Here is a 72089-nt window from a genome sequence, read left to right on the forward strand (position 1 = left end):
AAGTGGCACCCCATTGAATGGGGAAAGATTTATTTTTTACCAGCTACACATCTGATAGAGATCTGATATTCAAAATATATAAGACACTCAAGAAACTAGATATCAAGAAAACAAATAATCTAATTAACAATGGTGTTCAGATCTAAGCAGAGAATTCTCAACAGAAGAATCTCAAATGGCAGAGATACATTTAAAGAATTGCTCAACATCCGTAGCCATCAGGGAAATGCAAATCAAAATAACTGGGATTCCATCTTACACCTGTCAGAATGGTAAGATCAAAAACACAAATGACAGCTTACATTGAAGAGAATGTTGAACAAGAGGAACACTCCTCCTCCCCTGTTGTAAGTGCAAACTTGTACAGCCATGTACTGTCAGTTCCTCAGAGAAATGGCAATCAACCTACCATAAGACCCAGCTGTGTTACTCTTGGGCATATACCCAAAGGATGCTCAATCATACCACAAGGATACTTGATCAACTATGTTCATAGAAGCTTTACTCAGATAGCCAGAACCTGGAAACAACCTATATGTTCCTCAATTGAAGAATGGGTAAAGAAAATGTGGTATATTTACACAATGGAGTATTCCTCAGCTGTTAAAAACAATGATATCATTGCAGGCAAATGTATGGAACTAGAAAAGATCATCCTGAGGGAGGTAACCCAGACCCAGAAAGATATATATGGTATGTATTCACTTGTAAGTGGATATTAGCTGTTAAGTAAAAGAACAAAGATATATCCCATAAGTCCAGAGAGGTCAGGTAAAGAAGAGGGGCCTCTGAGTGGGAAATAGAATAGATCTTATAGATGAACTGGGTGAGGGTGGGGACAGCAGTGGTGAGGAGATGGGTGGAGGAGATGGGGTGGAGGGGTGATTGAGAGGTGTCTAGAATTATGGGCATTTGGGGGATGGTGTGTAAACCTAGTATGGTGGAAACTTCTTGGAATGTATGAAAGTGATCCTAATGAGGACTTACAGTAATAGGGGTAGGTGATCTCAACTGGCCATCTCCTGTTGCCAGGAGAGGCTTCCAGGATAGGACTAGGTTGCATTCAATTGGGTTGTTGGCCAAGGGGATCCCATTGAAATTCCCAAACAACCCAGGCTGCTGCTAAGACAAAGGGTTGCTCTCTGCAACTGAAAACTGGGCCCCATTTCTGAGGACAACATCCATACAACTCGTTGAACATGGGCAGGCCAGACTGGTGCCTACAAGGAGCTTTTACACCTACATTCTAGTCTCATTGGTGTGGAAGGGTACTCTACAGGCCACCAAATGTGAAATGTAGACACAAATCCAGCCACAAAACCTCTGACCTGCAATCTGTCCTGCCTGCAATTCATGCTAGGGTAATGGTGGCACAGAACTTGAGGAAGCAGCCAACCAATGTCTGATTTGATTTAAAGCCCATTCCGTGGGAAAGAACTTACATCTGACACGGTTGGGGTAAGTAAGAACCAGAGCTTAGGTAGCTCAGACACCTAGAGTAAAACCAAACATTACTGGTCTTAGAAACAAAAAAAATTGTTAATAAATGACTCCTAATGATATTATGCTATACTCATAGATCAGTGCCTTATGCCGTCATCGTCAGAGAGGCTTTCTCCTGCAGTGGATGGAAAGAGACTCACAGTCAGACATTCCTGAAGAGAGTATCTAAACAAGAGGTCTTCATCAAATCCCTCTTCTCAGAGCTTGGGTATTGTGAGAATTCATTCCACCAATAGCATTGTGGTACGGGCCTTAGGTGTGGCTTCTTGTCTCTTGAAGTAACTCCTTTAAAAGAAGGGGAAGGCACTCGCTCTCTTGTGAGGTGGTTGGAGCTCAGATCCCTGCTTCCATTGACCCCCGGGCAGTGGCTTTGTTGTTATTCCTAAGTGTTCCCTAATAAACCTTTTTATTTGGGCTCTCATGGATTCACATACAATCGCTTATGCTCAGGGAATCCTGTGGAAGAGGAGAAGGAAAGACTACAAGAGCCAGAAGTGATGGAGGACATCAGGTCATTGAAGCAGCAAAGCACAGGGTCTACATGAGTGGCACTAGATTCTCTGAGTATATATTAAAGCTATTAGTTTAGGATTTTTATGGGACTTCTGACAGTGAGAATTAGTGGGTCTCTGACTCTTGTGCCTTCTCTTGGGACATTTTTTTTTACTTCTGGGAGGAGTAGAGGGAGGGGAAACTAGAATATACTGTATGAGAAAAAAAATCTATTATCAACCACAGGGTTGAGAAAATAAAGAAAAAAGAGAGAAGGGGACCATCATTGAGGCAAATCTGCAAAGTATTTCCTCAGAGTCAGCACAAAGAAGCTGTGGTCCAGAGAGGACTGGGCTATACCTTGTGCTGGCAGCCATACTTGGTAATGTGTTAAGAGTCTTTCAGGTGATAAAGGTTTAGAAGGTATTAAGTGGTCATTGAAAGCAGAGGAGGCTTGGCATCATGAGAGGCCAGGTTGTGGTGAGAAGTTGAAGCCTGGCACCGTGTGGCAGGGTTGGAGTCCCTGAAGAGACCTCAGGAGAGACTATTGGTGAAGGTATAACTCAGTTGTAGCAGAGATCTTAGCATTTTAGGGATGCTAGTAACATTGTATGAGTGCTAGGGACAGCAGCAGCTGTGGAATGGAACTGGCCTGAACATAGAGATGAACCGTGTGTGCTGACAATGGTAATAGAGCTGGAGAAATGAAATCCCTTGAAGCCCAGAAGATTGTGAGTTCAAATTGTCTGACAATGAGCTTTACACTGCTGGACTTGAGTTCTGCTTTGATTTGAATCTAGCAGTGCCCAGGTTCTTCCCTCTTAGAATAAGAAACTATGACTCACTATTTTTTTTTTTTTTTAGTTTATTTTATAGGAGCTTACAATCATGAGACTTTGGAATTTCTATGAGGACTTTGAAATTTTAGACAGATTTTGCATATTTTAGAAAGTCATGAATTTTTACAGAGACTGAAATTGTATGGATACTTTGAATATTTTAGAAAGACTTTGGAATTTTAGAGAGGCGCTGATCTTTGAAAGAGACTGGATATTTTAAAGAGACTGAATTTTAAAGTGTCTGGAGTTTTAAAGACTGTGGGACTTTGGAATGTTTTATAATGTGATATTAATGTTTATATGACATTTTTGGAATAAACAAGAAAAGAGAGGTTATAGTTTAACAGTAATGTGTTGATGTGCCAAACTGACAAAGGTCAGTTGTCCTGGTTGGTTTTTCGATGATTTGACATTTTAAAACTTGACACCAGCTATTTGGCGAAAGGAACCTCAGTTGATAAAGTGCCTTGATCACCTAAATGTTCTTCTGTAAAGCATTTTCTTGATTAATGGTTGATGTGGGTGGTCCCAGTCCATGGGAAGAAAGAAGGTACCACTCCTGGCCAGGTGGTTAAGTAGACTAAGCAAGCCCCGAGGTACAGGACAGTAAGCAGAACTCTGCCATGGTCTCTGCTTCAGTTCCAGCCTCCAGGATCCTCACTGCTTAAGCTTCTGCCCTGACTTCCCACATTGATAGACTGTTATCTAGAAGTGAATGATAAACTAAACTTTTTTCTCCCCAAACTGCTTTAGGTCATGGGGTTTTATCACAGAAATAGGAACCTTAACCAAGATGGATCCTCTGGGTACAGGCATAAGACAGTGGGAGATAAGTTGGGGGTGGTAGGGAGTTAGTATCTATTTGTGTGGACTTTGACTAAGAGAAAGGGCTAACCACTGAATGTGGGGGTGAGAACACCATGATAGAGATGTTTAGAAAGAAAGAAGATCTAGAATGTGATGTGAAGAGGAAATAGACATAAGAGCCTAGCTAGGCACAGTGGGCTGCACACCTGTAGTATCAACTACGCAGGAAGCTGAGGCAGGAGGATCACTGGAGTTCAGGAGTTATCAGCTATGGTATTTTGTGCATTATACGGTGATGTTTAGGGTTTAGGGGATCACCAGTTTCCTTAAGAATGGCTGAACTGTCCCAGGTCAAAAATCAAAGCATGTTAGGGGTTATTTGAAAGGGCTTTGGCACAACAAGGAACATATCTAGGATGCTAACATATGGCTAGGCAGATTTAAAAATAGGTAACTAAGAAGAAGAGGAGTAGGAGGAAGAGAAGGAGGAAGAGGGAGAGAAGGAAGAGAAGGAGGAGGAGAAGAAGAACTTGGACATGCTACAGGAACAGTCCACTAGAAGATACTTCGCTATCCAGTCTAATTTAGGTCTCCACTCCGGAGGCCAAAACTTTAACTTTCTGCATGATGGAGAAATTGAAATACAGGGCCCTGGAGAAACTGAGACTATAGGGAGCACTTGGACTTTTGGACTAGCATCTAATTGCTGAATGTAGCCCTTAGGAGATTGTTTTGTGTCTGAGACATTTTAGAAGGACATTTTGTAGACCTTAGGGCTGGTTGATGTGAGTGATCAAAGTGGAAGGAGTCAAAGATGGTGGTAAAGCTTAGAGGTTTAGTGACTAAAGAAATCTTGATGGCCTTTTGAAGGCAAAGATAAAAGGAGGTGAAGGATCTTAAGGGACAGTAATACTGATTTTGAATATAATCAGGTTGGGCATCAATGTAGGAATGGATTTTATTACTGGGTACCTTCAGAATTGAGAGAAACTTTAATGTTTTCTTAAAATATGCAACAAGGAAGATGTTTCATGATATAATGACACCTAGAGATCAGTAGGGGACTTGTTGCCTTTGTTTTCTTGTCAGAAGTCAGATAGGACCCAACTTGTTTTAGTGCTCAGCTTGTGAGATATTTCCCTTTATGACATGCCAAAGCAGAATAGTATCCTCCTATTTTACAGAGACAGCAAAGGAAGTTGAGCTATTTCCTCCAGGCCTGACAGACACATTGCCTATAATGGAGCCAAGATAACTGTACTGACCTACAGACTAACTTAGTCCAGCAGTAAAATATTATAGCAGTAGTTAGATCTATAATAATAGTAATGGGGCTCTTGGCACTTCCTCATAGGAGGAAACAGGTGATCCCAAGACCCTCTCCTGAGATTTCATCTACCATTCTCATCTGTTTTCCCATCTGCATATGGTCTTGACTAAGGGTGACACTTCATCCATAAAGCTTTTGATAGATTGTCACTCATTCTGGATCAGGGCCTTTTAATGATATAGCTGAGATTTTGAGTCACTCAATCTCCTGTAAGAAATCTCTATTAGTTCATTGGTTCACCAATATGGGCTTAGATGAAATCATGTCTTTAGTTTGTCGATGTCCTATCTGGTGTTTGGAGGCATCTCCTTAGGAAAAGTGACACAGAAGTCTTGCCTGGAATCAGGAATGTGCTTGTGAATAGGCAGGTACAATAGACCTTTAAATACTCTCTAACTTGAATAAAATTGGGGTGACAGTGTCTAATTAGAAAGACAGTACTTCCTTTGAGGTGGGTTAAATGGGCAGATAAGTTTTACTTCTATGAAAAAAAAAAGTTAATAAGCAGATACAAGGGTTTTATTTTTAAGATTTTTAACAAGTTTTATTTAAATTAGAAACAATCTTATTTGACATACCAATACCAGTTCCTTTTCCTTCCCATCTTCTGATGCCCCCCACTAACCTCCCATACTATCCCCTATTCACTCCCCATGGAGGGTGAGGCATTCCATGAGCGATCATCAAAGTCTGTCAAGTCATTTGAGTCAGGGCCTAGGACCTCCCCTGGTATCTAAGCTAAGAGAGTATCCCACCATAAGTAATGGGCTTCCGAAGTCCATTCATGCACTAGGGATAATTACTAATTCCACTGCCAGAGGCCCTATAGACTGCCCAGGCCTCCAGCTGACACCCATGTTAAGGGGGTCTGGGTTGTTCCTATACTAGTTCCCCAGCAGTCAGACTGGGGTCTATGAGCTCCCACTTTCTTGGGTGAGCTATTTCTGAGTTTCCCCAGCCTGGTCTTGGCCCCTTTGCTCATCATTCCTCCCTCTTTACAGCTGCATTCCAGGAGTTCAGCTCAGTGCTTAGCTGTGGGTGTTTGGTTCTGTTTCCACCAGTTACTGGGTGAAGGCTCTAGGATGGCATTTAAAGTAGTCATCAATCTCATTATAGGGGAAGGGCATTTAAGTTAGCCTCTCCACTATTGCTTACATTCTTAGTTGTTAGCGTTTCCACTATTGCTTAGATTCTTAGTTTGGGTTATCCTTGTAGATCTCTGGACATTTCCCTGGTGCCAGATTTCTCGTTAAGCCCATAATGGCTCCCTCTATCAAGGTATCTCTTTCCTTGCTCTCCTTCTCTGTTCTTCCCCCAACTCCACCTTCCTGCTCCCTCATGTTCTTCTCCCCCTCCCTTTTCCCCTTTCCCTTCTCCTACCTCCTTCTCCCCTCCCCCCATGCTCCCAATTTTTTCAGGAGCTCCTGTCCTTTTCTCCTTCTTTGGGGGACCATTTATGTCTCTTTTAGGATCTTCCTTGTTTTCTAGCTTCTCTGGAGGTGTGGCTTGTACACTAGTAGGCTGGTAATCCTTTGCTCTATGTCTAATATTCATATATGAGTGGTACATATAGGCATTTAACCTGCATGCATGTATTTGAAACATATATATGCAGGCCCAGTAGGGGCCAGATGACAATGTTGGATACCCTGGAACTGGAGTAACAGATCATTGTGAACCATGATATGGGTACTTGGGACCAAACCTGGATCCTCTAGAAGAGCTCTTAACTGCAGAGTCATCTCTCCAGCCTCCAGATACAAGTTATTTATTATTGTTTTCTCAAAAGGTTCTCATGGGAACTTTGGACACATAACATACCTAAATTAGCTGTCATCAGGGAAAAGTGGGGTTTGAGAGCAAAGTGAGACTTTGGTTCAGTATACAGTAACCACTGTAGATTGACCTCATTTACACTACACAGGAAAGGGAAGTGTTGATAATGAATAGGTACTAGATACACCAACTTAGATTTCTTCATGGTAAATGGCCAGTGACCATTAATTTAATATATATGGAAACTTGTAACTTCCATTATATTGGTAAATTGTCATGTCCTGTTTGAAATCACCAAGAAGTCGGCACTTGAAATGGGGGCTGCCACCCTCCATTTCCAAACCAAGGTATGTTTGTTTCAAAGTGTCCCCCCAAAGTTCCTTGTTAAGGTATGTGCTGCCCCTTCCTAACACTGTGGCTGGGAGGAGATATCAATAATAAAGTCCCAAAGTAAAAGCATTGTGTTCTTGAAAACAGCTAAAAGGTGAACCATCTCCAACAGAGGTCACTATTGTTTTATACCATGAATTGACAGTGAGTGTGAGAAGCCCGAAGTCCATCTACGGGAAGCTTATTCATGGAGAGAGAGTTCCATCAATCAGGAACTCCATCTGACTCCCTCAGCTTCTCCATTTGGTTTTTGTAGGATGTTGCCAGTGCCCAATTTGATAATGTTATCTTTATGTGCTACTCTTCCTTTACTTGGAAGCCTCATCTGAGGGAACATTTGTTCTGCCTGGGGCTCTTTCTATTGGGAGCTCCTGCTGACTGCCTCAATGGGGTTTTTCCAACAAATTTCTGCTGGACATTTCTACTCCTGGATTTGGTGATGTTACTTTTTGTTTGTCTCTCATTTTGCCTACTCCAGTTGTCTCTACTGGATGTTTTACAAACCCATTTAATGCTGTTTTGCTAACTATCCAATGCTTGCTTAATTAGTCTTTTGCATGTTATACACTTCATAAATTCACTTATTCTAAACTTAGAATATAGCTGCCCCAGATCATTCTCTGGGATGACAAAGAACAAAATTGCTTAGGGATCTATTTGAAAATCAGTTTGGATACCGTAGATTTGAAGTAGGGTGTGCAAATCTACATTTTAACCAGCTCCTCGGTAATGGTTCATAAACCATACATCAGCTACCATTGTCTTGGGTGAACACCCAAAAGTAGACTGTCCTACTGGTTGGAACACTGGTTGGAATTATTGAACCCCCACCCCCAGAAAAGCCTAGAGGATCTGGGAGGAGTTAAAGTTGCCCTGTAGGTTGGAACTCTAGAAAAGGGTTGTAATTTCAGATATTCATTTTTATGAAAGTAAACACAATTCAGTCCATATGTAAAAGATAAGAGTTGTTCTTCTCAGAGATTCAGAACTAAGCACTGAGCATAACTCCTGGAATTCAGTTGTAGAGGGGGAGTAGTGATGAGCAAAGGGGTCAAGACCAAGCTGAAGAAACCCACAGAAACAGCTGACCTGAGCAAGTGGGAGCTCATGGACCCCAGTCAGATTGCTGGGGAACAAGCATAGGACAGAACCAGGTCCCCTGAACATGGTTGTCAGTTGGGGGCTTGAGCAGTCTATGGGGCCTCTGACAGTGGAACCAGTATTTATCCCTAGTGGGCTTTGGGAGCCCATTCCCTATGGAGGAATACACTCTCAGCCTAGACACATAGGGGAGGGCCTAGGTCCTGCCCCAAATGATGTGACAGACTTTGAAGATCCTCCATGATGAGAGGTGGGATTGGGAGTGGTTGGGGGGAATGGGAGGACAGGAGGGAGAGGGAACTGGGATTGGTATGTAAAATAACATGGTTTTTAATTTAAATAAAATTAATTTAAAAAGAGTTGTGCTTCTGTATTGTTTCCTTGAGAAATGATCCCATATTTCTTGTATTAGAAACCATCACTTATCAGTGTTGAGTCTAATGAATAAGCTTGGTGTATTACAGCATAGTTTTGTACAGATTTGCCTTTCCACTAGCAAAAGGGACTGATGAAACTGCCTACTTCATCTACATCATCTCCAAGCCCATTAGTTTCCATTTTTCCAAACTCTGATGACTAAATGAAGCATAAATTGTGACACTTTCCTTTAACTTCCTCATTTGTAAAATTAGGGGCTATATATGGCATTCTCTGGGGTGTCTTCCAATGCTAATAATCCATGCTTCTAAGAGAGTATTAAATTGTCTATATTACAATCAGTAGATTAGTAAAGTTTTCTTTTCTGACATGGTAGGTAGAATGCTCACAAAGATTTCAAACTTTGAAATAGGAAATATCACTTGGGCTTTGGATGAAACTAAAGTGGAACAACCTTACATTCAGTTTAGCATTTTATTGCCTGGATATCCCAAAAGTTTTTAGATGAACTATCTTCCCATATAATCCATGAAACCCAGAGACTTCAAGCATTATGTTAGGCACAGTTATGATAGGGAAGTGTTGACACTTCCATAAAGCATTTACAACTTAATTGTGGACTGTGCACACTACATATCAAGAAGGTGGGGTACACAGCTGTGAACGTGGGAGGTGAAAGAACATCCTTTCTTTCATAGGCCCACCTTCTGGAACCTTTCCACGGTGACCAGTGTGTTTTTTAAGAAATTTGCTGACCTGGAATTTGCTCTGTAGACCAGGATGGCCTCTAACTCACGGAAATCTGCCTGCCTCTGGAAAGCAAAGGAATAGAATTTGGCTGGGCCTCATTAATATTACACCCACTGTGACCATCATTTCTTGCTTGTCAGCTTCCTTGCATTAGCCCATTTTCTGTTACCAAGAACAAAGATTTATAAGGAAAATCTATTTTTTTCCCCAGTTCTGGAGGGTCAAGATCAATGGGCAAAGGCTAGTGATCTCTTTTGTCTGTTTTTGCTTGCTTATTTTATTTTGAGACATAGTAACACTTGTAGCCCTGGCTGGCCTGAAACTCACTAAGTATCCAACGCTGGACTTAAATTTTCAGTGAGCTTCATGTCTCTGACTTCCAAGTGTTGATATTATAGGCATTCTTGTGCTACCAGAGCCAGGATGGCTTTCTTGATGGCAGTGCAGTGCATCACATGACAAGAGACAGGTGCAGTGTGTGTGTGTGTGTGTGTGTGTGTGTGTGTGTGTGTTCTTTTTGGCTTCAATTTAAATTTGATTTTACTTTTAATATGTTCCTATAGACTTATATTATACATAAAGCACCCTATTTCCAATCACGCCCTACCTTTACTTGCCCCTCTCTCCTTCCTTTAGTTTCCCTTGTATCCTTAGACAGTTTCACTTCTACTTTCATTTTAAATATGCACACATGATTTTGTGTGCTACATAAAACTAGAAACCACAAATGAATGTATGGTATTGGGCTTTCTTACTTCTTTCCCTCTTTCTGTAAAGCCATCAAGATTTAATCATGCGGGCCTTATTTAATCTACATCATCTGAAGGCCCCACCCCTAAATATCATATTTGGATTAAATATGATCCTCTTTTTAGCTGACAACAGGGACTGAAGCTCAAGATATGAAGCCCTAGGAGATTCTCAAACCATATGCAGCTATAGATATTGCTTAATATTTTAAATAGTTCAAAGGACACGATCCCTGTGTGGCACACACACATTTCATGTAAGTGGGTTGGTGACAATCGGAGAAAGGATTAGCCCTCTGAGCATTGGACCTGTAAAAATGAATGAAACAATTAATGAACTCAATGTCAAATAGCCTTTGGAAATACTACTTTATAATCTGCTTTTCTTCACAATCAGCCATTGACTAGACGGAAAGAAAAAAGAGTAGAACCCACAACAGGAAATGTGTTAACTATTTTGAATCTGTTAGCTAGATTTCCTCACTTCAATTCATAAAGATTCCCCCCATCACCCCCCCACACACACTTAAGTTGCATTTTTTCATTTTTATTAGCATGCTTTTTCATTAGCATATACTCATTGTAAAAGTTAATAGGAGACATTCTCATACATATTTGCCTTTTCCTTTTAATATATTTTTATTAACTTGTTGACAATTTGACATAACAAGTTTTGATCACTTTCATTCCTCTCTCTCAACTCCCCCAATATCTGCCCCCTCCCACCAAGACAAGTCTGTGTCCTTTTTAAAAAATAAAGCCCATAAAATCCATTTTATGCTGCCTAAATATTCTTAGGTGTATAGCCTGTCATTGGACCATAGCAGGGGCTATACTTATAGAGAAAACTGACTATCACTCTTCCAGTAGGTCATAATTGCCAATATTTCTTTGGCTAGGGGTGGGACTTCATGCCCACTTCCACCTTCATGTTTTGGTCTTGTTTAAGTCATAAATTTTAAGAGCTCATCTCTCCTGTGTTACATATGATAATTCCAGAAAGCAGAGGTCCTTAAATTTTAGCATCTAAGTCTTAAGGAGAGCAGTAGCAGTTTGGAATAATTGTCACAATTATAATGGCATCTACTCTTCTTTCCTGCAGTTCTACATTTGAGACTTTTCCCTACAGAAACACTTTCACATGTATGAAATTGCAAACATAGTATGTTTATTATTTATCATGTCATTGTTGATGATAAACTATTAGAAAAATCCAAATAGTTCTCAAACGAGAGTGGGTAAATAAATGAGGCTATACTTCATAAATGTATAAAGAAGAGGAAGCATTAACTATATATATATATATATATAGTTACACTGCAGTAACTATATAAAGAAACTAGTAACCACACAATGATCACCAACTGTAGGGTTTGGGGATGGATGCTGAGTATTATAAGGACAAGGGACAGTAATAGTTAAGTAACTTTGCACTGGGTACTATTTTCCATGGTTTTTTTTTCTGAACCATGAGACAAAGGTTAGGAGATATCAGAGTAAACTGGTGTCCTCTGTCATGAAAGGACCATTGCACTCACAAATTCATAGCAGCAGTGGTTGCCTATACAAGACCCACATAAGACTAAGACAGTCAACATTCTAGCATGGATGGAGATGTTCCCAAGCTCCCACATTTAACTGAAGAACTATGGATACTTGATGGTTTCTGGGGAAGGGTGTCGATTTTCTTTAAGAGTGTAGTTCTTGATAGGCTAACCATGTTCTACCAGATGGTTCAGAAGTATATGAACAGCACAAATTTATAGTCATGGAGTTATTTAAATTAAGAAGAGGAGGAGGATAAAGAGGGAGAAGACAACATGAAATTGTGGGTGCACAGGGAGGTAGGAATAAGCCTGGGAAGAATTGTGGGGGAGTAAAGGATGAATAAGATCAAAACACATTATGTGAAATTCTCAAAGAATTCATAGAACCTGCTTATATAGATACAGACAAATAAAATCTAAGGAAGTCAAGGAAGAAGGCTCTGTTGATCAAAACTCAGATTCATCCACCATAGAAAAATATAAAAGTAAGTAGGAAAAACTTCCTGATTTTCTACTCTTTGTATGTTGCCATCCAGTGTCTGTCACCATTGTACATTGCACTAGTAGTGATTCAGACAGAATGTTGGATGAAGGGGAAAATTCTTTTATTTGTGCAAAGATAGTTTGCATTCCATTTACATGTGAATTTAGATGAAAATTCTTTCATATAACAAGTATTTTCATAACACATCAATATCCCAGTGTATATTTTATGTTTTATGGATCTATGATCACAAAGCCTCTCCCTACATTCCCATAATGCATGAAGTAGTTTATATATGAAAAGCCTAACATTAAAAAATGTATTAAAAATTTCCATATACTTATTTTTTATTGATTCTTTGGGAATTTCACATCATGCACCTTGACCTGTAACCTGGCATAGTGTGTTAAATAAACCCTTCCACCTCAAAATAAATAAATAAATTTAAAAATGAAAAAGTAAAATATGTTTTAATTGTAATAAATTGTAATAAAACTTGTTATTGAGAATTATCTAGAGTGCCTGTTTTTCAATGCAGAATGTTCCATCTTAATAAAATATTAAGAATTCTGCATTTTGTAGCAAATCAGCCTTATTGATTCCGATGTAGGTCTGAGGAACCAACAGTTTAAAGGACAGGGCTGGTGAGATGGCTCAGCAATTAAAAGCTGCCTGCCACTAAGCCTGAAAACCAAGTTTGATCCCCAGGATCCACATGGCAGAAGGAACTGCCTCCCACAAGTGGTCTCTGATTTTCTACATGTGTGCCCTGGTGTACATATCCCCATAAATTAATAGTAATAATAGTAGTTATTACTAATAATAAAAGGGACACAGAGCCACAGACTGCAGTCACACAACTACTACTTTATTCAGTATATGATGCATGCATCTGTCCAGTTCATAATTATGCTTTATTGTGGCCAGAAATTAAAGCAACTACTCATCTTTGACCACTTCTACAGTGGGTTTGAGTTACTGTCACAGAGAGCACACAAAATGGGATAGTAGCTTTGGAAGCATTTCAATCACAGAGCATACCTTGTACAGAGTGAGTTTCATGACAACACACTTACACCCATGGCAAAGGTCAAAGGATTTGAGTCAGTCATGTTCATAGTGTGAATTTCTTCTACATAATTCATTAATCCAAAGACTCTAGACAAAACCAAGCTATGACATTATTTACACTGAGTACCACACCTGGAACTCGTTCTGAGTTATTTAACACAAAGTTTATTTCTCAATGTAATAAATATTTATGGATAATATTAACAAGTACAATTATAATTTACAAAATATGTGGCTAGTATTTAAAACAAAACATGACACCAAAGAAGCTTGTGCCATGTAGTTGCACAACTCACTGGAGTATATCATCTCAAACCCTGTTGTCTCAAATGCAAGAGGTCATACACAAATCAGTAAAGCTCAGCTTACAGAACAAATGTTTTTAGGGAAAGCAATTTTACTTTTACATTGTCATAGTCGGTAGCTAAGGCCAATGCAAAGAAAACTTTGAATACACAAGAGGCCCAAATTATACAATGTGTCTTAAATACTGAGGTCCTGAGTTATACCAAACATTTCAAGCTTCTCTGGAAGTTAATGAAGTCTTGAATGTATGGAGTTTTATCGTCCATTAAAATGATTCTCTTAAGAAACCATAAAATTATGAGAGTCTCTCCATGGAGTGAATTTTGAATTTGGGGAAATACAAATCTTATCTCCTAGAAATGTATGAACTCAAGGAGGGCAGAGGCAGTGAGATCTGGAATTCTAACAGGACATCCAGACTGCTGATTCCTTGTTTGGGTTCCTGGCCAAGTGCCTTAGTCCAGGACATATTTTTTTTTTTTCTATAAGAGGTCATTCCAGGAAACTATCCATTGCCATATCTTATTTATTTAGTAAGAACAAGGGGGTGAGGATGAGTGGGTGGCTCTGCCTCTTTCCTGATAACCTTTCTCCAATGAATCCTGAGTCAGAGAAGGCTTGATTGTTAGGACTTGGGTCCTCTTATCTGACTTTGTCCATTGATGGATTATTTGGAGTTTTTTTTTGGGGGGGCTGTTGTTTTGAGATAAAGTGTTACTATGCAGCCCTGGCTGTCTTGGAACTTTCAGCAATTCTTGTGCCTCAGTGCCTTGAGTGCTGGTATGTGTTCCCAAACAGCCTGTTCAGTAGGTCTTTCAGTTAGTCACAAAACCATGTGACTTAGTGGGTGCTTGCAACTAATATGTATCTCTGGGTTGGGATAAGTGTACAAGCTAAGGGACTTCCCTGATCCACCAGTTTGTACTGCATCCCGGCCTAGGCCTTCAATGAGTCCTTTACCTGATCTTCTATCGCTGGGTCAGGCCTTTGGACAACATCTAGAGTAGCAACAGGGCTTTGTATTAAGTCCTATTAGAATCATTTCTCACACAATCTGGATTTGGGAAGTAATGCTGTGTGAAGGTGTAGAATCAACAGAGATTCTGGTCTATATTTATATTCTGCCACTTGACTCTTCCAAGTAATCTTAGGATTGTTAAGTAATACTCTTGAATCATGGTTTCATATGCCCAGGATAGCAGTTCACATTTGAATGTTTGCTGACACAAAATCACTTGAGTCCTAGCACTTTCAAAGCCACAGGAATCTACTCAGGTTTTGGATAAATGATATTCATGTCATGTCCATTGCTTTTCCCAAGCATCTTATTCTGTGTCTTTGCCTTCAACTTCCTTATAACATGAGATGATACTCCCACTTCCATGCAGATATCAATAACCCCATTAACTCCCTCGAACCAAGGTAAGGAGACTCTGTGGGTACCAAAATTTCTTGGAAACTGGGGAAGAAATGATTGCCATTTTCACAGGATGAACCACAAGAATAAAGCATGGTGAATTAAGATCAGAGCAAAATGAAATCAAATTAAATTGTGGTGGATGAAATAGCCTTTTCCTTTCGTAGGTCAAATGTGGTTTGATTTTGACGGCTCATGTTTCAGTCCCATGGTTCCATAGACCTTTTAATTCAGTGCTGGATGATCACAAGTAAGTGAATTTAATACTTCTAAATTCCCATACTAAAGGATGTAAATGGGATTTTTGGTCAGTGGGAAAGGCATTGGTTTTATGAGGTAATGAGTGTGAGAATACTTTATAGACCATGAACATGAGGTAAATGCAATATTCTTTTGAATTAATCATGGACCATAATTGTCTAACTCAAGGATCCTGCATTGTATACATGTGCAACCTTAAAAATTTAAGAAAATGTTTCAACTCCATTAAGTGCATTTCTAATATGAGGTTTCATAAATGGAAAGTTTGTTCTTAATGTGCTTTTTGTTGACTGCTCTAGATATATGTTCTCCTGGAGCATATGCTTGGTCCTCCTTTATCTAACAAAGGATGTCTTTGAAGGCCCAAATTGTAATATTTTAAAACTTCTTTTTATTACCTTTGTTTATGTTGAGGGTGTGGAGGGCATGCATGTAGCTTGGTGCATGTGTGGAGGTCAGAAGACAAGTTGCAGGATAGCTCTCGCCTTCAAACACATAGGTTCTGGGGATGGAATTCAGCGTGTCTGGCTCAGCACCTTTAGCAGTTGAGCTATCTCACTGTCCTTGAAGGCCAAAGTTATAGTAAGAGTGGGGCAGTGTTAAAGTGGCTATGTCTGTGTGCTATGGGAGGGGTGTGGCTGGGAGAAGTAATAATCCAGACATAGACACAGAAGGAAGGAGCGTTTAGGGTGGTGCGGTTTCACTGAATAGCATGTGTGGACATGCACACAGAGAGACTGAGTGAGAGAAATTGGTCCCATAAAAATAAAGCATACTTGCTTCCTTTCAGCTGTTAGTTCATTCTTGAAAATGGGACCAAAGTTAGAGGGATTTTGGTAAAATATGCTCTGTTCCTTCTTGAACTCCAGGGCTAATTCTAATCTATTCTCTCACAACCACTCCCTCCTAGTGTGGATGTTAAGAGATCTGATGGCAAGACAGTGTTTATCTCCCCCTTTTTACCATGATTGGGGGTACACTGTTCATTCAATCCTCATACTGTCTGGACCTCAGGGCAATTGTTCCTATCTGAATTCTGGAGAAAATGACCTAGCCACCTTTTAGCCCACAGATGAGGATGCCATTCAACACGTCATTCTCCAAACAAAGATAATCCTTTTACTAGAAGCCATCTGACACATGATGAGGCTCGGAAACCAATAACCAACTGCTCCTCTTGGCAGAAACATGAACTTTATAACTCAAGTTCTCCCACATCTCACAGTCACTTTCATTTACTTCTGTTCAGTGTGCACTTTCCTAACAAGATGAAGCTGCTTCATCTGGAGCGGCTTCTGAATAGTTTCCCCATGGGCTCTCCATCCTCTATGCCGAAGAACCAAATTATTAGTGGGGCAAAGAGACTTTGATAATGAGGCAGAAAGCTAGATTCAGTGGGGAAGGGAGAGCAGCCAGAAGAAGTGGGTTGAGCCATGCACGTTTATGGGGAATCATAAAATCATCAGCAGGGAGGGGCCTTTTCTGCACTAACCAGGGAGGATCATCTTGCTGTAGAATATCACTCCCAATGGCAGCTGTACCTTCCCTGCTAGCAGCAGCCCTTGGTGGGGAGACTGCTTTGTTTATTGCTTAATCTATCACTGTTGAGCTGTCTGCCTTGGGGAGGCTCAATTTAAGATAGATTGAAAGGTAGTATCTGTCAATTGAATAAACACAGATGGTTTTCCACAGCAAAAATTGATTTTTTTTTCCTTCACCAAAGACATAAGTGCTAAACGTGATTATCTTTGGAAGCCAGGCATGAAATGGCTGGGCTCCAGCTCCCGTGTATTCTGCCCTGGCAAGAAGGGACGTTACATGGATCTCAGGTTTCTCATATGATTTTAGGTTTTTTATTTTAAAATAAAACTTAAATTTAGTTAGAGAAGAGAAGGAGAAATTAAGTCTTTCCTCATCAGAAGATCTAGTTCAACCCATTATTTAATTCACTCTGTTTTATCACTTTGGGTCACCAGCTGCCAAAAACTCCCTCCAACTCTTTCATTTACAAGTCACAAGGAAGTAACAAGATTTGCCTTTGGACACAAAGCAATGCCCAGACCTTGATCCTCTCACTGTTTGTCTAGTGGCTAGTAAAGAGACACACTGTCTGTGCCCTGATGTTAACTGAAGGAGACAGGAGGATGTATCTTGTTCCAGAAATGTCTCTGGGAGCAGGTATATCCAAGATGCTAAAACTACTACCCCAAATTCCATATACCAGAATTCTTGACATCCCAGAATGCTGTCTATGTTAGCAACTATGTAGGCATGGATCCAGTTATGCTCCAGGGTTTTGAATGGCTGAGGCAAAAGAGTAAGTTGTGACACAGTATTTCCAGAGAACAGGTGTGTGAAAGCCAAAGAAGTGTAAAGAGCAAGAGATCCCTTTGAATAGTGAGAAGACTGAGCCACATGTTTTCTTACATATTTTCAGCTCTAATGCTGAAACAGTGCAAACTCATGAACCTTTATTGATGTGAGTGAGGCCAAGGAGTCCCTAGGTAGCAGAACAGCCTAGCTTCTTTCATCCCACCCATGTATACGGGAGCATGGAAGAATGGGTGAGGGTGTCTCTAATGACTCATGGTTGTAAGAGAAGCCGAAGTGTACTAATTAAAGAGATGGCCCACACATGTGCTTTTAAGACAGACTTGGAGGAGATGAAGAGACTCAGAGAATCATAGAAATAGAAGGGACTTAGCTCTGTCTTGCTTTAAACATGAAAAGGAACCTAGAGGCAGAAAAACTGATAGACAAAGTCATATAGCTAGGGGTGGAGTTGGGATAGCAAGACATCTTGGTTCTTTTACCTCCACTGTCTGTCTTGCTTTTCAAGCAGTGCAATGTAATTAAGGACTACCAGAAAAGCTTGTGTTTATAATACATAAAAGCCCAGAGAAAATGGGAATGAAAAGATTTTGTTCCAGCTGGTACAATTGTAAGCACAAATCCTTACACTGTCTTGGTTCTAATGCCTAAAGCTCCACAGTCACCCAGTACTTCCCTGCATCAAACAACAGAAAGGTTTTTATATGTGCTATGTGCTTGCTGTTTATATCTCACCCAGGCAGAGAAAGCTTGAACTAAAATTGCCTTAGGATGTAAGGGATACACATTAGGATACTCTTGTACAACTTAGACCTAGAGTCAAGTGAGTTTGCATATTCACAGTATGTCAGAATTGGCCCATCTTTAAGTTCTGAAGAATTCAAAGCAGAATTTCTCAAGTAATATGGTCCAAACTTTAGAGTCCTCTCTATGCATTTAGATAGATGGAGCTGCTGGTCCAGTCTTTTTCTATATGTGAAATATTTCATACACATTCTTTTTAAATAGAAACATATATGGTACCTTTTTGGTTGGTTCAGAAATTTAAGCTTTCTATGACTTTTTTATATACATGTTCAGACATAAGGTCATGCTACTAAAATTATATTAATTTCTTTCACACACTTTAGGGGAACTATACATCCAGTATATACATGATTTTATTTATCTACAGTTATGATCTTTCTCATATTGAAACTACTGCTTCACCGTAGCAAGGACAATTAGACCTAAGTAAATGCATTTGATTCAAAATATGCATACCAAGAATAAACACCATCATTTATACATTTATACATAGCTGTTGCTTTGATAAAATGATCATTTTTTTCCTCACAAAAGGATTTCTCCTCCATGGCAGAATGACACTACAATGATCCAAATTGGGCTAATGACAATCAGAATTTTTATGAAATGAGAAGTCAGAGCATAAGCTGTTACTCTACATCCATACATGGATCTATGTGTTTGCTTGTATTTTGCCTTAACATTTTATATTGGGTGTTTCTCCTGTGTCCTCAGCAACATATTTTTAAAAGTCAATATTTAGAGGTTTGTTTTATATTACACTGGCTTCCCAATGTTATAAATGAAGTCCATTCCTCACACATGGGACTCTTTTTTAGAGTTGGCTTCTCATTTTAGGAATGTAAATTAAAGTTGTCCCTTAGTTTACATATTATAGATATTTCTGGAAAAAAAGAGTCAAGCCGTGTTTTGAAAGCAATCAGCTTCTGTTTAAATAAAATCTTTCACAGAGTAGATATCCAATGTGTGGTTTCTTAGCTCTCTTTGTTCATACAATTTCTATGACTTAATTGGCCATGCTTGCATAGCAGGGCTTGGTGCTTTGAATAATAATTTCCAATTTGTTCCTTCTTTTTTAAAGGAAGATTTGATCTCCATCAGAAGAAGCCCTCCCAAACTGAAATGAAAAAATGAAGCCAGCACTTTGAGATACAATAGTTACTGATGCATTTGCACATCTCTCCTACCCATCTGTATCTCTCAGCCTCCTGAAGGGTCTTTGGAAAGTACAGAGATAACAACCAATTACAGGGCTCCTGGCCATCCATAAAACAAAACCTGGAGTCCCTTAGGAGGCAAGGTTGAGAGGTTAGTCTAGACATACCCCTCATGACAGATGTTTCCATTGATGAGACTGAAGGTGGCTGAGGGGTTGGTGCTTTTGAAGGAGGTCATGCAGGTGGTACTTCTCCCAGTGCTGTGGGAGCGGTTCAGTAGGCCAGGCTGGCAGCAGAGGAGCTGAGTGTTGAACTGCTTCCTGAAGCTCTTGCTTAGCAGATAGAGGGCAAAGGGGTTCACACAGGAGTTGGTGAAGGCCAGGAGGCGGGCACAGATGCTGGTGACAAAGTGGAGCATGGAGGTGTCCACCTCAGAGTAGTGGTAGGAACGGTACAGGTAGATGACATGATTGGGAAGCCAACAGAAGGCAAAAAGTCCCACAAACACCAGTACTGTCTTGGCAAGCCGCTTCCGGGATTCGATCTGAGCAGAGAGAGAGGTAGAGGGGGTGCAGTGTTAGAGGGAATGAAGACAAACACGGACAGGGAAATGGATGAAGGGGCAGAGCCACAGAAAGAGTTTAATTGGAGGAAGATGAAGATAATGTGTGTGGGGGGATGTGGAGGGGGGAGAAGGAAACTGAATCAGAAACACAGATTGACAAGGAAGGAAGCAGAAACCCATGAGGTAAAATGTTAGGACATGCTGCTGAGAACAGATCTTTAAACAAAGTTGATTACATGCTTGAGTGGATCGCACAATGAAATTCTAGTAAGTGCCCTCTTTCTCCTCCAGAGAGCACTGGGGCAGTTTATCAGCCATTCTACTTCATGCCTTTCTTTGCTCTACAGTTAATTATTTCTTATCCCCTCTGATGCTCAAAACAGCAGCTAGCTTTATTCTTCCTCATTGGCCAAGCCAAGATAAGTCTGTATTATTATTTTTTAATCTCTAGCTATTTCTGGATAGCACTGTGAGGATGGTGATTACACAAAGCAGAGTGAATATCTCCTTTTCCATTTAACTCCCTTTGTGACTTCAAGGGGGACTTCTTTCTCATTAAACAATCTGGGGTACAGTGGGTATTTGCTTACTAAAAGGCCTTTCGAATAGGCAGCCGGTGTTCTGAGAACAGCCATTTTTCCTTGTTAGGAAAAGAACTTTGAAAGAGGAACCCTCCAAAGAAATCAGCTATTCACTTCTAAGGAGTTGGGGGTCTTTTAGTATACCATTAAATATATCAGAGATCTGCATTTGGGCTAGGAAGCGAAAAGAAGTGACTGAGGCCAGAGTGGTGTCTTGACCCGGGTTCAGTTCCAAGCACCCACATGGTGCATCACAACCATATATAAGTTTCTTCCAATGGATACCAGTCACACTCATAGTGCACGCACGTTTTAGGCTAACACTCATATACATAAAATTTAAGTACATAAATCTAAAAAAATTAAAAATACTGACAAAGAAAGGAAACCCAGAGCCCTTAGTTTCTACTTGTTGTCCCTCTAGGATAAAATTTCAGTAGTTTATGGGTGATAAAGGGAGGAGTAAAATATGGGGATAGCCTGCATGCGGGGACATGTAGCTATTACACATGCTCCAATTACACATTTTCCAATAACTTTCCAAATTAGATGGTTATTACAACAATGATAAGAAAATTGAGGCCTCAAGAGGGAAAATCAAATATGGAGTTGAGCCAGACATTCTGTAAAGCTTTCCTTTTTCATTGGTGTGCACTGTGTAGATAGAGATGTGTTTCATGAAGACAGTTTTCAAGCATGCCATCTCATTTGACTTTAGTCACCCATCTTAACCAGATTATCTTTTTCTTCACTCAATCTCCTTTTTCTTCTCCCTCTGCTTTATCTGTGTAGTTACTCTCTTCCTAGTCAAAGAGCATGATTGGAATTAAAAGAAGCATCTATAGAAAGCACTGGAGTCCCTGGAATTATTTTCTTTTTTTCACAGTTCTGGGGAACCAAAACCAGTGCCTTGTACATGCTAGGCAAGTGTCCTATCATGGAAATAACCCAAATCCCTTAAAGAGGCCTCACTCACTTCCTAGAATCTCGAAATCAAAATCAAGTGATGTGTCACTTACACAACCTACTTGTCACTGAGATCCAAAATTAATGCAAGAGGCCAAGTGCGTAAGAAGGACAATGAATCAACAGTAAGCACCCACCTGCTTCTTGACATGTATATTGCCTTCCACAGGAAGATTGTAGGCACTCTGAATCAGATTTCGGGCAATGAAGTAGTAGTAGACAGAGATGATTGACAGTGGGATAATGTAGAAAACAAGAAAGGAAGCCATAGAGTGGATTTTAGGGTGCAAATCATTAGAGTGTGGATAGGGGGCACAACTAATGAAGGTTTGGTTGGTATCTTTCACATGGAAAGGATGGAGGTCAGAAAACACAGCTTCTGGGATGGCCAACAGCATAGAGACGATCCAAATCAAGGCAGCTTTGAGACAGATCTTCATCAGGGCATGCGATGCCTGGATATCCATTGGCCGGACAATGGCTTTGTACCTGGGGCAGCAAAAAGGGAATGGCTCTGTGTAAGTTGTTCAACATCATTATGGATGATATCACAGCCAGGATCAAGATGAGGTAAGTTAGACTGCTGAGGAGCAAAATTTAAGGAGGTACTCACCATTTAGTTCATGAAAATGTTTTCTCTGAATTCTAATGACCCTAAAAGTGAGTGTCTTCTGAAATTTGGCACCCTGAGCATGCCCCTTGCCACATTCTAGCTGGTCTATAATGGATCTCTCCTTTTCTGTGTTTTTAGTCTAGGGGTTTAAACAATTTTCTGTAAATTTTCCAATCTTCTTTGTTTAAATTATTATATAATGCAGTTACATCATTTTATCTCTTCATCTTCCTCCCTTTAAACCCTCCCATGTACCCTGACTTTCTTCTCTCTCTCTCTCTCTCTCTCTCTCTCTCTCTCTCTCTCTCTCTCACACACACACACACACACACACACACACACACACACACAACTAGATATATAATACAATATGCTCAATCCATTTGTATGTATATAATTGTGGTCGGACCATTTCATATTGAATAACCAATTAGGTGACGACTTCCCTGGGGAAAACTATTTTTCCCCCTCTCAACATTTTTACATACCTGGAGTTGTTTGTGTAGACATGGGCTCCCACAAGGTTTCCCCTTTAAAAATTTGCAATAATACATTTCAAAATATGTATACATTATACAAAGGCTTGAGTTAATTAGCATGAGCATTATCTCACATAGTTATCTTGTTTTTATTTCTATGAAACCAATTAAAATTGTCTCTGATTTTCAAGCATATAATACATTGTTAATAACTATAGTCACTGTGCAGTACAATTCACAAAGTCTCTTGATTTTAAGAGTGCTTCTCAGAAAAGATGATGTTCCTTTCAGTTTTCTTAATGAATTGTAGAAACAAATAACAAAGGAAATTGCTACCTGAAAAGATACACAGAGACAAGGAGCTTGTTTTTATTTTATAAAATCTTCATATTGAATATTCACATCCACTTCCAGGAACCTGAAATCATTGAATATTTTTAATATTTCTCTTCTTTCTTTCAAAGAATGGGGAATGAATGGCTATTGACAGTGATGTACCCAGAAGGAGGCCTGTAATTAACAAACTAATCTTTGCTTCACTTTCTTACCCTCTTCTTTCTGCCCTCTCTCCTTACCATTTTACCTGTACTGCTGCTGTCTTCAGTTAAGGACTCTGGGAAGCAGACACAAGCCTGAAGTCCAGGGTACAAAGGTCTATTGGGGTGGATACCTGAGATGAACCAGCTAATGAACACTTTACTCAGATACTGAAGAGTTTCTCTTTCTCTTAAACATCTAACCAGCAAATGTAACTAGTTAATGATTGATACTGAAAAGAAACGATTTTTGCTCTCAAGGAAGTGCTCAGGGCTGCCATGTATTAACTCTGGAGAAGATAAAGGAACAGAGTAGTTCCATCTATTTGCCTTTGAATTTCAAGATGTCATTGTTATTTGCCACTCCATTGTGTATACCATCCTGAGTGAGGTAACCCAGACACAGAAAGAAAAAAGTGGTGTGTACTCACTCATAAGTGGATATTAGACATGGAGCAAAGGATTACCAGCCTATAATCCATAACCCCCAGAGAAGCTAGGAAGCAAGGAGGACCCTAAGAGAAACATACATGGACCACTGAGAAAGGAAAAAGGGAAAGATCTCCTGAGTAAACTAGGAGCATGGAGGAGGGGGAGGGAGGGAGGAGAAAAAGGAGGAGAGAAGGGGATGGGGGAGGAAACATGAGGATCAGGAAGGTGGAGTTGGGGGGAAGAACAGAGAAGGAGAGCAAGGAAAGAGATACCTTGATAGAGGGAGCCGCTACGGGCTTAACGAGAAATCTGGCACCAGGGAAATGTCCAGGGATCCACAAGGATAACCCAAACTAAGAATCTAAGCAATAGTGGAGAGGCTACTTTAAATGCCCTCCCCCTATAATGAGATTGATGACTACCTTAAATGCCATCACAGAGACTATCCAGTAGCTGACAGAAAAAGAAGCAGACATCCACAGCTAAGCACTGAGCCAAACTCCTGGAATAGTTATAGAAAGGGAGGAGTGATGAGCAAAGGGGTCAAGGCCCTCCTGGGGAAACCCACAGAAACAGCTGACCTGTGCAAGTGGAAACTCATGGACTGCAGACTGACAGCTGGGGAACCTACATAAGTGGCCCCCTGAATGTGGATGTCAGTTGTGGAGCTTAGGCAGTCTGTGGGGCCACTGGCAGTGTGACCAATATTTATCCATAATGCATGAATGGGCTTTTGGAGTCCATTCCCTATGAAGGGATACTCTCTCTACCTAGATACAAGAAGGAGGGCCTAAGTCCTGCCCCAAATAATGTGACAGACTTTGATGATCCTCCATGGGAGGCCTCACCCTCTCTGACAAGTAGATGGAGGGTGGGATGGGGAGATGATGAGGGGAATGGGAGAATGGGAGGAAGAAGGAACTGGCATTGGTATATAAAATAAGATTTTTTAAAATTTAAACAGAGTGTATAAACTGTAAGAAAAAAGATAATGAAGCAGACATGAGGGGAAACAGAAACAATGTGGTCCTAAGTCATAGGGTGTCCTTGATTTCTGATCTATAAGCTACTTTTGAACATACAGCATCATGTTGTAATTAGAATATTCTCTCATTGCCTTTCCTCTTGAGTTATTTTAATGTCTTCCATTTAGTGACCAAAAGAGCCTTATATTAAACAGTCAACTACAATGGTCATTTGAAGTTGCCTCCGTATTTATTCCCAGGATCAATTTATATCTTAGTTAGGGTTTCTATCATTGTGAAAAGACATCATGACTAAGGCAACTCTTATAAAGGAAACATTTAATTGAGGTGGCTCACAGTTTCAGAGTTTCAGTCTATTGTTGTCATGATGGGGAGCATGGTGGCATGCAGGCAGATATGGTGTTGGAGTAGTAGCTGAGAGTCTTACATCTTGCAGGCAATATGAAATTGACTAAGACATTGGGAAGTGTCCTGAGCATATTTTGAAGCCCACCCCTACAATAATACACTTTCTCCAGCAAGGCCATACTCACACTAACAAAGCAATATCTCCCAATAATGCCACCCCATATGTGATTATGGGGGCCAATTACTGTCAAACTACCATATTTCCCATATGTCATTTCTAATCCCTTAAAAAAAAAATAAGCTGCCTCATTGTACTCAATGGACAGATATGCAAACACTTAAATCTGCATTAGGTCTTGGCTTCCATCTTTCTCTTCACACTCAGTCCCACAGTCTGTATACATCCAAATCCAGTCCTTTCAAACCCCAATTTAAGTATCACCTTGAATATTTTGCAGACTAATTGATGCCTTAAACACTCCTATTCTTTCTCCCGACTTGTCTGATTTTTTTATAAGGTTATCAGCTTTTGTTATTTTACATTTACTATGCACTGTATTTAATTAATTGTTTTTGGTACTGAGGATTAAACCAAACCAAGACCTTGCTCATGCAATATAGGCAAGCCCTCTATGTAGCATGCATATGTATGTATGTATGTATGTATGTATGTATGTGTGTGTGTATGTATGTATATATGTGTGTATGAATATATGTATATGTATACACATACATACATATATACATATCTTTTCATTTTGAGACAGTCCTTATAAATTGCCTAGGCTTGTCTTGAACATACTCTATAGTGAAGGTAGACCTCCAACTTGCAATTCTCTTGCATCTGCCCTCTTGAGTAATTTGGATTATGGGCTGTATTACCTGGCCCAACAGTAATGTATTGTTTTCTAGATGTTTATGTCTTTTCTAAGTGACTTTTTAATCTGCTTCCTCAAGTCTGAAGATTCTGTCTTCTCTCCATCTCTTTCTATAGCATGCAAAATGCCCCAAGTCCCTTGTTCTACATATGTTTGAAAAGGATCTCAGCAAACACTTGCTATTGGTTGTCAATATATAACTTGCAGGAGAGTCTCTCATTCCCAAGTTCTCAAAGATGGGAGAGAGTGGCTTCACTATTACACACTTATTAGTAATCATTCTTCTGTAGATTGGCAAATTCACACTGCTGATAATACCAGGCTCTATTTCCCACTTCTAAAAACATCTGTGCTTCATTTTCCTTGTGTCAACATTGGAAAGGGCAAAGGACGGTCTTCACAAAATTAATGTTCCAAAGACTCAAACTAGTTGGCTCCTGTGTCCAAGATTAGAAATCTTTGTCCACAGAAAGGCTTGACTTTCACTCAGATGATAACTCAGATGATAGTCTTTTCACTATTTTACTCAAATAGTTCAGCCCTTGTTTGTCTATAATTAACTACTGTAGTCAGTAGGAATTGTTGAACCTCAACTCTTTAAAACTCACAGTATAATTCAAATGTTCACTATACACAGAAGATTGGTCTAGAGGAAAACAAAATGAGCAAATTAATCTCTGAGGTAACTGATATGTTGCCTGAATTAAAATTAGAACCCTACAGGTAAACTTTGACAAACTATAAAACTCTGGATTTATTTTTCCTCAAGAATAACACCTACATTCCCTCTTAAAGAAATCTGAGACTGTTATTAGATGATTGTACGATGCCTATAACCCAGAGCACAGAGAAATGGAATCTTTAAGTGTTTTTTTCCATGTATTTTGATCATGCATTTTCCTCCCCCCAACTCCTCCCAGATCCTCCTCACCTCCCCACATCTCTCTGAGTTATTTCTCAGCAAACAGCTTAGTGGTCCTTGTAGCAGATCCAACTGTTCTCTTTTAAACAAACATGTGACATATTACTGTCATTCTTTTCCAATTTTTCTACAGGTTAATAGACCTAATGCTCTTTTTCATACCATCTTAATATACTCTCGTTTCTTCTGGCTTGTTACATAGACTGTGATCAAAGCAGAATACCCAGGGAAATGGCTGGATGGAAGGAAAGGTTGAGAAAAAAGGAAAAAGACATAAAGGAAGGATACTGGAGAAGAATAGAGAAGGAAGCCGGAAGTAGGAAGAGATGTTATGTAAATGGAGAAGATTGGACTAAACATTAGTCTGACCCTTTAATACAATTCTGTTGTGTTGTGCCCTCACCAATGTATTCACCTGGATTCTGTCAATGTACCTTACGGTTCTAAGGAAGCTAGTATAATAAGAGTGGGTAACTGAAGGGGAATTGAACACTTAAGGAAAAGCACCTAAGTCATTTTTTCTGAGAATTTTCTTTAAGAATAGGCAGGGCTGTCACTCAGAAACTAGTAACTCTCACAGCCAAACACATTCTGCCATGTGACATGCATACCCCACCCCCTGCGCCCTGTGGGGTAGGATAGGCACTAATAGTACAAGGCTGAAGATCCTCAAAAGTTGTAGAGCGGATACAACTGTAGAACAAAGAAAAGTTGGGCATAGAGAGTTGAATTCAATCTCTCTTCCCTATTGCAAATGTATCAAAAAGAATATTTTCATTCACATTAAATGAAGGATGATAAACTATATGGGACACAAGGAGTTACTCAGCTCCAAATACAGGGTAAAAGCATTCCTAATTGTGGTAATTAGGAATACCACTCAGTAAAGAAAAAAAATGGACATGCACCTTCAAGGTATGTATTTTTATTTACAAATAATACATGAATTGTAAGAAAATATTCTAATACTTTTGGTTGTGAGCCTAGCCTTTAATGGCTGAGCCATCTCTCCAGCCCAAGAAAATATTCTAAAATTATTATCCACTACAAAAAATGGAAACTCTTGAGGAAATGTATAATTGTACATCTAAAGTAAGAAATGTATAAGATGAACCTCAAATACACTATGGTTCCAGACAGAAAGGAAGTGCTTGAAGTATGAGAGATTTGTGGTGACGAACATAGAAAACATATTGAAGAGTCTTCATAGCACAATTTAAGCAATAGAATTAGAGCAGTAGCAAAAGACAACTCAGTGGATTTAAAGTTATTCATGAATCTATGCCATTTTTATTATTTTTAATTTTATGTGCATGTGTGTGTCCCTGCTTGCGTTTATGTGCACCATGTACATGCAGGTACCTCTGGAGTCCAGAACAGGGTGTCAGATCCCCTGGAGTTGCGGTTATAGGCAGTTAGGAGCTAACCGACATGAGACCCTACTTGGATCCTCTGTGAAAAGCATAACCTGCTTTGAACTGCTGAGCCATCTTTCCAGCTCTTCTTTTATAATTAAAAAGAAGAAGAAAAATGCCAGCTAATAAATAAATAAATAAATAAATAAATAAAAACCATGTTTAGATATCCATTTGTAACCTTCTATGTAATCATTGATTCAGGTGAAAACAATAAAACCATTGAGGTCAGGGGTTTGGGAGTAATGCGATATTCACACAATGTGCTCACTAAAGATCATTATCTAGTTACAAATGGGAAAATACACATTTATGATAGAAGGATGTGGAAGTTACCCCTTAACATATCAAATGCAAGATAAATTTTTTCTTTAAACAGTGTAGGCACATGACCCAGTACTTATAATAGTCTCAGAGGTCCAGGAAAATGCTTTAACTTTATTTAAAGTTTAGAAAATATGATCGTATTTATTTTGTCATTATACTGATGTTTTCATGAAACTAAACCTTCAATTTGAATTCCTCCTGTTTCAGCCTCTGAAGTAGCTGGACTTAGAGGCATGACTCATCAGATTGAAGACCTATGCAGTCGGTATTTGTGGCCAAAACATTTAATCAGGATCTAAATATGAAGGAAAAAGACAAATGCATATTCTGGCACATTCTAGGAGATGACTGGCTTTGACTTATCAAAAATAGCAATGTCCATTGCAACTATAACTAGATAGTAAGAGCTTACTGCTAAAGATACCACATACTTTGGTTGTATGACATAGAGAAATCAAGTTGTAAATGATCTGGAAATTTCCTCCATGCTGGGCAGCTTTCTAGTGCCAGAAGCTTATACAAAGGACACTTTGAAGCTGGGGGAGGGGGGGTGGAAAGCCTTCAATAGAATTACTCAGGAGTGAATCCTGCATGCAACAATACTAACCTGACAGGCAAGATATGCCCACCTGTGCAATAGTGGAATGGGTGTTAAATAGGTAACCAACATTTTTATTATTGGATCTGAGGCCTGACCCACAGGAAGTATTAGTTCCTAGTACTATAAACCTGGTCAAAGTTTATGGTTGGAAAGGTCATGAATCCTAGAGAACTTACTACTGTTGTTTTGCTAACAACAAAGGTCAAAATACCATATATTTATGTTCAAGCACTGACTTGCTGCTCTTGCAGAGGACCAGGTCTGTTTCCCAAAATCTGTGACTCCAGTTCCAGGAGATCCAGCTCCCTCATCTTCTGGCTTCCATGAGCACTTGGCACACATACAGTACACATGCAAACAAAATACTCATATACATAAAATACATGTTTATGTTTACATTCATAGATTAGTGCTGCTCTCATCCTTAGTCAGAGATGTTTCTTATTTTTTCTTTTTCTTTTTTCTTTTTTAGTGGGTAGCAGGTCATGCAGGGACTCATAACTGGTGAAAGAGCTAGTACTAATAATAAGTAACTGTTGGGTGCTCAGTTCTAAATGTGCCATCTATATCAATAGCTATGCCCAATTCTCAAGGGTCATTTCAGAACAGAAGGTGGAAAGAATATTAGAATCAGACGAACTGAGGGATTTCTGTGAAATATGTCTTCTGGATATGAGATTGCTGTTGCTTTCATGAACTCATAGCAGTGGTGGTGACCTGCACAAGATCAAACCAGTTAACATTCCAGCATGGTTGCCGAAGGAGATAATGAAGCCCCACACTTAGCTGCAGAACTATTGGCTGTTCGTAGCTGCTGGGAGAGGAAGTCATTTTTATTGGGTGTGTGGCCACTGGTAGGTTTTATGCTCATGCATACATGGGAAACACTAATTCAACTTATTTGGGTTAATTTTTGCAAATAAAATGGGCCATGATGTGGGAGAGAGATGTTTTGAGGAGTGCCCAAAGTTCATTGGGAGGAAAGCTAAGGGTGGACACAATCAAGATGCACTGTATACATGTATGGAATTGCCAATTAACAAATACAAAATATTCTTAAAATACCAATGGCAATGTTACTAAAGAAATTGAGACCAAAGAAAATGGAGAGTCCTACTTTGAAGGTGATTAAAGAGGTATAATGCATACAATGCACAAGTGTTTATTTGATTGGAAATTATAAAAAAGAAGCTATAAAATATTTTATGGGACAATAAGAGAAAATGGGTTATGGGTTAAATATTAGATATTGTTAAAAAGTATTGTTAATTTCTCTTAACATGTTAATGATTTTAAGTATACAGAAGAGTATACTGACAGGTCTTATGTCAACTTGGCAAACAAACTGGAGTTATCTGAAAGAAGGGAACCTCAACTGAGAAAATGTCTCCATAATATCCAGCTGTCACCCCTGGTGCACAAAAGGACCTTTTGAACACATCCCCCATGGAGGGATAACTGCCTTAACCTAGAGAGACAGGAGAGAAGCCCTAGTACCTACTTCACATGACCTGTCAGATCTACATGACCCCACATGGATGGTATTCCCCTACATATGGAATTGGGGTGGGGGGATTGGAGGGGAGGGTGCTTGGGGTTCATGTGAGAGGGCAGAGAGGGTAAAAGGGAGGGGAGGAGGGAGGGAGGGAAGGAGGGATGGAGGGAGGGAAGGAACTGGGATCGACATGTAAAATAATAAATTAAAAAAGATCCAGCTGTCACACATTTTCTTAATTAGTGATCAATGAGGGAGGGCCAAGCCCATCATGGGTGGTGCCATCCCTGGGATGCTGGTTCTGGCTTCTATAAAACTGCTGGCTGAGCAAGCCATGGGGAACAAACTAGTAAGAAGCATCCCTCAATGACTCTGCATCAGTCTCTGCTTCTAGGATCTTGCCCTTCCTCAGCTCCTGTTCTGACTTCCTTCAATGATGGACTACAATGTGGAAATGTAAGCCAAATAAACCCTTTCCTTCCCACATTGCTTTTGGTCACAATGTTTTGTCACAGCTGTAGAAACCTTAACTAAGACAAAGAGTATCCTTGTTCTGAGGAAAAACACTCAAATACACAGGGGTTTAAGTTTCAAAGTTCAACACAGAACACAGCATGCAAACTCAAACGCAAATATTACATTCACACATTGTAAGGGAAAAATTGAGGAAATGGATATACATATATATATATATATATATATATATATATATATATATATATATATATAGGCTAGCAGTAGAATAAAAAAGGTGAAATAATATGTGGTGGTTTGAATGAGGATGGCCCCCATAGGCTTGCATATTTTAATGCTTGTTCTACAATTGGAACTGTTTGGGGAGGATTAGGATGTATGGGCTTTTTGAGGAGGTGTGTCACTGGGAGAAAACTTTGAGGTTTCAAAAACCCACGCCATTCCCAATTAGTGTGCCTTCCCTCTTCATATCTCCCTCCTTCTCTCCTGTCTCTGCTGTGGTTATTGTCCTAACATGTAAGCTTGAAGCTACTTTCCCAGCCTCCCTGTTGTCATGCTCCCTGCTGTGATGGTCAAGGACTCACTCTCTGAAACCATAAACCCAGTAATTCTTCTATAAGTTACCTTGGCCATAGTGTTTCTCCTCAGTAATAGAAAAGTAACTAAGACATAATGTCATACATTTTAATTTATGTCATTAAAGGTAAAGGCCTTTGCCATATAAACAACATTATTAAATTATAATTGAAATGTGACAAAATGTATCTTATTGTCTTAGGACCTACACCAAGAGCAAGGGATGTGTCTTCCCAGCTATAGTCACATTGTTCTCTTGGGTTTGTGATTTTTAATATCGTCTACAACCTGTGAGGTTTTGTTGTGTTCTCTTTTGTTTCATAGGGACTATTTTTAAGCCACTTGTTCATTTAGGGAGGCTAGTTTAATTAAAACTAGATTACATACAAATACACATCAGTCCACAGTGACTGACTATGAACTGAGAGATTAGGGAAGAGTGAGGTTGCCACTGTAGGTGGGGGCACTGCTTCTGCTGCCTGATGGGCATCTGGCAATGGAGCGTGTGATGCAGTGGTCAGGGAGTGAGCCTCAGTTTGGAATCTAGTGTTTAATTCATCCTTGCATTTTAATAGAAGCCCATATAAGTAGAAGGATTGATACTTTCCTCTCTTACCCATTAGATAGGTCTCAACTCTCTCTAGGTGAGTGATTTCCACTTTGGGGTCCATTGTTCCATAGGAAATTTTCCAAACGATGTAGCTAAGGTTTTAGTGGAATTCTTAGGAATCTTGAACAGAGATTTTCCTTCTTTTGGAAGAAGCAAGCTTTAAACCTAGGCCAAGCAAGTGACTTTAGGTTTTCCTTAAAGAGATCAAGAAGCAAGTAGTGTATGCAGGTAGAGTCCTTCTACACCCAATACAATCCTACAGTTGTTTATCTAGGGACTTCAGTTTCTTCATCATATCATCTTCCAATAGACACTCTGTATCTCCTGGAGAGAATAGCTGGCTTTGGAGATGAGAGACAGTGTCACTTATTTGTTCCATAGTACAGTGGAAGTCATTGTGCTCACCTTCCACTATAGAAAGAAGGCTATTTTTAAGTGAAGGATTCTTAAATTCCTCCACCGGGGAAAAGGCATTAGGTAGTAATATCTACACATATTTTGTTTCTTCTTCAAAATCCCATTTTGCAGCCACCATGTGGGACTTTCTTTTGTGTGTCTGTGTTACATGTATATCTGTATTTGTGTATGTATTTTTGTTTTGTGTGTGTATGCTTATTGGTGTATGCTGTAGGTGGAGGCCAGAGATAGATGTACGTGTCTTCCTCAATTGTTCTCCAACTTATTTTTTGAGACAGTATCTCTCACTAATTCTGGAGCTCACTGATTTAGAAACTGGCCGAAAGCCCTGCGGCTTCTCTTTTGCTTCCCTAAGTGCTAGAATTACAGGCTCAGGAAACCTTGCTTGGGTTCTTTAATTTGGGTGCTGAGGATGTGACTCAGACTGAGCTGTCTCCCAAGCTCCAAGGGATTTCACTTTTGTGCAGATTACTGAAGACTAAACATCAGTAAAGAATCACCAGCACCACAGTAGCTGAAGCTCAGACATTTGTAGTCTCACTGTCTGTGCTATGTTTTGATTAAATGATCATGGTTTGTCCTCATAGCAACCGTGTAGGGCAGACACCAATATTACAATTCTTTAACAGATGAGCAAACTGAGGTTCAGTAGTTTATCCAAGATTACCAATGTTAAATATTAGCAACAAAGTTTGAGCCTATACATCATCATGGTAGCATCCTAATCTGATGGTGGTTGATCAAAAAACCTGAACTTCCTGATATACTAAATCACACACACACACACACACACACACACACACACACACACACACACACACACACACGAGAGAGAGAGACAGAGAGAGAGAGAGAGAGAGAGAGAGACTCATATGGCCTGAGGCTTAGAGTAAAGTCTAAACTCCCTTCTATATTCAGAGACCCCAAGGTCCAAAAGAATCATCTGAGTGAGACCTTGGAGCTGAGGGCTTAAAAAGAAAAAAGTATTGGAATCAATGAAGAACCAGAAGCCTATAGGCTGGAATGCAGCTGGGATGATGCTAGGAATGTTTCAGACAGAAAGATAGTGATTCTGGGAGATGAGAGTGGGCATGTAGCTCAGTTGTGGAGCACTTGCTCAGTATGTTTGAGGTTTGGGGTAACACAACCCTCTGATTCTAGGATACAAGGGCTACAAAATCTTGGAGGAAAAGTGGGAAGAGAGAGGTAATCAGTTGTTGGACATCTTATATTGCTTTCTCATAAGGAATTGGGCACCAATTGAACCTTGAACCAAAAATGAGTTTCATCAAGATGATCTAATTCCAGAGTTCAATGCTAATCTTATAAGGAAGCCTTTCAGAAGGGATATAAGCAGGCTGAAATATTGCCCTTGCCCTTGGGTTTGTTTAAAATGACAAAGGAAAGCGGTAACCCAGTTTAACTTCAGTAGGTATGCAAGGATCTTGGCACAAGCTGTTCATAGACCATTTTTCAAAAACTTTATGGAGGGAAGAACATATATTTAGATCTCGTTACACCTTTTCAACAGTTTATGAGCCTCAAAGTTGGAAGAACATTTCCAGATCCCATTTGCACACTGAAGTCAGACATAGTAAAAGCACTCTACCTTGTAGCCTAGAAAATGCAGAGAAAATCAAGAGATGAGACAAGCCCCAAAGACGAAGTTCACTCCTCTTCTGGGATAGAATGAATCAGTGATTGGGTCATAGATTGTCTTCAAAGCTGGTCATTCACCCTGAACAGACTCAGAGGTGAAGATCTGAATTAAATAAGGGGAAGTTATCAGAAAGCCCAGGAGAGTGTGAAAAGCGAAACAGAGAAGGGGGAAAGTGAGAGAACCCTCGAGGGCCTTCGGAGCCTGTTGCAGAACTATGCCAACCAAGGGCAGAGTGACAGCAGTTATCCTAGCCCTCTTAGAACCCACTTTGGCTGAAGCATGTCATAGGCTGTTAAATCTGGGATGGCCTCATCCTGCCTCAAAACTTCCTTGGGTACAGTGTCCTTGCTCTGAGAAAGGAAGCCCAAGACTTCTAGGGCACACTAGGGGGATATAGCCACCACCTACAGCAGAAATTCTGTTCCTGGTTCATTTAGTTTATCAAACATATATGTAAACTTTGAAATATAGGAGACAGTGTTTACTTTAAAACATATTTCACATTACTAGAGCTAAAAATAGAATTTCTAAATTACCTTAATAAAGTGCATTACATTTTTTTTCAAAACAAGATGCATTGAAATTCAAAAATACCATCGTGGCATATGACTCACTGTATCAAGTTATGAAAATTCAACAGCAGTATATTTAAATAATCTTTTGTGAGAAGTAGTAAGAAGGTGATTCAGCTCTGGAATTTATTGGCTCCTTCAGCTTAGGTTGACACTGGTGATGTTGGGGAAGTATTATTGTGTAAGGAAGAAGAAGCCTGAGGTGAGAAGAGGGACACAGAGAGGCCTGAGGACCCAAGATGCTACTTTCATCATTAGCAATTTTCAAGATTTTTCTTTTGACTGTTTTGTTATTTAACAAAAACTCACATTGCATATATTGTATGCCTGACACAGTTCTCAATGGGTTTCAAGAATTAACTTAAAAAGAGATAGATTGACACTAAATGATAAAAAGGTCTCTAATTTGAATTTCACTACATAAGAGATGGATAGCTCTTGAAATGTTTTCTGTCATTAAGTTCTAAATCTAACTTTAATGCAGTTATGCCTCCTCATTCAAATGCCTATGGAACTCATGTTTGAAGGAGAAAGAACATACTATTCTATGGAACACTTTTCAATAGTTACCTTAAAAATTCCTATTACAATAGAAGTTTATCAGTACTAGTCAACATTTCTCTTTCCCTCCATTCTTCCTTTCTCCTTCTCTCCTCTGTCTCTCTAGCTCTCTATTCCTTCTTCACCCTCTTGCCTTCTCACCCCTCATTCTTTCTTATAATGCTTACAAGTGAAAGAACTGATAAAGTGGCTACATTTCCCAAGGCCACATAAACAAATGGCAAGGCTAGAATCTGAACACAGGCCATCTGGCTCCTGACTCCAGGCTTATATCACAAGATTTTAAAGGCTCCATTCTCTTCATCTGTGTGGTCTTGGATTCCATCCTCAATCTCTCTCTCTCTCTCTCTCTCTCTCTCTCTCTCTCTCTCTCTCTCTCTCTCTCTCTCTCTCTCTCTCTCTCTCTCTCTCTCTCTCCGAACTCTACAAACCAAATGAGAATCACTGAGTAGTCTTATATGTGATGTTTTGATATAATTGTTCCCAATTACTTTTTTTGGTCTTCTTTACAGGATTAAAATAAGATTTTTGTATCTTTTAATATTAGTTTTTCATGTAAATAATTCATGATATCACACAGATGCCCCTCTAGAAATCAGGCCGTACCCTGCCAATGCCAGCAAGCCTCTGTGGCCACTACATCTTTTCAAGGAAGTTTGGTGATCTCTAGGGCAGAGTCTCTACTTTCTCATGAGCCTCTGCTAGTTAGTGCAAATGAAGAAAAGCACAGTCCCCTGACCCCAACTACTCAGAAAGCAGCATGCCTGATAACACAAGCATATTTTAAGTATCTATTTTTGCAGGATCCTATACTAGGAACTAGCTAATGTGAATGAATCCATAAGCCTGGACACTTAGTAACTTTTTTGCATTCTCCATTCTGGAAATTAAGTATCAGGTTTAGGCTATGAAGATGACTCAGTAATTAAGAGCACATGCTGCTCTTCCAGAAACCTGAGTTTGTGGTGATATTGTGCTTGTACAAATAACTCTTGTCTGGCTGGAGGTCTGTACTGCCTTGACAAGGTTTGCAGTCCCTCTTTTAGGTGTCCTGTTTGTCCAATTTGGACAGTGCACTGTCAGCAGTTAAGGTAAGGGCACTTTCTTGCCCAGTGGCTTACTTTGACCACAAAGAAAGTAAACTTCATGTGGAGTTCCTTGGGTACCATCATCTCACTTCCTGTCTGTCTGTACAGACCTCCAGACCTCTGTAGTTAGCTACTGGCAAGCTCCACCCTCTGATCTTCAGACAAGCTTAATTTGTTCAAATAAGATATGACCACCCCTGAGTTTAGTTCTCAGCACCCATTTGAGGAGGCTCACATCATATGTAACTGCAGACAAGGAAAACAGGAAATACACTTAGTTCAACAGTCCTCTCAAAGTCTTACATGACTTTGCTCTGAACACCTTACACAGTCCATTGCTTCCTGATTCTCTGGCCATTTCAAGTCTTCAAAATTCACTAAGGGATAACTGGAGGAGTGATCTTTCCAGGCCCAGTTCTGTCTTCCTCCTTGCCTTGTTTTTTCATAACTTATTAAACCTGCTCAACGAGCTTGATGAAAAGACCTTGGAGGAAGCAGCACCCTGCACAATGGTGAAACACAAAGAAGGAGGCAAGAAGCACAACGCGTGTTGGAATATAGCACAACTTTGTTTCCAAAAGCCTTTCTTTCTCTGGATTTAAACAGTTCGCTTCAGACAATTGAGGGTGTGCAGGAAGCAATAGCTGGTGGAAAGACCTTAGCTTTGCTCTCAATTTTACTGTTTTCTGATCATGTGCTGTAGAACATGATTTTAAAACATAGGTAATACTGGTTTTTGATGATCTGGAAAGCTAAGGTGCATGCTATGGCAGCAGCCTCAAACCACTACAATACCAGAGAGATGTAGGACTCTGTGTGTGTGTTCCTGTGTGTGACAAGCGGCCAGAAGACATGTTGGGAGTTCCTCTTTAACTGCTGCCCACTTTGCTTTTTTGAGACAGTGCCTCTCACTGATCTGGAGCTCATCATGTAGGCTAGACCAGTCCCAGGCTAGTAAGTCCTAGGATATCTCTGATCTTGTAGAGCTGGCATTAGAATTGTGCACCATCATGGGAAGTGTTTTCACATGTTGTGGGGGTCAAAACTGATACTTGCAAGGCAAGCAATTGACCAACTGAGCTATCCCTCCTTACCTCCCAAGATTTAAGATTTTTATACATAATATTCCCTAAGACATCTGTACTGGATAACTGGAATTGGATCATGAATTCTCTTAGGCCCACTCCATTTAAACAGGAAACCCTCACTGTCAAATGACTGTCTCGGAAAGTGTGTACACAAGTCTGCATCATGGACAGTAAACTATATGGTACTCATTGATCCAACGTGGACTTCTGCTTCTGTTAGTATAGACACAAGATAATAATGTTTTTGGTTTTTACATTTTAAGTAAAAAATCCAAAGAAAAATAATATTTATGGGATGTGGGAAAAGTGCATGGAATTCAAAGTACGGCAGCCATAAGTAAAGTTTTACTGGCATGCGGCCATGCCCATTTGTTTACACATTATCTATAGCTGTATTCAGCTATAAAAGTAGAATTTAGTGGTTGCAATGGAGACCCTGTGGTCTTCAAATCCTCAAATATTTATCATCTGGCCCTTTACGTAAGTGTTTGCCAAGCACTGGCCTATGTGCACTGAATACGAGAACATGGCTAATGTTCCTGTGTTCTCTGCTTGTGCCCCTCCAAGCTGTTTATCCCATCTTTAAATAGAAGTAAGCCTGCCTTCTATCACACAACACTGCTTATTAGCCTTATTAATTCATGATAATAAGGACAATAGGCCACTGAGCCCTGCCATTGGGCTTCTAGTACCAAGCATTCACTGCTCAGCACACTTAGTCGATTTATCAGCACACTGAAGTACTAAATTGGTATTTCAGGCTCTGCTTGGCACTATGAATGTAAAAGTTCCTGGCCAATGAGGATTTAAAGTCTAACTGGAAAAACAAGATATGCCCAGAAAAGCCCTTAATGAACAGCACAGTAATTTCTACATAGATTTTTGTGAAGAGCTTTAGAGCTGATGGCAATAGATCAATATGTGAAGTACTGTTACCACAATAGAGACAAATGCAGGCATCCTTCTAATTACAAATCTCTCTTCTATGGAACTATAGACCTGAAAGCAAGAAGTCATCAAGTGTCATTTCTTTCACTTGAACAAGACACCAAAGCCAAGAAAAGTCCCATTGCCAGTTAGTTGAGAACCTCCCAGAGTCTAAGGCTCTAGATGCCCAACCAGTAATGATTTCCCATGACTGGTCAATTTTAACCTTTTTTTTTTTCATCCTAACATAATTACATTTCTCCCTTGCCTTTCCTCCTTTCAAATTCTCCTGTATGCCTCCTCCACTCTTTCTCAAATTAATGACCTTTTCCATTAGTTGTTATCACATGCATATATATATATATGCATATATATATGCATGCATGTGTGTGACTATATATATATGTATATATATACATATATATATATATATATATATATATATATATAGTTCAGCCCATATAATGCTATATTTGTATGTTTTCAGGGCTGACCATTTGACACTGGATAGCCAATTGGGGGGTAGACCTGTCCAACTTTCAGGTTTCCTTACTTGCCTATAGTTCTTTGTGTAGGGTTGAGACCTCACAGACTTTCCCCTTTCCACTTTGACATGCCCATTGGTGTCATCCTCGTTCAGCTTATGCTTGGGTACTCATGTTGGTAGAATTTTATAGGTGTAGCTTCCGATATTACTAGGAGATACAATCGCATAGCAAACTCCCTGAGTATCTGGCTCTTAAAATCTTTCTGACCCCCTTCCACAATGTTCCTTGAGCCTTAGGTATGGTAGTGTCTTGTAGATGTATCCACTGGGGCTGAGATCCACAGCTCTTATCTGTTGCAAAGAGAACTTTCCTTGATGAGGGGTAAAGACTATACTAATCTTTGAGTATAAGGACAAACATTTATAGATTGCTTTTGGGGGTTATATTAGTGTAGTAAATTGGTGATTCTACTCCAATAACCACATTTTCACTAGTACTGAGTAGTTAGCTAGATTTCCAGTACCAGGCATGATTTTCCTCTTATTGAGTGAGTATAATTAGAGAGCTTGATTATCACCAAGTTATGCATACCACTATTGCACTCTTAGAGTTATCGTGCCATGCTCCTCATTGATGTTCTTCATAACATCACTGCTGAGTAGGACTGTTCCTTGCCTCCCTTCTTTGGATGGTGCCATCTGGTACCATGAAAGCTAGTTCTCAGAGATGGGGCAAAACCATTGCTCTTTATACCCTTGTGTTTTCCCTTAAAACACAAGTAAAAAAATGCTTAAGAATAAATACTGACACCAGGCAGTGGTGGTGCAAGCCTTTAATCCCAGTGCTCAGGAGGCAGAGGCAGGCAGATCTCTGTGAGTTCAAGACCAGCCTGGTCTACAAGAGCTAGTTCCAGGACAGCCTCCAAAACCACAGAGAAACCCTGTCTCAAAAAACCAAAAAGAAAAAAAGAATAAATATTGACATTATTTATGTGCATCCTGTGGTACATGCTTTCTTCACACTATCATTTTAATTATTAATTCTACTTTTGTTGACAATCTAGAAAAAAATGTGCTTGAATTTTTCTGTGACATGTTTGATCATCTAATGTAAGGACAGGCAATATCTAATTAGATAATCACGCAATAATGAGATTCTTTCAAAATATAGTATGGATCACCATATTTTAGAAGGCATTCTCAGGTCTGGAGAAGGGATGACTCAAGTGTTCTTTCTGCTATTGGTGAGGACCTGGGTTCAATTTCCACCACCCATATAGTGACTCACAATCATCTGTAACTACAGTTCCATGAGATCCAGCACTCTCTTCTGACCTCTGAAACAACCAGTCATGAAAATGGTACATAGATATACATACAGATAAAGCATCTATACACATAAAATAAAATTAAAAAAAAAAGAATTTAAAAAATCCAGATAGGTTTTCATGGGGGAAAGCTACTGTTGTTTTATTGTAACATAATTTTCAATTGTTCTGAAAATTGTGTTTAAACTACTTTTCATAACAGACATTTGACCTGGATGTGACACAGACTAACTCAACAGAACAGAACAAAACAAAAGAAAATTAGCAAAGGACAAAAGGAAATGCTGAAAAGCTTCCAAGTGACCTATAGTTCTATTTATATGTAGACAATATAAAGAAACAAATGAGTCGCAAGGACACATTATTATCACAGTAAGTCCTTCTCCTAGAAAATAAATTTATGTGCCAAATTTTGCATTCCCTCTATTTCTCTAATATAATCTTCAGTAGTTTCCACTGGCCAATTAGCCTGAATAGAATACAAAAGAAAGAAACAGAGATAATAGGAATCAAAAAGGAGGAGGGCAAGGAAGAGAGGGAAATAATAAAGAAATAAAACTAAAAATAGATTTCCATGGAACCCATTTATGCCACTCCCGGGTATTTACCCAAAGGACTCTAAGCTAATATATCACAGGGCTATTTGCACATCAGTGTTTATTGCAGTACTATTCATAATAACTAAGTGAGGGAACTAACTCAAGTGGCTAACAACAGAGGAAGGGATAAAGAAAATGTAATATATATATTTTCAGCCATAAAAAAGAACAAAGTCATATCATTTGCAGGAAAATAGTTCTCAGTTTCTTTTCCTGTTGCTGTAATGAAATACACAAAAACAACTTAATGAGGGGGAGCTTATTTTGGCTCACAGTTCTATATTATAGTCCTTTATGGCAGGGAAGTCGCAGCAAGAAGCTTGAAGTAACTGGTCACATTAAGTCCACAGGCAGAAGAAGGAACCGATAAACATGTGTACTGTTCCTCAACTCCCTTTCTCATATGGCCCAGGATTCCCAGGCACTACCCACAGTGGGCAGACCTTCTCACCTGGTAGACCTCAGAGACCCTCCCCAGATGTGATTCAAGATTGTGTTCACAATGGAAACAAACCATCACACATGTCAAGCCAGGATTGCAAAGGTATCATATGCTTTCTCTTACATGTGGTCCCTAGATTTTCTATTAGATACATAATCATGTATGTCTATATAATGTGAAAGTAGAAGAAAAATCATGTGGGGAACTAAAGAAATGATAAGGGAGAAAAGGGGAAGTGTAGAGTAGTATGGGGCATTTGCTCAGCATACAATTTATGAAAATGTTTTAATGTAACCACTACTGTATACAATATATTGGTTTTTAAAAGCAAACTCAAACTGGTCAAAATGTAGAGAATAAAGGGGCCATATGGTAGACCACCTTCAGTCAGTCCATCAACCCCATACACACCTCAGGTTCAGGGAACATTTTGGAAGAAGATGGGGAAAGATTTGAAGAGCCACTGTGAGATAGTGTCTTCTTGACATAAAGAGTTTCTGACAAGAAAGAATCAGTTTTCTCCAGGGATGAGCTCCTTAATACAGTATCCAGTCCCAAGTGGTCAGCCATAAACACACGTACACATGGCAACATTAATTTGACTCAGCAGGGAGAGAGAGTCTAGCATATGTGTGTGCACATGTATATGACAAAAACAAATACAGAAAAGAGGTCATGAATTTGAGATGGAGTAGGGGACAAAGGAGAAAGTAGAGGAGAGAGAGGGAGAGTGGAAATGATGTAAATACAGCATGCACATATGAAATTCTCAAAAAAATATTAAATAATGAAATTTAAAGAAACATATCTTAAGAACTTTCTGGCTCTTTTCTTCCCACGGAATTTCAACTGTTACAAATGCATTGTGTGTAACTAAATGTCAGCTCCAGCTCCTGCTCACTGGGCTGACAGTCCCAGCCTAGTTTTAGGATCCCTGATGCTTTGATGTGCCCGCACCCTCAGCAGTAGGTACTACTGCAGACCTCTGCTGAGATTTCTGAAGGACTCACTTTGAAGTGAGCCAGAACTCAGTTCTCTGATGCTAAATTGCTGAGAGTGTTTGAGTCTCTGAATGCTGACCTCACAGGTCCAACTAGATAGCTGGAAACTGCATTAGCAGAGCTGGGCTGAGGGCCTCTTTAAGGGCAGCTTGGAAGGTCTTTCAGAGAGGTGGGGTAGGCTTTTCCACTCCCAATCATGGTGGCCAGGCAAAACTTCAGAAACAAAATGTTAGAAAAAAAATCTCTTTGAAACCTGTCAGAGGAAAACCAAGGTGATAATAATTCGAGAAGCTGGAGCCCTGGAGAGAAATGAAGTGCAGACAGGAGGCTGGCATTCAGCATCATTTTCCCTGAGGCTATATTATTATTATTATTATTATTATTTTTTTTTACAAATCTCAAGCAGCTTTTGGGTGAAGATGGGTAATAAATGGAGCCCAGGAGCCACTGAAGAAGGAGATTCCAGGTTAACAGCCTGGAGGTTAAGCTGAGATGTCCAGCAGGGTAAACCAGCAGAAGAGAAAGAGTGGAAATGAACCGGGTTACAGCTTGGATATGAAGTTTTCCCAAACACAGACTAATTCTCACAGAGGCCAAAGCTCAGCTTCCAGTTTGCTCAGTTTCAGTTAAGTCTAATTCAATACAAGCTTCAAGCTGCCAGCAAGACCAAAGGCTATATCTTCTGGAAAATAATAGCATCCAGAGCCTCAATTTACCTACAGGTTTTGGCACACAACATTCAAACAAAAATTGCATGGTCTGCCAGGGGACAAAATAAGTGGCCCCAAACCAAGGAGGGAAAAGTTAAAATAGAAGTAGATGTATAGGCATCTCAGAGGTTAGAGTTTACAACAGGTTTATTTTTAAAAGATTTACTTATTTAACTTATGTAAGTAAGTACTTGCGTGTGTGCCTGCATGAGTTTATGTGCCCCATGTGTGTGCATGACCACCAAGAAGTCAGGAGATGGTGTCAGGTCCCCTGGAACTGAGGCTACAAAAGGCTGTGAGCCACCTTGTGGGTTCTGAGAACTGAACCAGTGTCCTCTGGAGGAGCAGCTAGTGCTCTTAATAACTGAGCTATCTTTCCGGCCCCTACAAAAAATTAAAAGATACATTGTGAATCTATTTGTGAGCCAAATAGAAATTAGAATCACCATAGAGAAATGGGAAAAGTACAAGCTATGATAAAATTGTGACATTAAAATGTGTTTAAAACAGTTTTTTTCCTCTGGCACTCCAAAATAAACGTAAAACAAAGATATGAAATTTTCGTCAATAACAGAGCTGTTATTAAATCGCTAGCCATTATAACAGTGAAAGGAACAGACTTTACATTTTAATGTAAAGTTGGTTTGTAGTTATACTATACATAGAAGAGATAGATAAGAAAGAGAGACGGTAATGGAATTTATCCTTGAAGTTGTAATGATTACAAACTTCCCCAAACTGAATAAAACCTTCAGGCCAAAGATTAAAGAAACACTATGATCCCCAATCATGGAAACAAACAAACAAACTACATCTATATGTATCATAGTAATACCATTCAAAGTTTAAAAAAAGACAAAAAAATGTTAAACCAGAAAAACCCCACAATATTTTAAAGGATATATGATAATACTGACTTCACAGAAGAATTCAGATGATAATGATGGTAACTGCCAAGTGCCAAGAGAATTCTCAAATTCCGAGAATTCTGAAAATATTCTCCCAAAGTAAATACAAAATAAGGTAGTATCAAACATAAGCTGCAAGGACTCACTATTGGACTTACTACTATGTCGGATGCTATAGGGAGTTCTTTGTACTGGAAGTAAATGATCTGTAGTGAAAGGCACAGAGATGCACAAAGGAATGGAAAATGCACAAAAGAAAAATTCAAATATAAAGAAAAATCTAAATTTAAATCATAAACAAATATGTACGCAACCATAAAGTATATGCAAATAACACAAATGGTATGGTGTGGGTTCTAAAATCACAGAGAAGTAAAATATAGAACAGATAGGGGCTGGCAGGATGGCTCAGTATATAAAGGAGCTTATAGTCAAGCTTAGTACCCAGAGTTCAATCCCTGAAACTCACATAAAAGAGGAATATGAGAACCATATATACACCATGGTATACAATTCCCACCCTCCAGAAACACACAAATGAATAAAATGTAAAATATAGCACAAAAAGCAAAAGGCAAAAAGGATTTTTAAATGAAGTTGAAGTGCCCTCACAGCCCTGTACTATGAGGAAATTCTAATTTTTAGTAGATGTTTATAAGTCAAGGACACATACACATATTGTAAACTTTTGGGATATGCCTAAATGAATATTGAAAAGGGTTTCCATAATTAACAAATTCATAGCGGAGTGAAATGGAATAATTAAAATATTAAATTAATGTAAGATATAACTTTGACAAGTGATAGAAGAATAACTTTTTTTCCAGATATGAGACAAAGAGTAATAATTTGTCTTTCTCTCCTCCCCTCTCTGGTCCCACTACACTCTCTGGTTCCTTTTCTCCTCAGTAAATTGTTACAAAAATTTCAGGTTGCTATGTGTCTCACACACATTTTGTTTCCTTCATGCCACGTCGGAGTGCAACAATGGGACTCTCATCACCTGCTAGCACTTCTTGGATGCCACAGCATCCAGAACCATAAGCTAAACACATTTCTATTGTTTATAATTTACTCACTCTGTAGCAAGAGAGAAATAAGATTATGACAACAGTTTTCTAAAACTTTATAATTCTAAATATATATATATATCAATATATATATATATCAGGCTCAATAATGAGTTGTGAAATCGGATGGAAACTTTTCTAACCTCTAATAAGAAGCTGATTTTAATCATCCATGATAGAAGACAGCTGTATCCTTCTCATTTCTTTTTTAAAATTTTCTCCTCATTTTAATGCCAAATTTTCATTTTTTTTTTCAAGGAAATGGTAATTGCAAGGTATGCTATCCTATCTTTATTTTTTTGAGACTTTCACACGAGTACTGTATTTACATCATTTCCATCCCTTCTGCTCCCCCTCCAACTCCTCAGATCCATGACCTCCTCTCCTGGAGTTATAATTTACATAAACAATATACATATGTATATATAAATGCAGCCTGCAGAGAACATTTAGTGTTGCTCTCCTGTACATGTGTTTAGTGCTGGCCATGTTGGAATGGAGAAGCTAATAGGGAGCTCATCCTTGAGGAAGACTGATTCTAATTTCTTTCTCTCTTTTTTTTATAAGTTTTAAATTTAAATTTGAAACAAGCTTGTTTTGCATATCAATCCCTGTTCTCTCACCCTCCAGCCCTCCCCTGTCTCCCCACCAACCCCCATCCCATCCCCTTTCTGCTCCCCAGGAAATGTGACTGGTATCAGGACTAGGAGTGTTTAGCATGTATGCATAAGGTTTTCCTTCAGTTTCCAACTTAAAGAGAAAACAAAGAAAAGGAAATAAACATGTCCAGATGATGGTTATTTTAAGAGGAGACAGATGAGGATGGAACCAAAATATTTAAGAAAACAAGCATGATCAACTGAGGAACCAAGTTAGTAGGTATTATCAGACTTCCCTGAATTTTGTGATGACTATGGAATTCATTAACTCATTTAATTTGCTATCCATTTGATTACCAACTCCATTTGCATAAGTTCTAAGTGACGTTAAGTATTTGTTTATTTGGCCTTTGTCCAGAAATTTGCTTGGTTTTCTCTTTAAAAGCACTCCTCAGTTTCCACAAAACCTAGCTCCTGTCATCTGTGGCTGGAACAATTGTTCTAGAGTGTGAATCATCAGAAGAATGATCATGATTTACAGATCACAATCAAGTATTCTAGGTTCCTCCAATACTAGCCATCTGAATCCATTCATTCCTTTATTCCTTCCTTCATGAATCTTTCATTTCATCTATTCAGCAAAGATATCTTGAGCACTCAGTACAGGTTAGAAACTGATCTAGTATCAGAGAATACATTAAGGAGAGGATAGATTCCTACTTTCTATGTGTATGTATTCAAGTGTGTACCTACCCTGTGTGCGCATGTGTGGGCAGTTGACATTATTACTCTTTATCTTCTACTTTGAGACAGAGACTCTCACTGAACCCAGAAGTTGACAATTCAGATTGAATGGCTGGCCACCAAGCCTCCAGTATCTCTTATCTATGGCTCCCAGTGCTGGGATTACAGGCATATTCTGGGGATCTAACTCATGTCCTCATGTTAGCATGACAAGCACATGGCCAACTGAGCCATTTCCCAAGGCTCCTACACTCCCATTTGTGTGTGTGTGCTTGTATAAACACAGTATGACAAAAATAATAATAATAAAAGAAATTCTCAAGAAAATAATCATAGATTGTATGTACTCAGGAGAATAAAAGACATGTATCCATGCTAAAACTATAAATGAGCACTTGTGACAAATTTACTCACTATCATCCCAAGCTGAAAACACTCCTACTGGTCAAAAACTGGAAGACAGATAAACAAAACAGGGCACATCAGCGCTATGGATACTACATAGCAAAATAGGAATGGGTTACTTACACATGCAATATAGTGTGTTAAAATGACTGTATGCTATATGCTACCATTCATGGGATATCCTGGATGAGATCAAGGTTTCCAGGAGCTGAGGTGGAGGGGATGGTTTACTCCCAAGAGACTAGAAAGTATTTGAGGAGGTGATAGAAATGCTATTTATTTGAACTATATTGGTGGTAGTTGTGTTGTGAGGGTGGGGAGTGTTCATAGACATGTCCCCTAAGAACTTACTATATACAACTTACAATAAACCTGAAAAAATAACAAACTGGTTGATATGATGGCACTGGCCAATCTCTTAGACTGAGTGGCCAAGGAAGTTCTCTTAGAGAAGGGCGACTACTGTGTAAAAGATACTTCTTGGATGTTCCTGTTTGCTTTTTCTAAAGGTGAAAAGGGGGAAAACTTCTGCTTTCCATTTTATTCTCAAAGCATGTGTTTTAATTAAAAGGGAATTTATGCAACCACACACACCAGGAAGATTTATAAGTGCAAGAATGCAAATTCAGTCTATTTTTAAAGGATGTTATTGACAGGCACAGTTCAAAAAAACCTCACCAGGGAGCCCTTTCGTGAGACGCTGTGTGTTTCATGATGAAGTTTATCCTTTTTCTTTCTTTCTTTTTTTTTTTTTTTTTTTTGCCTTCATGCATATTAAGTTGCTAGAAATGGTACTTAATTAATCACATAAAAGCCTGACACTTGAAAAGATAATGTGTGAGAGACAAGATGAAGGTTCTTCTTGCCCTCCTCTCTCTCCTCCTCCACCTCTTTGCAGTTGAGAGAGTGCCTGGCTGGAAAAGCCCACTTCTGTACCACCTGGCCTCTGCTCAGTCCCAAACCTGCTGGCTGCAAGTCTGGTTCCTTGTGGCTGTGGGCAGATACAAGTTATCTGCCTTCTAGAGTGGCAGCATATGCCTCTGAAAACCAAGCTATATAGAACTTAGAACTGGCAGCTCACCCAGTCTCTTCTAACTGAGGGACTTTATGGAAGGATGCTTTATAAGAAACTAAATTGTCTTCTTTTGTGAGAAAGAGATGGATCTATTCAGAATCCCGGAAGCGAGGCACAATAGCTGGAGACCCATTGAAGTGACCAGGGAGAAGGGCCCCTTCTGCCTTGGCTCACTCAGCAGTGTCTTTAGAACAGCCAGATTTTAAGCCTGTAACTCCCAAAGTCAGGAAAAGGGAAATAAAATGAGACTGCATTTTGATCCTTGCTAAAGTGTTTAGTTTTGCTAAAGAATTTGTGGCTTGCCATAAGGAGAGAGTAAGGCTTTAGTTTCACTTTCCTCCAAGTTTGTCCTGAAGGCTAAATCCCATCACATGTTTTCTGTGTCAAACAAGGGATGGAACTTGAAAATTTCCTGCTTCTACTGCAAGCTGCTTGAATGGATTATGCACTCATTGCTCAAATATCAGCCAAACGGTAGTTCTTCGACTCTTATAAGTAGAATGGATCCTGGATGTTATAGACAATATGGGCTTTATGGAGCTTCCCAGTGCTGAGAAGGCAGAGACAGGAAGATCTCTCAGGCTTGTTGGCCAAGCAGCCTAGCTTACTTGGTGTATTCTAAGCCAGTGAGAAACTGTCTCAAAAAATACAGGATGGGCAGTTACTGAGGAATGACACCTGAGGTTGACCATTGGCCTCCACATATACACACATGCACATGCACACAATTTACACACACTTCTCTCTCTCTCTCTCTCTCTCTCACACACACACACACACACACACACACAAAATAAAACAATTAATTGATTGTAATTAAACCAAGGCCAGAGAGTTAGTTAAGTAACTTGGCCCAACTCACCCATACGAATAGTTGTAGCAGATAAATGTCTAAAATTCAGGCCTGTTGATGTCCACCAAGCCTATGCCATGGGGAAGAAGAATGGAATTGTACACTTGTGGAAGGAGGAAGCACTTTGAAGAGTGGATTCAACAAGAATGGGGAATGGGACCATGTAATACCATGTATGAGGACATCAGTGTATGTATGGAGGCAGAGAGTGCAAATGGAGAGAGAAGACAGGGACCAAAATTGAAGGAGCTTGAATGTGAACCTGAAATTAGTCAGCTGTGGTAATAATAGGATTCCATTCACTGAGACTCCCTTTTGGGATGATGACAGTGGTATAAAGTTTTCAAGAAAACTTTCAACAAAGACTCAAGCTCACTGGGGATAGAGAAGAATGCAGAATGGCATTTGTGATGAGCACCGGCATTGCTGTCAATCTATGGTGGGTAGGCACAGATGAATACTGCTATGAGTCCCGCTCACATGTCAGAAACATGGTCGCAGTGGCTTTGGGTGGGGCCTAGGTTTCTGTAGGGGTTCAAAGCCCCCCTTTGGTTATGATGCTCATTCACATTGGACAACTTGGTTGGCCCTTTTACCGAGCTATCAAATCTGAAGGCTCACTTAGAAACTGCCAATATTTGCTAAATAAATGGTCTCATAACTTGGCATTTCAGACTTGTACATACACTTAAAAGAAATAAATTCTAATGCCAACCAAGAGATATGAAGTCCCTCCTCCAAGCAAGATGCTATCTGCAATTGATAGCTGTTGAGAGAGGGAAAAATCAGTTTTCTTCAATGGAGTGGTACTTGGCATACCAACCACACTCCAGGGCCAATACAAAATGGAACCCATACTTGTTTATTTGTGTGTGTGTGTGTGTGTGTGTGTGTGTGTGTGTGTGTGTGTGTGTGTGTGTGCATTTGTTTGTTGGTTTGTTCATTTTTTTTTATCAAAGAGAAGAACATGAAGTTGGGTGGGTAGGGAGGTGTTAGGATCTGGGAGGAGTTGGGGAAGGACAAATAATATGATCAAAATATAATGTGTGGCATTCTCAAAAAATAGAACACCTAGAAAAGTTTCTCAGCCTGTGTTCATCAGGATAACTGAGGTCTTTTCTCTCAATGGGACCCTTCACACAATCAAAAACGCTATTAAATACACCAACATGGATGAATAACACGGAACTATGCCTTGCATAAGAAGGCAGACAATCTGTATTCATTGTATGATTCCATATGAATGCAATAATACTGGGTGAATGAAATCAAAGTAACAACAATTGCTTCTCTATAGAAATATTAACTAGAAATAAGCAAGGTACTGGAACTCCTTAATATCTCAACTGGGCAGTGGTTACACAGCTACATAGACACATGTAAAATACTGAGCTGTTAACTTACTCTCTTTACTGTGTACATAGATGACACATTGAAAAGTATAGAAGTCACATGTGCATTGCCATGTTCATAAGGCTATTGTAAGAATCTCGTAGTTTTCAAACATAAGATAAAAAGAAAAGTACAGTCTTGTGTTGTCATCAAACACAATTCTTATTCCTGTTGAAGTGAGTGCCATGCACCACCTGTAATTCCAGTGACCCATCAGCCTTTGTAAGGCACAGCCAAATACAAAAAGTTAGTGAGGACACACTGCAGCTGCGGTGGCATTCAACTCAGCTTTGCACAGAGCTTTCTCTGACTGCTGATGGTGAGTTCAGTCTGCTCTGAAACTCTGGGAAGAGGGTCTCTGCAGCTGCAGTTTTCCATTCCATGCCCTCCCTTTCTACTCTGTTCACTTCCCCCAGGAGACAGTAAACACCATCTGGGCCACTGCATTCACCAGCCCGGAAACCCAAATCTCTTCTTCCCATCAAGAAAATTATGCTCAGCCTGACGTGCCCTCCACCAGTGGGGACCAGCCATAGAGCTTCTGCCAGCTCCAAAGTTTGCTGGCCCTGAATGAACACAGAAAAGTGTCTGTGGTCATTAGTACCTGGAAGGTGAAAAGGCACCGTGCAAGGAAGATGAGCATGAGTGGAGAAACCCTGTGTGGTCCACACAATACCCCCATTTCTGGTCCATCACTTTTAAGTCTCTGAGAATATCATCTGTACTAGGAAGGGTACTTTAAGTAGCTTAGGATAAACACATGGCCACAATTACTGATAACTCTATCTGTATTTGTCCAATACTTACCAAGGCCAGCTCACCTGAGGACAGTTTGTTCCTTTACAAAAAGAGACTTCTGCACCACATGTATTAAGATGTAAGCCATTTTCTTCAGATTCTAAACTTTTAAGAACTGTGCCTATGCTTTTTCCAGTATATGCTCAGGTTCTATGTAGTTTAACATATACTGTATAGTTGAGTTAAGACAACAACTTATGATCTCTGGTCCATTAGAACTGTTTTTTTTTTTTTCTTAATGTAGCCATTTAGTATATGCTGTATCTGATCTCTGGAGATCTGATCTCTGATCTCCAGAACATAAGATATGGTCAGCAATGTGTGTGAATATCCTGCAAATATATCTTTTCTTCTTCATTCAACCACGGGTTTTATTTTTTAACATAGTAGATACTTGATAAATGCATGAAAACAAGTTTGAAGATTGTGTTAATATAAAATCACACACACACACACACACACACACACACACAAAATGAAGTTCACAAAGATGTATATTTTCCAGAATAAAGCACCTCCACTAAACCCCAAATACATTGAACATAGGACATTAATAAAACTATTAAAATTAGAAGTCAACCTTGAACAACACTTGCTTAGCCAGGCCAAAGGGAGAAATCGTGTTTAAATTCATTGAAAGAAAACTTAGAAAAATCAGCACACAATTCTTCTGTTCAGTCACACCCAAAAATCAGCTGTTAGAAAAGTTAAGACTTTGTCCAAGGAAGACAAAGTTCAAAGAGACTGAGCCTAATTTTCTTTCTCAAAGATTTTACAGAGGGGCAGTGAGAACGTCTCTCTTTTCTGAAAGGTTCTGAATTGCTTCTAAGAAACATTAGCCTGAGGTTGACACTATAGGGTGTGATTGTCCTTTTCATTGCTCAATTAATTTTTCAGGGAGGGAGAAGACAGGATAGACAATGATTTTTCTTCAGAAAAAAAATGCCCCTTGGTCTCAGGCTTAGAGATTTAATTCTCATTTGTCTCCTCTTGTCTCCACCATTCACTCATTTTTCTTTTCTTAAACTAATTTGCCAAACTCCAGAAGTAATTTCCAGAAAAAAACCATGCCTGGAAGGGAGTTTAAATTTGAGAAAAACTTCCCTTTCGTGAAAACAGCTCCCCTGTGTCATTCAATGAATGCCCCCCACCCCAAGAGGATATTAACTTCCAGTCAGTACTTACCTGTCTGCAGACAGTGCTGTAAGTGTGAAGACAGACACCCCCACTGAGGTAAGCTGTATAAAGGGGATCAGTTTGCAGCCAATCCTGCCAAATAACCATCTGTCAGCCAGGTACTTGCTGGCATCCACAGGGGCGCATGTTACCAGCAGCAGCAGGTCTCCCAAAGCCAGGCTAGAGATGAACAGGTTTGGCACGTTTCGCATTGACTTGACTGTACAGAAGATCTTGATCAGGGTGATGTTGCCAATGAGGCCTATCACGATGATAACCCCATAAACTGCAGGAATGACATAAATGATTCCCGGGTGGAACCAGTTGTCCATCTTGGGGGGGTTCAGACTTTGATTGAAGGTGTTGTTGCAGTGCAGGAAAGGGTCCACTTCCAGGTCCAGGTGGGAACAATTATTCGGAGCCATCTCAAGACTTCTCTCTAGAAAAGTGCCTTCAAGATGCTGCTTCTTAACTTCTGGTTTTGCAGTTAGGTAAAGACGACAAGCTCTGTGCTGGGCTCTTGATCTCCTTTAATACAAGCACTGAATGCACACACACTGGTATTTCAAACTCTAGCTCAGAATGTTGATGTTGGTTCTGCCCAAGCCTCCACACCACCAGTGAGCAATATATCTATCTGCAAATGCCCTGAGTTAACAAGCAACAGAAACTCAGCCCGAAGAAAAGCTTAGGATTAAGCCCAAGCTGTCCCAGCTCTTCCTACCTCCATTCTACTCTGAGTCCCTCTGGCTGCAGTTTACTAAGAACTTTTGGATTGCTATTTTCACACAGCATTTCCCGTCTTCCCTGATATGTAGAACCTGAAGGTTTAAAGTGGGTAGAAAAAACTGCACCAAGAAAGCCTCCAATCCTATAGGCAGGATGCTTTGCACGTCACTGGCTTCCACAGCAAACGGCAGCTCTCCTGAGCTGAAGCTCTGAAGAGGAGCCAGGACCACGTATAGACAGCGAATGCCAGCCCCCTGCTGGACACTTCAATCACTGCCCAGCTGCCTGCTTTCTCCAAATGAGAATCAGCCAGCAGATTGCAACTCCTCTGGCTTAACAGATACCTTTGCCTTTTAATTTAAGCCAGCAGCACCTATAGTCGGTATTTAATAAACGCTGCTCTCTGCAAAGACTGGGGCTATCTCTGATACTATCTCCATGTGTTCCTATGTGACTCATGACCCTTCCCACATCTAATCTTTACTAATGCATTAGAATAGCACCTCTGGGTCAGTGTGTGAGCTGTTCTACTGTCCCTTTGGAATAGGGACTGTTACGGAGAATTGTATGCACAGGGTTCACTTAAAACCTTCAGCCACAGACTTTAGGAAAACCAGAAGCATGGTGCACATGTGCTCTTTCCTGAAAATTTCCCAAGCCTGTGTTCCTTAACCATGGATCCAGCTGCATGCTTAATGCTCATAGATCAATAATCTTTTACAGACCCCCCCAAAACATGCATTTTTTTCTTCTGATCTAAAAACCATATGAACCAGCTTTTTGGTGTAGCTTTTGCAATTTTTTGGCAAGCTTTCAATTTCTTCTGAACTATACAACAGTTGTGGATTCTCCCAAGAAATGGGGAAGAGAAACTGGTGAAAGAAATGTTATGGTCGAAAGAGTACTGAGAAAGACTCTATTAAAATACTATCAGAATCAGGCTTAACCTTTAACTGGCACTAATAAATACATTGTAAGGCTATACCTTCAAGATGTCTGTGGAACTGGCCCTTCCTGAAAGCCAGTTAATAACAAACAGTACTAGTGAAGGCTCATTTTTCAGGATCCATAAGGAATAAAGAAATAAGTGCTTGTTACCATGTCAGGGCCCACCAAGAAAGCTTCCAAGTATGTTGTCATGGACACTTGCAGCATTTGATACCCAGGTGGCTGCTGTAGCCTTTTTGTAATATGAAAATGAAAGTCTCCTTGCAGCCAGAAGACTGACTGACGTTGCACACTTGTAGGTGGAAGGGTTTCTTAGTAGAGTCCAGCATGGCCAGTACTGAGTCAATAACCATGAGCCTAGTGGTGTCAATCACCAGCAGTACAACTTGCTGACTCAGGAAATAAGCTTCAGTCCTGACTGACCCTCTAATTTAATACCTTGGCACATTGCTTGGGCAAGTTACTTACGCATCTTCAGGTTCAATTTCTTTCATCTGTTGATCGAGGATAATTTATAAAGGTCAACAAAAAACAATCCCTGGTCAGACTATATGGTATTTATTCCATTTGACTAATTTTAGCTACTTATCACTATTACCATAATTACAACTTGGGGACTGAAGGGAAAAGATTTGCTTTGGGATAGCTCAGAAGACTGATTGATCTCAAATCAATACTCACACCAGTGAATCACCAACTCCTCTATTTACTTGAGGGAAATTTACAGCAGCCAGGTGCTACACATGTAAGAGGCTAGACAGTGGTGCTGAGCAAGGGGACCACTCCTTAGACACCACTGCCTTTCTAGAAAGGAGCAGCCACCTTTTCTTCAGAAAATGGGATACTTGATGCTGAAGGTTTGTTAAATGCCTGCTAGAGCATTATGAGCGGGGGTGGGGGGTGGGGGTGGGGGGTAGGGGAGGCAGCATGTGATTATCAGCACAAAAGAAGGGGGTGGCATTGAGCAAGAGAACCATTCTATGCCCCTTTATAAAGGTCACTCAAATTAGAAGAGACAGGGCAAGGAAAGTGCATGAGACACAGCTGGAGGCAAATTGGTGAGACAGTGTTGAATCCCATGTTGTTGATACGAAGTTCTGCCTACAGAGTTTGTGTACACAAAGACTTGTGGGCATTATTTCTTCTTATTTCTCCAGATACCTCCATGTGCTGAGCCTGTCTCACTTTTTAAATACATTTAGGCTGCTATTGTTTCTTCCCATGTAAGCAGATGTGGGCAGGTGTTGATTTCTCAAAGCTCTGTTAACATTGTGGCTTCCACAGCAGTATAGAGCATTCTAACAGTATTTTAAGAGTGAAGGTGTATTGAGGCTTGATGTCTACTATCTTCTAGATTTAAGGATGTTGGAAAAGGCTAATCAGGGAATTCTGAAACCATTTCAACTAATTATCTATGAGGACTCTGTCCATCTGTAGTGTTGTATTCTCTTCTATGAAAGTACTGAACATAAGCAGACCTTTGCTTAGCTTGTTGTTTAGTGATGAGCACGAGGTGCTTTGTGACTTAGGAAAATGACATGCAACAAATATAAACACAGTCTCTGTCCTTGAGGAACCCACAATAGGTTTGGACTGTGACAATGTATTTTCTTGTGTGTTAAGGTAAGGATGCCCCTTGGTCTTCCATTGCAGTCAACAGAATCACATTTTCTGATCTTCCAGAAAAGTCCTCTTCTGTGGAACTTTAATAAGAGAAGGGCAGGGGGAGGAGTTGAAGGGAGTGGGAAGAGGGGTGGGAAGGAGAACTGTGGTTGGAATGTAGAATGAAATAAAAAAAAAATATAAAAGGGAGACAAAGCAAAAGTAAGAGAGGGTCAAAAATTTGGTAAAATTTAGGAGGGTAGATGAATTCTTTGAAATTAAAGATAGGATATAAAGTTTCTTCCTATGGTTATGTGCTGGTATTTCTCTCTCCATCAGCTAAAATTATTGATAAAGTTTTATATATATATATATATATATATATATATATATATATATACACACACAACTAAAGTGAATTAGTTACAGTATGTGTCCAGAACAGAGAAGGGGGACTGCAAAATAAAAGAAAGGGATATTGGGCCTGCTGGGGAGACTTTTCATTTAATATTTCAGGGTGGGCATTAGCCTGTAAGATGCAAGTCTTTAAAAATAAACTGGACCAGGAAAGATGATTCAGTAGTTCAGAGCGTATGGTACTATTACAGAGGACCTGATTTCAGTTGCCAGCATCCATATCTCACAAAACTAGCTCTAAGGGGACCCACCCCATGCATTTATCCTCTGTAAGTACCTACACCAACATGGGAACACCCACACACAGGTATACGCATACACATGAATAACAAGAAAAATTAATCAGCAAGATTGTCAGGGGTACATTGCTAAAATACAACTTCTAAGACTCTACTCTATATATTCTCATTTTAAATCTTCAATGCCAGAACCCAGAAATCACTATTTTTCATTTAGGTCTGCAGAGGATTCCAGATCTTTGCTGTGCTAGGGGCTAATAAGGTAAACATCATAGGCTCTAGAGATGATGTCAACATTGACAACACTTATTGTGTCCCTTCTGCTGAGGGAGTAAGAAAGGATTTAAGAGTTTACATTGTTGCTATGGATTCTTGCTACCCAAGAGTAAATCCTTAAGCCAGCAGCGTGGACATGACCTCAGGGCTAGGGGGCATGGTGGAGACACTTGCTTAGGCCTACCTAGCAACCTGACTTTGATCCCTGAATCCCACAAGGTGGCAGGAGAGAACTGACTCCAGAGAGCTGTCCTCTGACCTCCATACTATGTGGCACATTAATGCTGGTGCATGCTCACACATATCCAAAATAAAATAAATAAATACAATTTCAGAAATGCAGACTCCTAGGCACTGCCCCAGCCCTCCTGATAAGCTGCATTTAAAAGAAATACTCTTTGCTGTATGTTAAAGTCTGTGGAACATGGATATAGGCATCAGGAATATCTGGAAGTCATGGTTAAGAACCCACAATTGAAATGGGGAATGGGCACGAGACTGGAGGCTTACTCAAGTTTAGCATGGAACCAGCAACTGGACCACCTCGAAATTCAGCTAAGAACCAATGCAGTCCTGCAGCTCAGTGTGGTAATGCATACCTGTAGTCCTAAAACATAGTCTGAGCAGAAGGATTAAGAGTTCCAGATTATAAAACAAATAGATAAAAAAAAATATTGCAGCGGGGCTTCTTCATATCCCTGATAATGGCTGAGGCTTTTTCCCAGATTCCTGATAATGGCTGAGAGTTGTCCCAGCATCTTAGAGTACATCACCTTATCCAGGAGTAAGATTCCAATCACAGAGATCCACCTGCCTCTGCCTTCTGAGTTTTAAGATCCAGGGTATGTGCCAGTTCACCCAGCCATAGGTAGGTGATGTTTCCTCCTTTGTTTTAGGAATATCACTCTGAGATTAAAAAGATGGGAGTCATTCTAGAGGAAATTCTGAACCTGCTCTTGTGCCAACTGAATTCACTATAGGAATGAAGGCAAGTGAGTCAATGGAAATGAGAGATGAAGACAGGTAAGTACTGAAGATGAGTGAGAACAAGAATGTTGAATGCCACATAGTCCAAACGTACAGTGAAAGAGTCAAGAGTTGAGTGACATTCAGCTTCGATGAGAAGGTGATGTGCTGACGGTGGATGGGCACTGGGCATGGTTTAGATGTGAGATTTGTGGCAGCAGCATATGGAGAAGATGTGCAGAGGACTGCAGCAACTCTTGCTTGAAAAGAATCAGAGATGTCAAATTTTAGTGCTGCAGCAGAAACAGACAAGGCAGATGACTCTATCCAGATCCTACAAAGCTGGGATTGGTTCAAGTTCCCTTTTTGTTCTCAACACTCTGTGACTTTTCACAAGCTGGGAAACTTCTGTCAAAGATGAAGGGTGTGTTCCCAAAGAGTCAAGTGTCAGTTTGAGCCTTATGAAGCTGCAGGAAAAAAATGCACATGGCCAGAGTAAGCCTGGAGAGGAAGGTCACATTCTTAACTCACCTCAGAGCTAAAAGAACACCCAATGTTGTAGTTTTTACGTCCACCTATTCTGTATGCTTGCCTGACCTAAATGTGGGCAGTACCAGTCGATGCATTTAGGTCCTTAACTGAATATAAAGAATGTGTGGTAGTCACAGGAATTCAAGACTTCCTGTTTCCTGACTGTTGATGTAGCCTGCCCAACCTCCTCAAGCTCTTTCCACAGTATCACCCCCTCCATGATAGACTGTACCCAGGAACCAGGAACCAAAAATAAATGCTTCCTTCCTTAAGCTGCTTTTGTTAGTATTTGGTCATAACAATGAGACAAGTAACCAATGTAGAATGTGTCTCCTCAGAAGAGGAGGGGAGAGATGGGCTTGAGGGATCATTGAGTCAGGGGAAGAATAGAGGAGAGCAAGAAAAGAGATACCATAATAGAGGAAGCTATTATAGGTTTGAAGAGAAATCTGGCACTAGAGAAATGCCCAGAGTTCTACAAGGATAAACCCAACTAACAATCTAAGCAATAGTGGAGGGGCTACCTTAAATGCCCTTCTCCAATAATGAGATTGATGACTACCTTATATGCCATCCTAGAGCCTTCATCCAGTAGCTGATGGAAGCAGAAGCAGACACCCACAGCTAAACACTGAGCAGAACTCCTGGAACCCTGTTGCAGAGAGGGAGAAGTGATAAGAAAATGGGGGCAAGACCAGGCTAGATAAACCCACAGAATAAGCTGACCTGAACAAGGGGGAGATCATGGACTCCAGACTGATAGCTGAGAAACCAGAAGGACCGACCCAGACCCCCTGAACATGGGTGTCAGTTAGGAGGCCTGGGCAGTCTATGGGGATTCTGGTAGTGGATCAGTATTTATCCCTAGTGTACGAATGAAATTTGGGGGCCCATCCCACATAGAGGGATACTTTCTCAGCCTAGACACATGGGGGATGACCTAGGCCCTGCTCCAAATGATGTGATAGACTTTGAAGACTCCCATAGAAGGCCTCACCCTCCCTGGGGAGCAGAAAGGGGATGGGATGGGGGTTGGGAAGGGGACAAGGGAGGACAGAACAAGAGGGTAAGGGAACTGGGATTGATAGGTAAAACAAGCATGTTTCAAATTTAAATAAAATATCAATAATAATAATAAGATGATGATGATGATGATGATGAAGAATCAATTTTTCTTTCTCTTAGATGTGAGCTGTACTTAGTATCTTGATTCTAACAAGTAAAAGGATAAAGCAGGAATGATGTGCAACTCCCAAGACTAGATGGTAAAAAGCATCACAGCTTCTTCCTTGGGGTCATTTGCTTTGGAGGAAGCCGGCTGCCTTGTCATAAGGACACTTGCTATGGTTTGCATGTGAAATGTCCCCCCACAGGTCCATGCATTTGAACACTTGGCCAGAGACAGCGGTGCTGTTTTGAGGTCATTGGACCTTTGGGACATGGGGCCTTGATGGATGACCTAGTCTGACAGAGGAGGGCCTTGAAGGATGTCTACATCTAGTTCTGAGTCTCCAAGATGTAACAAGCAGACACAAGGTCCCACAGTCCCAGAGCAAGCCACCATGCCTCCCCCCATCATGATGGAATGTACCCTCTAAACTGTGAGCCCCAATTAACTTTTTCTTAACTGTCTTGTCAGACATTTTGTCACAGGTACCAAGAAAATAACCAATGCAACATTTAAATGGCCTTATTGATAGGCCTACTTGATAAAGAACAAAGATAGCTGTGTGGCATTTTAGGAGTGGGGCCTCTAGAGACAACCACACAATTAGAATCCCAAAACCTTGGCCAATACCTGACTGTAGCATCATGATAGCCCCTGACTCAGGGCACCTAGCCAGACCACTCCTAAGTCCCTGATGACCAGAGACTGTGAATTGTAAGAAGTACGGTTTTAAAAAAATTTTGTTGCCATTAAACCACTACTTGATGGTAATTTGTTATACAACAATGGATGCCACTTTGTCAGTAGGAGAAAACAAGACTACAAGAGGCAAGATGAGCCTTGAGTGCTTAGAAAAGGTGATCAGTGAAGGGAAAACCTGGTCAATCCTGGAGAAGTTATGCAGACTACAGTGCACTTGTCACCCAAAAACACAAAAGTTTCTTATCTGGATAAGAGGTCTGTAATTTGGAAATAGTATAAATGAGCTGAAGTTAGCTGCTCACTCACCATATATCTGGAAATTAGACAATTAATATATCATCTCTATCTGTTCAGTGAGCTTGGGCAAGTCAAATCAATTCAAGGAACATTATTTGTTACAGAAGTGTTCTGTGCTGTGGTTTTCCATCTGTGAAATACAAGGATATTTCCCCTTGCCTATGCCCAAGAACAAGATACATGAGTCCTAGCCAGTATCACTTACAACATGCAACTTACAACAGTCTTTTCCCCCTCCCCCTGAAGAGCATCCTTGAGTTATTTCTGCCTATCCACAATAGATGTCTGACATGACAACATGTTGCCTGGATGAATCCCTTTTAAATATTTTACTTTGAAAGAACTTTAGGTTTATAGAAAACTTGCAAAGATAGGGCAAAGATTCCAGATCTAACTACTCACAGTATTAACATCATACATAACTAAGTGATTTCCATTGGTATAATACTATTGTACAAATAATAGACTTTATTCAGACTTCTAATTGTTCTACTGTCATCTTCTATTCCAGTGTCAAATTCAATACGCTTTGCGGTAGGTAGTTAATAATTACAATTATTTGTACTAGTGTTTTATCTGTGACAGTTTCTCAGACTTTTCTTGTCAATGCCTCTCTGTCTGTCTCTGTCGGTCTCTGTCTCTCTATGTCTCTCTGTCTCTCTGTCCCCTGTCTCTCTTTCATTGGGATTGAGCCCAGTTTTTCTTTTTCTGTACTTTAAAAAAGTTTTTGACTGGCCTTGATCCCACTATAACTCACCCAGGCCTCAAATGTGTGATCTTTCCTGCATTTCAGACCTGTGTTACCATATCTAGTTTGATCTTAACACTATTTTTGGAGACTGCTGTCTAGGTATTTTGTAGCATATCCTTCAATTTTGGCATTCCTAACTCTTTATTATCAGACTTGGGAGATGAATTCTGGAAGGAAAAACCACAGAAGCAGGGGCCTTTCTCATCAAGTCTTATCAGAGAGAGTGTGTTGATTGCTTCTATAACCAATTAGCATCACTGGTGACATAAAAGAATAATGTGTTCTCTCAGTTTTGTGTCCTAGAATTCTGAAATGAATCTTTAAGACTAAATTCAAATTGTTGTTCAAGCAGGTTCCTTCTGAAGGCTCTCTAGTGCAGTGGTTCTCAACCTGTGGGTTGCAACCCTTTTCATAGGGGTCACCTATCAGACATTCTGCATATCAGATATTTATATTATGATTCAATTATTTTTATTTTTATATGCACTTGGTGTTTGCTTGCATTTATGTCTGTGTGAGGGTGTCAGAGCCCCTGGAACTGGAGCTATAAGACTGTTGTGAGGTGCCACGTGGGTGCTGGGAAAAACAGTTGGTGCTCTAAACCTCCGAGTCATGGCTCCAACAGCAACATTTCAATTCATAACAGTAGCAAAATTACAGTTATGAAGTAGCAACAAATCTAATTTTACAGTTGGGGATTGCTACCACATGAAGCACTGTATTAAAGGATCACAATATTAGGGAAATTGAAAACCACTGCTTCAGGGAGAATTGGACCCAGTATTCCTTAGCTTATGGCCATATTACTCCATTCTCTGTTTTCATCATCACATTGCCTGCAAGTCTTCCTCTTTCTACAACTTATAGGGACCTTTGTAATACATTGACCCCACTCAGATAATCCAGTATAATCTCTACATCTTACTATTATTAATAAAAAATATTTGTTTACAAAGTTTTACTTTGGCATTTAAGGGGGTATATTCATATTGGCTCAAGGACCAGTGCTTGGATACTACTGGAAGCCAGTATTTAGTACACAACAGGGTATTTGCTATTTCATGTCATTCCTCAGTAGCAATGGTAAACTTGACTGCTTGGTTAAGGTGGTACCTGCTAGGACTTTCCATTGTGAAGTGATATTTGGGGTAATATGATTCTCGTAATTACTAGAAAAGTGATTTTACTTATGTGTAGATAAAGAATGATGTTGACATTATGTAGCCATTCAATGCCGTTCTCTGCCAGACCCAGTTCTAGGTCCTGGAAATACAAAAGTTATCAAACAGTGGTGCCTGTTTCCAAAGAGCTAATTGACTTCTGAGGAAAACATTTTAAATTTCTTTAAGGGAAATTATTGCATCAGTCAGTATAAACAAACATTCCTTTTAAACAATGTGGAATTTACTTCAGTGATGTTCTTTGATTGTTTGACAGGTTTCGGTCTATATAATGATGAGAATGAGGGGCCAGAGAGATGGTTCAGTGGTTAAGTGTGTGTAGTACTCTTGTAGAGGACTGGAATTCAGTTTCCAGCACCCACATAGCTCAGAACCATCCATAACTCCAGGTATACAGGACCCACGCCCTCTTCTGGACTTTTTGGGAACTGAATTAATATATGGGAACAAAACTGGGTGTGGTGTCACAGGCTTTTAATGTCAGCACTTGTGAGGCAGGAGGATCAGGGACATGAGGATATCCTGAGATACATAATAAGAAACTGTCACAAATGACAAGTAAAGAAAGAATAAAGGAAAGTATTGTTCTTGTAGTTTCTAAAGTATTATTGAACTTACTGTATTTTTCACTTTTATATGCTCTCTTGTATTCTCTTCTCAAATATAGAGCATTATTTCCCAGGAAGAAAAAAAAACAGTTTAAAATTCCATTGTTTTTCTCCTAAGAAAATCTAGTTTTTATTTTGTTTGTAGCAGGCTTTATAGAACAAATGAGCCAGGCTGAGCCTCCAGACTCTAGGTGCACATGGGACTGAAGAGACTTAACTTCTCATTTTACCCCCTGCCCCAGTCTGTAAAAGAACACATCATGTTCTTCTTGAAGGAAGATTCTAGAAAAGACTTACCCATAGACTTTTTCCCTCCAAATGCCAGTATGGCACTTCAAACTCAAAAGTGGTTCCATGGGAACTCTCACCCAATATAAAACTGCTGTTACTTTTACTGCTTGAAGGAGTCTCACCTTAAATGAACTCCAAGTCATGTCTGAAATATATTTCTCATACCTGATTCTTCAAGTCAAATACTCTCAATGTGGAGCAGCTAAGAAACAGAGCATGGACCAGTCACATACTGCAGGATTCAGGATTCCCTATTCTCCATCATACGCAGCAAAGGCATTCTGTTCAAATGGCTTTGTAGCTACCTGCCTTTGATTATGTCATTTTTAAATAATATTCTTATTAATTATTTGAGGATGTCCTACTGTGTACTTTGATCATATTCACCCAATGTCCCCTTAGATCCACCCTCCCTATTCTTATCTCCCTATCTACACAACTTTGAGTTTTCTTCTTAAAAATTGCTTTATATATACATATATATTTATTATTTTTTCTTATTTTACATATCGATCCCAGTTCCCTCTCCCTCCCATGCCCCCGATACCCCTCCCATCCCATCCCCCCTCAACTCCACAGGGAGGGTGATGCTTTCCAGGAGGGGTCATCTAAATCTGTCAAGTCATTTGGAGTAGGTACTAGGCCCTCCCTCCTGCCTCTAGGTCAAGGGAGTATCCCTCCAAGGGGTATGTGCTCCCAAAGTCCTTTTGTGCACCAGGGAGACATCCTGGTTCCACTGTCAGAGGTCCCTTAGACTGCACAGGCTTTCTAACTGAGACCCATATTCGGGGGGGGGCTGAGTCGGTTCAATGCTGGTTTCCCAGCTATTAGTCTGGGGGTCCATGAGCTCTGCCTTTCTGCCTTGTTCAGGTCAGCTGTCTCTGTGGGTTTCTGTAGTCTGGTCTTGACCCCTTTTCTCATCACTTCTCCCTCTCTGCAACTGAATTTCAGGAGTTCAGCTCAGTGTTCAGCTGTGGGTATCTGCTTCTATTTCCATCGGCTATTGAATGAGGGCTCTATGATGGCATATAAGTTAGCTATCAATCTCGTTATCAGAGAAGGGCATTTAAGGTAGCCTTTCCACTGTTGATCAGATTATTAGTTGGGGTCATCCTTGTAGGTTTCTGGACATTTGCCTAGAGTTAGTTTTCTCTTCAAACCTATAATGGCTCCTTCTATTATGGTATCTCTTTTTTAAAAAAAATTGCTTTTAATGCTTTGAGTCCACTTTGTGTTGCTCAGCTACTCTCAGGAAAGGGGCCTGCCCTGGAATGTGGGTGACCTACTAGGTGTCACACTATTAAAACAACTGATTCCTTATCCTAGTAGCTACCAAATGCCAATAGTTTCTCAGCTAGTGATAGGATTTCATGTCCACCTCTCCTCCATCTTGGGATTTTATATGGCTTGAGCTTGTGGAGGTCTTTTCAGGGTTTCACAATCCCTGTGAGTTCATATGTGCAACTGCCCTGATGTGGCCAGAAAATGTTCCCCTGAAGTAGTCTGCCACCTCTGGTTTTCTTTCTGACCTCCCTGAGCCTTGGGAGTGGGGTGATATAGAAAACCCATTTAATTCTGAGCATGGCCACAGTTTCTTATTCTCTTCTCATTGGTCAGTTGAGGGTCATTTTTTAAAACTCTCTATGCTTCCATGTTCTTGCATACAAAGGGTATTTAATGAATATTATGATTTGATTTTTTCATCCTCGTCACTGCAAAATTCAAAGGAGATAGCAAATAACAAAGAATTTTAAGGCCTATACATTTCTAAACAATTTACAGTGACTATGTAGTCCATTTTTTTTATCACTTTTGAGACATGATAATGATCTAGACTGTCTTTAGAAGTAATTTTTATTGTTTAATTAATAATTTTCAATTGTTTTGTTTAAAACAGACTTCAGTATACTTTTTATTAAGGGGAAATTGATAAATATTTTGGACTTTGTGAAGCTTTAAGGCTGACTCAGGGAAAGATCCAAGAGACAGTAGAAAGATGAATGAGTGTGGCTGCGTTCCAGCAAACTTATTTATAAAATGACATGCTGGCTCACAGAAACTTGCTGGAATAGTTATGGACAAAATGGTGGAATAATCAAGACTTGCTTCAGCATCGTGTGGGAAGTTGAGAAAGGTGCAGGGGCAAAAACCAAGACAAGCCTGGTGTGACACTTAGGATGCATTGTATGTGGGGCGAATGCTGGTCACATGTTTCTGTGTGTTCTTGAAACTCTCCATTATAAACAGACTTTTCCGGAGTCAGAAATATAATTCATCGTGAACATGGCTTATGGTGTTGTCCATGAAACTCCTCTCCTAACAGGGAGACCTCTGCTGAGTGAAACTTCTACAGAAGGGAAAGCCACCAGTTCACCCTTCAGGTGTGCGTTGTCGGTGTTCCACATCAGTCAAGGTCCAAGAAAGAAGCAGCATGGGCAGCAGGTGATTTCATAGTGGCTGCTGGGGAAATGCCTCACAGAGGAGATGGGGAGGAGAAGCAATATGGCTGCATTTCCATAGCTAATAACTCTGTCCTGAAAACTGGGAGCTCAGCCATCAGTTTACACATCTTTTCAGGGTAATGGGGTAGATATAAAAAGATAGCCATGATTCAGAGTTCTGGAAAGCCACCCGAACAAAAAGAAAGAGAAAAAAAGATAAGCTGAGGCACAAATTGGTAGAAACTATGGAAAAGAATTAGAGAACCGAAAGCATAGCCAAGAAAAAGAGGGGAGATAAAAGCAAGATGGAGAATCCAGCAACTGTAGCTTCCGTTTCCACTTCAGCAAAAAATAAAAAAATAATTTTAAAAAATGGGTTTTTGCTTTGTTTCTCTTTTTGTGGAGTTTTTACCTCTGGGGAAATAAATATGATGCTCATTTCCTAGCTCATGTCTATAGCCACATTTCTTTAATATCAAAGTAATTTAAGATAAAGAGTAGAAAGGCACAGAAGCTTGCAGATTCCCAACGGTGACAGGGCTGCAGTTGTGCTTCCCTTTGCAATAAACAAGGTGAGACATCCTCCCGGAAACACACAGCAAATTATGCCACGTTTCCAGCGAAATGCTGCTAGGTTTCCAAATGACTCATAGCAACATCAGCCAAGCCGCTACTTCCCGTCTAATGGCAAAGAGACTTCTCCTAAAACTAAAGAGAGACTTGGAACCCCATTGTCCATTTTCCTGTGCTGCACCCCACTCTCTGTCCTGACCCAACTCCTGCTTCTTCTCACCAGTAGTGAAAAGCTATCTTTCCAAAAGGAACAGCCAATCTGCTGTGATGGGCTTAAACCACGCTGTAGCTATTCAGCCACACCCATTCTGGCCTGAGGTTGAAGCTCAATGATGGCATGCTTGCCTAGTACATCCAAGTCCTCTAAAAAGAACTGTGTGTTTTTCTTCTTTCCTAAGCTCTCCTTTTCCCATGATTAATGGTCTTTTGAGTTTTGTAACACTGGGCCAATTAGCAAAGCCCATTTTCTTTCTTAACCAAGGTCTGAAAATGTGGGAACCTTGGATCTGAGGTCAGTGAAACCCTTGCCTCCCCCACCCCACACCAGGGCCGTAAGGCCAACTTAAGAGCAGGTCTCTTTTCATCTGTAACAAAGAAAAGCGGGTTGCTAAGCACACAAGCCTAATGGAAACGAAAGTGAGTAACTGTGCAGGTTACAGTAGATGATAATGTTTGTGTGCTTTCCCAGCATTTTGTTTAAGACTCAGTGACTTCAAATGACTTGGGAAGTAAAACACAATTAATTTTTAAAAAAAAAACTTTCAATTGGAAATATTTGTTGAGCTGAAAATAATCAGGTCAGAAAAAGAACAAGAAGAGGCTTTTGTTACTAGGCAATCCAGAAACAACACAAACTGTACTGTGGAAGAAAAATGCCTTTTACCCCTTCCCAGAAACCAGGGCACTCAGCTTTCTCCTAGATATAAGGGCTGCTTAGCTGAAAGCAGGCACACTCACCTCTTTTTAAAGTAAGTGTGTCTCTGTGTGTGTGTGTGTGTGTGTGTGTAACAAAAAGAGACAGACACAGAGACAGAGAGGCAGAGACACATGCAGAGATGGGGGAGGAATGGAGGAAGCTAGAAGAGATCATTGAGTCCCCTAGAGCATAAGTTATAGGTGGTTGTTAGCTATTTGACATGGGTGCTGGAAACCAAATTTGGGTCCTCTGCATGAGCATCACACACTCTTAACTTCTGAGCCATTACTTTATTACTTTAACTTCTGCTAACCTATCTGCTTTCCTTCCTTCCTCCCTTCCTCCCTTCCTCCCTTCCCTCCCTCTCTCCTTCCCTCCCTCCCTACCTTCCTACCTCCTTACATCCCTCCCTTCCTTCCTTTCTTCCCTCCTTACCACCCTCCCTCCTTCCTTCCATTTTTCCTTCCTTCCCTCCCCCCTTCTTTCTTTTCCACGGGATCTTAGGAAACAGACTTTAAACTCTTCATGTAGTTAAGAGTGACTTCAGATTCTCCTGCCTAGCTCCTACATTAACTCCTTAAATTCCCACTCCAAGCTCTGAGGCTATTTTAGAATATTTGTAAGTTGGAGCACGGATGCCAAGGAAGGTAAGAGCTAGAACTAACAGTCTCTGGATTTTGAACCTTCTTAAGCAGACACCATTGTTGGTCTCATTTTTAAAATGAAGAAATAGAAGCCCAGAGGTTAACTACAGTTCACTCCGGATCACACAGTTTACCAATGCTAAAGCCTGTTTCTAACTTAGGCACTCTCACCAAGATTTCATGTTCTGTCATTTTTTAAAAACTTTAATATTTAAAACAACTTATAAATAAAATAAACACATCAAAATTAACCAGACCCCAAACCCGCATATAACAATGAGCCTCTATACAGTTAGAATGATCATTTTTTCACTAGTAAATCTATTTTATGCACTTATCCACCACCAAAAAATGAAAACTTTATGACAGAATTAGAACTAGAAAAGCAATTATCTTTGCATATTCTGTCATAACTCATGCCCATTACCTGTTTCATTCCTTTCTTGTTCCCTTACATTTAACATTTCTTATTTTTCTTCTTCATGTTATACTGTACCCACATATACAAGTGTTTATGTATATACATATAACATTGCCTAGATTTCACATGTGAGGAAGTCATCTGAAATTTTTCTTTTTGAGATTGTATGGCCTTATTTAATATTTTACATTCTAAGACCATCTATTTTTCCTGAAAATTTTGTAATTTCATTTTTTTAGTGATGAACAGTATTCCATCATATATGATATATATTAAATAATTCTCATTATCCATTCATTTGTTGATGGGCAATCATGTGAATCCCAGTTCTTTGCTATAGTGAATATTACAGCAATAAATATGGGAATGCAAATAGCTCTATGGTAGGGTATGGAGTTCTCTGGGTATATAGCCAGGAGTTAGAAAACTGGGTCATATGGTATTTCAATTTTTAATTATTTGAGAAACCTCCAAACTGATTTCCACAATGGTTATCCTAATTTGTACCTCCCCCAATGGCGAATAAAGCTCCTTTCTCTCCACATGGTGTTCTGGTTCTATGGACTTCAGCTTAAGAATCTTTGCAGCTGGAATCAGATATTTTTAAATTTTCGAATGAACACTAACTCCTTCATAACTAAGAAAACTGAAAGCTTGGGAATGAATGTTGAGTGTAGATTTTAAAAAAATCAAGGCTTTACAATCCACAATCCCAGACAAACTAGAACCCTCTTCCAGAAACAGATGGAAGCCTGATTTCTAAAGACTATGTGATAAAGTTATAACTGAAAACACCAGTCCTATTCTTTACCTTCCCTAGACCTCTAGTCTTTCTTTTTTATTATTATTTTTATATGTTTTCTTATTTTACATACCAGTCCCAGTTTCTTCTCCCTCCCATCCTCTCATGCCCCTTTGCCCATCCCTCATCCACTCCCCAGGGAGGTTGAGGCCTTCCAGGAGGGATCATCAAAGTTGAGACACCCAATCTTAAGAGGTGAATGACTTGCAATGAATGATCAATAGTCAGCAGGTCTGACTAGAGGGAGAAAGAGACAGAGGGAGGAGACTCATTAGTTCTGCTGTGGATAAGGCTAATCCTATGGATAAATTTGAACCTAGAGAGTTTTCAGGTCCTTCTCATTTTCTACTCCCTTAGTTTATCTCCATCTCTCTCTCTCTCTCTCTCTCTCTCTCTCTCTCTCTCTCTCTCTCTCTCTCTCTCCTGTTCCTTGAAATACAAAGTACAAAACTTAAATCCATAGGTTTAATTCAGAAACAATGTAATTACTGTCTTGATATGCCATCTTGAGCCACAGTTGACACTCCCATAAAAGAAGATAGACTGATAGACAAATGATAATTTTTTTAACTTTTTATTTTTCTTATTTTACATATCAATCCCAGTTCCCTCTCCCTCTCTCCATCCCTCTCTCACTCGCTCCCATGCCCCTGAACCCCCTCCCATCCCATTCCACCCCCACTCCACAGGGAGGGTGATGCCTTCCAGGAGGGATCAACAAAATCTGTCAAGTCATCTGGAGTAGGGACTAGGCCCTCCCTCCTGCCTCTAGGTTGAGGGAGTATCCCTCCATGGGGAATGTGTTCCCAAAGTCCTTTCATGCACCAGGGATACATCCTGGTTCCACTGTCAGAGGTCCCTTAGACTGCCCAGGCCTTCTAACTGAGACCCACGTTCAGGGGTTCTGAGTCAGTCCAATGCTGGTTTCCCAGCTATCAGTCTGGGGGTTCATTAGCCCCCTTTTGTTCAGGTCAGCTGTCTCTGTGGTTTTCTGTAGCCTGGTCTTGCCCCCATTTTCTTATCACCCTTCCCTCTCTGCATCTGGATTCTAGGAGTTCCGCTTAGTGTTTCGCTGTGGGTGTCTGCTTCTTTTTCCATCACCTTCTAGATGAGGGCTCTATGGTGGCATATAAGTTAGTCATCAATCTCATTATCAGGGAAGGCATTTAAGGTAGCCTTTCCACTGACAAATGATAATCTTAATTTATTCAAAGTTTTAGTGGCACAGGAGGTTTTAGAAATGACCCAGGGAAAATTATTCTTGTTCAAGAGTTCCACTCCCCCCAAAAAAGGACAGTTATGTAGACAAGTGATTACACTTAATAGTAACTAGTTGAAAAGAAGGTCAGCAAAGCCAGTCTGTTCACATTCCTTTTGGTCTTTCCTTGGGGTAATCCCTTCTTCATAGGCTCTAGGCAGTATATCTCTGAAATGAAGAGAGTGTTTCTTGATGGCAAGGTCCTACAGTAAAATGTGGGAAAAGGGCCAGAGCCATGTTTTTAGGAGTTTTGGCTGCCTTGGGGATACAGGATCTGCCTTGGGGAGAGAAATTCCAATCTCTAAAGCCTGGCTCAGGAAAAAGGAGAAAGCAGGGCAGGCTGTGAGAATTCAGTGATGCAGAGCAATACTCAATAAACAGTGGTTTGTTTTCCTAAGAACATTGCCAAATTTTGCATGTAATATTTAAAGTCATCTCCATTACCATCTCTTGAATCATATTTCTACAAAATTATCTATTTCGCATCTTTTATGGATGGATTTTGTTTTCCTCTGCGATTGCACTGTGTTTATGTAACTAATAATGCAAAGTTATTATATAAGAAAATTAGTTATCATAATGCACTTTTTAAGTAGGCGAATAAAATCATTTGATAAGGAGACCAATGTGCGAAATTTACTGGAAGAAACAAATCTCATTGGTATGTAGGATAAACTTTTAATTCATAATGTGATGAGAAGAGATGTTAGAGTACTAATAAGGCATGAAAGGATAAAATGACTATTAATTGGAATGTGACCTTTGGGTAATTGATGCCTATGCTTATGAAGGATTGAAATATTAGGGGAAATGACTTTTTAAACAGCAATTACATTTATCCACACATCTACTCATTTATCAGTACACCTCGTCATCTAGCCATCCATTTGTTCTTTACTCACCTTCTGTCTGTACATCTATCTTTTTCACTCATCTGTCAAATTGCTATCCAGCTATTAATCTACCCATATCCTTCCAGGTATCTGTTCTTCTCACTGACTCATTTCCAGAAATATCATGTCCTTATCATGGGGGTATTTTCCTTTGAATAAGAAAGAAAAGAAAATTATCTGTAGTTAAGAGCATTGGCTGCTTCTTCCAGAGTGCCCAGATTCAATTCCCAGAACCCACATAGCAGCTGTGCAGGCTAGTTTTATGTCAACTTGACATAACCTATAGTCACCTGAGAGGAGGGAATCTCAATTGAGAAAATGCCTCCAGAAGATAAGGCTATAGGCAGACAAGCCTGTAGAGCAGTTTAATTAGTAATTGATAGGGGAGGGCCCAGTCAGTTGTGAATGGTGCCATCCCTAACCTGGTAGACCTAGGTTCTATAAGAAAACAGGATAGGCAAGCTAGGATGAGCAAGCCAGTAAGTACCACTCTTCCATGGCCTCTGCATTAACTCCTGCCTCCAGGTTCCTGCCCTTTTTGACTTCCTTCGATGAGGGACAGTGATATGAAATAGTAAGGTAAAATGAAGCCTTTCTTTCCCAAGATGCTTTGGTAATCATGTTTCATCATAACAACAACCCCAACTAAGACAGAAATTGGTACCAGGATAGTGGTGCATTGCTGTGACAGACCTGACCATGTTGTTTTGCAGAGGATTGTGGAAGGACTTTGGAAAATTGGGCAAGAAAAGCCAATGAGTGTTCAAAGCATGGAGAGCTGTTCGATGGGAGCTTAAAAGCAAAGAATTGAAAGAAATACAGATGATGAAGTCCTGGCTTGTGAAGATCTAGAGGGAAGTTTAAGAGTTTCTTAAATTCTATGTGGACTATTGTATATTTACTATTTTGAAGAGTGATATGGAGGTATAAGTCAAGTAAACTCTTTGCTCCTCAGGTTGCTTTGGTTATGGTGTTTCATCACAGCAGTAGCACCCCTAACTAGTACAGCAGCTCACAATCAACTGTAACTCCAGTTCCAGGGAATTCAGTGCTCTCTTCTGGCCTCTTAGGGCACCAGACATGCAATGGTACACAGACATACATTCAGTTAAAATACAGAAAATAAATACTTTTTAAGAAAAGAAGGTATGAGATCAATGTACTTGAGTGGTAAAAGTCTTCATAGTTTCTAAGCATGAGAATTCATTCATGACAGAAAAGACAAGCACAATCCC

The 72089-nt window shown here is 39.9% G+C and overlaps 1 protein-coding gene across 1 annotated transcript; it reads right to left on the reverse strand.

The window, feature by feature from the left end:
* Positions 1–19502: 19502 nt before the first annotated feature.
* On the reverse strand, positions 19503–53189 carry Grpr (gastrin releasing peptide receptor). The gene is made up of 3 exons (XM_051178741.1): positions 52210–53189; positions 21746–22097; positions 19503–20040 (listed from the first exon to the last, which is right to left on the reverse strand). Exons 1-3 carry the CDS (start codon positions 52623–52625, stop codon positions 19654–19656), a joined length of 1155 nt encoding a protein of 384 aa, XP_051034698.1. The 5' UTR covers positions 52626–53189; the 3' UTR covers positions 19503–19653.
* Positions 53190–72089: the final 18900 nt, after the last annotated feature.

The sequence above is a fragment of the Phodopus roborovskii genome, unplaced genomic scaffold (assembly GCF_943737965.1).
Source record: "Phodopus roborovskii unplaced genomic scaffold, PHOROB, whole genome shotgun sequence".
In the NCBI taxonomy this organism is placed as follows: domain Eukaryota; kingdom Metazoa; phylum Chordata; class Mammalia; order Rodentia; family Cricetidae; genus Phodopus; species Phodopus roborovskii.

What these genes read in the sequence shown, in the direction of transcription:
- Grpr (XM_051178741.1), bottom strand. Translation starts at nt 52,625, where the DNA reads ATGGCTCCGAATAATTGTTCCCACCTGGACCTGGAAGTGGACCCTTTC. An exon ending in ACAGCACTGTCTGCAGACAG is followed by an intron (nt 22,098 to 52,209) that starts GTAAGTACTGAC and finishes TTGCTGCCCCAG; the next exon opens with GTACAAAGCCATTGTCCGGC. An exon ending in ATATACATGTCAAGAAGCAG is followed by an intron (nt 20,041 to 21,745) that starts GTGGGTGCTTAC and finishes CTCTCTGCTCAG; the next exon opens with ATCGAATCCCGGAAGCGGCT.